Below are 72089 nucleotides of genomic sequence, written 5' to 3' on the forward strand. Positions count from 1 at the left end.
CTTATCTTGATTTGGCACGTCATCAAGATTCAATTTTTCAAAGTTAATAATTCCTGCATCATCATCAAGGATATCTTCTTTCCTAGCAGACTCACTATCAAACTCATCAAATATGATATTAACTGACTCTTCGACTACAAGAGTTCTTTTATTAAATACTCTGTATGCCCTGCTAGATGTGGAGTATCCTAAGAAGATACCTTCATCTGACTTGGCATCAAATTTCCTTAGATCCTCTTTGCCATTGTTTAAAATGAAACATCTACATCCAAATACTCTAAGATATTTAGCGGTTGGTTTCTTATTCTTCCAAAGTTTATAAGGAGTTTTCTTGGTTATAGGTCGTATTAAAACCCGATTTAGAATATGGCAAGCAGTGCTTATAGCTTCAGCCCAAAAGTACTTTGGAAGATTTGACTCGCACAACATCGTGCGTGCCATTTCTGCCAAGGTCCTATTTTTCCTTTCAACAACCCCATTTTGTTGAGGCGTTCTAGGTGCTGAAAATTGATGTGAGATATCATTTTCATTACAAAATTCTTCAAAGTGTTGATTTTCAAATTCAGTTCCATGATCACTTCGAATTGCTATTAAGGTGAGCTTCTTTTCATTTATGATATTATTATAATATTTCAAGAATGCTGAAAATGCTTCATTCTTATGTACCAAAAATGAAACCCATGTATATCTTGAAAAATCATCTACTATAACTAGTCCATACTTCTTCCTTCCTAGACTCGCAGTTCTAGTGGGTCCAAATAGATCCATATGTATGAGTTCAAAAGGCCTAGTTGTTGATACTATATTCTTTGATTTGAAGGATGATTTTGTTTGTTTTCCTAATGAGCATGGTCCACAAATTTTGTCCTTTTCAAAGATCAATTTTGGCACATCTTTTATTAATTCTTTCTTGACTAGTTTTGATATTAAATCCATACTAGCATGTTCTAGTCTACGATGCTAAAGCCAACTTGTTTCATTTTTCTTTTCTTCATTAGTAATTAAACATAATTCATTTTTCTTGCCTAATTCATGAAGATCTACCATGTAAATATTTCTTTGTCTTTGTCCTATAAGTACAATGCTATTATCTTTAGGATTTGTGATTATGCATACTGATGCTTCAAATGTGACTTTAAACCCTTTATCACAAAATTGACTTATGCTAAGTAGGTTATGTTTCAAACCATTAACTAATAAGACATTTTCTATGAAGGTAGATGGAGTATGAAAATTTTACCCTTTCCAATGATATACCCTTTTCCATTGTCTCCATAGGTTACTACTTCACCCTTCTTAGACTCCAAGATGACAAATTGGTCTACGTCACCGGTCATGTGTCTTGAACAGCCGCTATCTAGATACCATCGTTTATCCATATTAGCTGCAAGACACCCCTGCAATCAAGATCAAGAATGAGCTTTAGGTACCCAAACTATGTTGGATCCTTTAGGGTTAGTACTTGATGTTCCTTTTGGAACCCAAACTTTCTTGGATTTAAGCTTATAATTATTACTCAATTTGTTGTAGCTAGACTTTCTATAGTTACATTCATATGCTTTATATCCTAATTTATTGCAACAATGACAAGTTATATTTTCATTTTTAGCTTTTACAAATATATTCTTTAAGTATTTTTGTTTTCTATTTGTTTTATATCCTAATCCAGCTTTATCATATATAGCTTTTTGACTATCAAGAATCATATTTAATTTGGTTGAGCTAAGTGTAAACTTGTCTAATAAGGATTTATATTTTTCAGCATCTTCTTTTAACTTGACATTTTCAGCAATTAGATTCTTGGTTTCATTTGTGAGTCTCCTACTTAATGTTTCATAGTTATTAGATAGTTTCAGCTTATCTTTGATAAGAGATTGATTTTCTTCCTTTAGAACTTTATTTTTATTGATCAGTTTTTTGTGTTCTTCCATGAGTTCTAAAAATGCATCATGTAATTCATCAACAGTAAAATCACATTCAAGTTCAGAATCTACCTCATCATCATTGGCCATATGGCAGATTTGGGCCGTCTCTTGATAATCTTCCTCTTCCGAACTTGACTCCTCACTTTCACTCCATTCAGCCATGAAGTTCTTCTTCTTAAGTTTTCTTGCCATCCACTTTAATTCCGGGCAATCTATCTTGAAATGCCCGGGCTTGTTACACTCATAACAAATTGGTGTTTCCTTTTCTTTCTCTTTGTCCTTACCCTTTTCTTTGCTTGAGCTACCTTTGAAGAAGGGTTTCTTTTTATGGAATCTCTTCTTACCTCTCATAAATTTTCTGAATTTTCTTCCAAGCATAGCCATTCCTTCTTCATGAAATTCATCATCATCATCAGATTCTTCTGATTCAGTTTCTTGTTTTGGAGTGGTAGACTTTAGGGCAATGGTATTTCTTCTCTTGACCTCATCTTCTAAATTTTGCCTCATGGTCAACTCATGGGTCATGAGTGATCCTAGAAGTTCCTCCAATTGCAGTGTATTGAGGTCCTTCGCTTCCTGAATTGCGGTTACCTTGGCCTCCCAAACTCTTGGTAGAGACCTGAGAATTTTTCGCACCAATTTAGAGTTAGTATAAGACTTTCCTAGACTCTTTAGCCCATTTATGATTTCCGTGAAACGAGTAAACATTTCAGTTATGGACTCAGTGGATTCCATTTTAAATAACTCATATTTATGTACTAATATGTTTATTTTTGACTCCTTAACTTGATTAGTTCCTTCATGTGTGACCTCAAGTTTATCCCAAATTTCTTTTGCGGAGATGCATGTAGATATTCTATTGAATTCACTTACATCTAGTGAACAGTAAAGTACATTTATTGCTTAGCATTTAATTGTGCTAGTCTTCTATCATTCTCATTCCAATCCATTTCTGGTTTGGGAATGATAGTGCCCTCTATACTAATTGTGGGTGTGTGAGGTCCTCTAGTTATAATATACCACAATTCATAGTCTAGAGCTTGAATGAATATCCTCATCCTAGCTTTTCAGTATGTGTAATTAGTGCCATTAAATAGAGGAGGTCTATTTATGGATTGCCCCTCACTCATAGAACATCCCACTTGGGTTGTCATGATCTTTGTCTCTTGATTGTGAGATCAACAAATACTATATGAGCACCTCGCTCTGATACCACTTGTTGCCCAAGGTGACAAGCCAAGAGGGGGGGATGAATTGGTTTCTCTTAATTTTTACTATCTTACTTTAGTCAATTGATGAGTGAGTGAAATTAGAACAATGCACAATACAAACACACAAGAAGTATAGTGGTTCGGTACTCTCCTAAGCACCTACGTCCACTCCCCAAGCGATCCCTTGGAAATTCACTATAATCCCGCGAATTATAGTGAATGTTTTCCGGGCTCACAATCCAAAAACCTTTACACTTTGATTTTCCGGGATCACCAAGAACCTATGTTGGTTTTACGGGCTCACCAACGAACCTTCACAATTGGTTTTACGGGTTCACCAATAAACCTACACCGTTGGTTTTGCGGGCTTACCAACAAACCTTTACAAGGTGATTAAAAAGAAGAAGAAAGTTGAAGCTCCTAGATGAGCAAATATAACATTTATAATCTACAAAGAAGAGTTTAGAGAATAGTTATCGCTTGATGAGACTTCTCTCTTCTTTGTCAAGAATGCTTCACTCTTCAAGGGTGGATGGAGCTCTTAATATCTCTTGGAATCTGCTCAACCACTTCCTTTTGACTCTTGAATGAAGCATTTGGATGAAGAAGATTAGGGCACTTGTCTTTCTTGTGTAAGCTTTGATATTTTGCAAAAGGATGTTTCCTCTGATGAATAGTGTCACTTTAAATAGTTTTCTTCATCCATTGGACAAGCCCCAATGGTTAGAATTCAAAAACTAGCCGTTACTCACTGTTGGGAGGTCTGAAAGTACTTCTGCAGAACTAGCCGTTATGCTTCTGCCCGTGCTTGGGTCGACTCAACTTTTACTGGGATCGACCCAACTTTCACTTGGGTCGACTCAAGCATCATTGGGGTCGACCCTCTCAGAAACCACAGAACCTTGTATTTCAGCCTTCCTTCACTTGGGTCGACTCAACATTTTTTGGGTCGACTCAAGGTTCAGTTGGGTCGACTCAACTTCCACTTGGGTCGACCCTCTCAGGGTTTCCAAAAAACTTATTTTTAAATGTCATTGCCTTTGGGCCGACTCATGTTAACTTGGGGTCGACTCAAGTTTGGGTCGACTCAAGTTTCATTTGGGTCGACCCTCTCAGGGTTTCCAGAGAACTGTTTTCTTGAGACTTGAGGATTGGGTCGACTCATCCTTTGCTTGGGTCGACTCAAGTACTATTCATCCATGCCATTTTTGCAGAAGTGTGCCAGATGGTTTCTTGATGTGCCGGGGTCGACTCAATCAATCTTGGGGTCGACTCAATTAATCTTGGGGTCGACTCAATCCACACTTTGCTGCAACTTAAGGTTAGATTCATCCATATAATCAATGAAATAAACTTTAAACAATTTTGAATATATGTCATGGTAGTGCTATATACTCCAAACAATAAAAATTACTATTATCCACTTAAGAGTATGTTTCACTTGAAATTTTGCCGAATTAGAATTTAGAATTCACTATCCCTTTCCTATCGCAAATTTTATCTCATTAATAATCATTGAAATACATCTTAATCTCATTATACTAATGTATCGAGAGTGACGGACTTATTAATGATGTATCGAATTAACTTGTAACATACTCTTAATCATTGTATTAATCATCAAAATACCACTATCATCCTCACAACTAAAGTTGTAACCGTTCTTCTCCAAGTAGCCAAGTGACACTAGATTCTTTTTTAGATCCGGGACGTGCTTTACATTGGTAAGAGTCCGCACCATCTCATCAAACATCCTCACCTTAATGGTCCCAATGTCGGCCACCTTGCAAGGATGATCATCTCCTAATGTCACACTCCTCTCATCGATTTTGGTGTATGTAGCAAACCAAGACCGATTTGGTGTGTCGTGATGAGAGCAGGCTGAATCCATTGTCCAGATATCTGTGTTGTTCTTGTGATCATCTAAAACTACTAAAAGGTCATCCTCCACCTTGAGATCAGCCACGACACTGACTGAATCCTTGCCATTCTTCTCTCCCTGAAGCTTCTTCCAAAGCGGACAATTCCGTTTCAAGTGTCCTGCTTCATTGCACTTGTAGCATCTGAACTCTTTCTTGCCTTTCTTGGACTTTGATCGTCCCCTTTGCTTGCTCGATTCCTTCCCTCTCCTAGGCCTCTCTCTGACAGTAAGACCTTCCTGAGGAACTCCATTCTTTGTCAATCTTTCTCTTTGCTCATTGGACCTTAGTACAGAAATTATGTCTTCATAATTCAGCGTCTCCTTCCCATACAGCAAAGTAGTATCCAAAGGATCATAGAACCTAGTAGTGAGCAAAGCAAGAGTAGAGATCTATCCTCCTCTTCCATCTTCACCCAAAGGGTCTGCAAGTCATTGCGAACAATATCTCCACCTTCATGCATCCGAAGGCTGTACAATTATTTCTTCAACATCAACTTGTTGCATATATTCTTCCCCATATACATGGTATGCAACTTTGTCCATAATCCCTTGGGTGTCTTCTCCTCTAGGATGCTGTACAAGGCTGAATCCGCTAAGCATCCTCTGATGGCAGCGCAAGCCCTTTTCTCCAAAGAAAATCATTCCTTATCTGTCATACCTTCCGGCTTGTCCTCCAAGGCTGAATCCAAATAGTTCTACACCAAGAGATCCTCCACCCGGACCTTCCACATAGAGAAGCTTTCCTTTCCATTAAACTTCTCCAACTCCACCTTCATGTTATTGTTCATGGTTGGCCAGACCACAATCACAAATAAACATAAATCTGATTTGAGAAATCACCTTGAAGGGAGATAAGCGGACTGCTTTCCTCTTGATGTCTTTTCTTCGTTTCTTCTTTCCTACGCCAAAACCTCTCAATCATAGAGCTTCCTTGGCAGCTTCTGTGATGCCAATATACTCCACTTCCGTTGTAGACAATGCCGTGATTGGTTGCAAGCTTGATCTCCATGACACTGGACCTCCGTTCAAACAAAACACATAACCTGTGGTAGAACGCCGTGTGTCCATGTCTCCTCCGTAATCAGCATCCACAAAACCAATCATCCGGCTCTAGTTCTCCTTGGTCATGTTGGAATTCTTCTTCTTGCTACCTTCCTGTCAATAGCAAATACCAACTCCAACTGTGCCCACCAAGTATCTGAAAACATCTTTCAGTGCTCTCCAATGCTTCTTGCCAGGGTTAGCCATGAACCTGCTGACTTGGCTAACTACATGTGCAAGATCTGGTCTACAACAGACCATGGCATACATCAAACTCCCAACTCCTGAAGCATATGGAATGCTCTTTATGACGCAATCGGGGTGGGCTGCAGATTTTTCTTCTTCTTTGAGGGTGGCTGAATCTTTCTTCTTCTTCTTTTTTTCCAAAGCAATGGCAATGGAGGCTAGGGTTCTTTGTGGTGGAAGGAAGGAGGAAGAAGATGGGTTGCTGGATGGGTGAGATTGGGTTCGTGGGATTCAACCAAGTGACCAGAATTGGACACCCAATTGAGTGGGCGACTGAAATTGGTTTGCACCTAATGGGTTGGCCGGCTTGGGTTATTTAGAGTCCTATTGGGATTAGGACTCAAGGGAGGACATGGGAAGGGGTTGTGGCATGAGGAATACGGCTGGGGAGGCTGATGTGGCGCACAAGGAGGTGCACCTAAGGGAACAAGGCATGAAACAAGGAAGAGAGAGAGTGGATAAGGATGAATTAGTTTTGAAAATCTTATCCAAACTAATTCAAACTTGGAAGGCATGAAGGGGAGGCGTCCCACCTCTTCCTTCAGCCTCTTGGCATCGCACCAAGCAAGGGACTTGCCCCTCCTCACGTTCACAAGAAAAAATTTCGAATTCCAAAACTAACTTCATTCATCATACCCTTCTTTATATAGAAGGAAAGGTTGGCAAAGGATAAGGATAAGGACTATACAGAATTTTAAATTGGACTCCTAATTACATATGGACTTGTTATGGGGGAATTGAGCCGCCATGCCCCACGTGATCGGCACGCGTATCCAGGAAAGCTACAGCCCGGGTCGGCTGCCCTATGATCCAGCATTCCGACCCCGAGTCGGAGATCTTTTGATAACGACAGGCTATTCTCCAGAGGCACGCCGCGGCCTCCTGCTCCACTACTCCCTGCAACGGCTGTACCCGATGCTGCCCACGATCTCCTGTATCAACCGTACGAAGCGGAGCTCCACTACGCCCTGCCATGACCGTACCCAGCACTGCTCCACGACGCCCCGTAACGGCCATGTTAGTGGCCATTCTATCGTGCCCCACGACGACAAACCCCCCTGAGAGACCTTCCAGCCAGGTATATATGCGGCTGGGGGGAGAAGGGGGGGGGTAAGCAATACCTCCCAGAGCACTCTCTCCCACTTGTGATTATCATCTCTCCTCCTCCAATCTCCTCTGACTTGACCGTCGGAGGGCCATCACCACCCTGGTGGTGGTGCAAGGCTTGTTTGCAGGTTCCTTGGCGGAAGGTGGAGCGCAACCAGCACCAACCAAGACAACTCAGGCGGAACCCCGTTCACACCGTCGTGTCAATCGTTCTCGGTTTGGACCACCAGCAACAGTTGGCGCTAGAGGAAGGGACGAATCTCAGAACGATCGTAATGGCACGGCGAGGTGGTCGCGGAGCTTCCAATGCTTCCGGTCGCGGAGCCTCTCGCGCCCCTGGCCGGGAGGCTGCTGCGCCCCCAACACACTCTCAGCAGCATTCCACCGCTTCTCCTCCCATTCAGACGGTCGAACCTGCTCAGTTCGACCAGCTAGCCCAGCAGGTTCGCGCCCTCGCGGAGGCAGTGCAGAATCTACAGGGTGTGATCTCTCGGATGCCGCAGCGGGCTCAGGAGCCGCTGCTCCCCGAGCACTCGCCTCTTCCTCACAACCCGCGCTCCTTCCTCTCCCATGGAGAGGAGCGCCGGCGCGAGGAGGATTCTCGGGTGCGGTCCGTTCTGCCAGGACCTTCTCATCGGAGCTGCGCGGGGTACGAGAGGCGGACCCGGGCGCGTTCTCAGACACCCCAGTCCTCGAGGGGCCCGCACTCCAGTCGGTCCCCCTCGCGCCGCTCCTTGTCTCCCACCCACCGGTCGCGCTCCCTGGACCGGCGGGTGGATGATCTCCACAGACAGCTCCAGGTCCTGAAGGGCCACTCCAAAGATCCCTTCGCCGACTTGGAGATCTCCTCCCAGCCGGCGCTTGCCTCAAGGATCCTGCGGACCCTAAACCCGTCGGGGTTCAAAATGCCGGCGATCGAACCCTACGACGGGGCGGCGGACCCACGGGACCACGTGGAGAGTTTCAGGACTCTTATGCTCCTCCATGGAGCATCGGATCCTCTCCTCTGCAAGGCCTTCCCGGCGACCCTCCGCGGCCCGGCAAGGGCGTGGTTCGCCAGCCTGGAGGCTAATTCCATCCAGTCCTTCCACCAGTTCACCCATCTCTTCATCAGCCATTTCGCCGTCAGTAGCCGGCGAAGACTGGTCTCCGACTCCCTCTTCGATGTCCGGCAGAACGAGGGAGAGAGCCTGCGGGATTATCTCACCCGCTTCAACAAGGCAACACTGGAGGTCCGGAATTTGAGCCAGGAGGTGGCTCTCTCAGCCCTGAAGCGAGGCTTCCGGAAGGGCAGACTCACCTTCTCCCTGGACAAACGCCTGCCGCGGAGCTTCCCGGAGCTGTTGTCTCGGGCAAACCAGTATGCAGACGCCGAGGAGGCAGCTTCCCACCGGAACAAGGAGGCCGCCGAGGCCCCTCTAAAGCCCGGGAAGAAAAGGCGAAAAGAGGCACCCCAGAGGAGGAGCCCGACGCCTCAACGCCGGCGCAGAAGCCCGTCACCAGCAAGGAACCACGGCGCCATACGCCCTCGTTCTCCGCACCGACGCTTCAACCGGTACACCCCACTCCTGGCCCCCCGGGCCCAGATCCTCATGGAGGTCAAGGGGCGGGAGGACCTCCCGGTCCCGAGGCAGATGAAGAAGATCCCTGGGAGGAAGCCTTCTCGGGCGTACTGTGAGTACCACCGAGACCACGGCCACGATACCGAAGACTGCTTCCAGCTTCGGGACGAGATCGAGGCTCTCATTCGCCGAGGGCGTCTCGGTCGATATGTAAACGACCGACGTCCCCCCGCAGACCCGCGTCCAGCCGACCCGGCCCCTCAGGAGCCTCGGGAGCAGAATCGACCCGTTGCGGGAGTGATCCACACCATCACTGGGGGCTGCTCTCGGCCCGTGAGGAACGCAGGGGGCTCGGCGGAAGTATCAGGAGTGGCCGTCGCGAAGAGGCAGCGGGTCGGAAATGTAATCACTTTTTGTGATGAAGATGTAAAGGGGGTTCAGACTCCCCACGATGACGCCATGGTGATCTCTCTCACTATGGCGGACTATGATGTAAGGCGTGTTCTTGTGGATAGTGGAAGCTCAGCTGATATTTTGTATTACGAGGCCTTCCAAAAGATGGGCTTGTCCCGACAATTGTTGCACAAAACATCCACCCCCCTCATAGGATTCACTGGAGACGCTATCTCAGCCGAAGGTGTCATCGAGCTGCCTGTGACTGCGGGCATTGCACCCGCAGAAGCCACGGTGCGGCTCGGGTTCTTGGTCGTCCGTGTCCCCTCGGCCTACAACGCTATCCTCGGACGACCCGGACTGAACGCCCTTCGCGCGGTGGTTTCTACCTACCATTTGCTCATGCGGTTCCCCACGGCGGCCGGGATTGGAGAGGTCCGAGGTGACCAGCCGACCGCACGGCAGTGTTTCCTAGCAACTCTCAAAGGGAAGAAGCCCATGGAGGCCCTAAGCGTCGAGTCACTTGACGCCAGAGACGAAGTGGCCTTGCGGCACGGGGAGCCGGCTGAGGGCGTAATCGAAGTTCCCCTCGAAGAAGGCCGCCCAGACCGCACGGTCCGGGTCGGTGCCAACCTTGACTTGGAAGCTCGGCTCCGGTTAGTGGAATTCCTCCGAGCCAATGCAGATGTGTTTGCCTGGTCGGCGGCCGATGTACCTGGGATCGACCCGCAGGTCGTTTCTCACGCCCTCAGCGTCGACCCGACCCACCGACCAGTAAAGCAAAAGAAGAGACACTGTGCCCCGGATCGGATCCGGGTGGTCGACCAGGAGGTAGACAAACTCTTGGAGGCAGGTTTCATAAGGGAGGTGAGCTACCCCGAGTGGCTGGCAAACGTCGTACTTGTCCGGAAGGCGAGCGGGAAGTGGAGGATGTGCGTCGACTACACCGACCTGAACAAGGCGTGCCCCAAGGATAGCTTTCCGCTTCCACGGATAGACCAACTGGTCGACGCGACTTCCGGATACCAGCTACTGTCTTTTATGGACGCCTTCTCCGGCTACAACCAAATAATGATGGCTCCACAGGACGAGGAGAAAACTGCCTTCATAACAGACCGGGGGCTGTACTGTTACAAGGTAATGCCCTTCGGTCTGAAGAACGCTGGCGCCACTTACCAGCGCCTCGTCAATAAAATCTTCAAGGAGCAGATCGGCCGGAATATGGAGGTGTACGTGGACGATATGCTGGTAAAAAGCCGCCATGCAGTCCAGCACATTGCAGATCTGGAGGAGACTTTCACCACCTTGCGAAAGTTTCGCATGAAGCTAAACCCAGCGAAGTGCGCTTTTGGTGCTTCGGCCGGGAGGTTCCTCGGTTTCATTGTCAACCAACGGGGGATCGAGGCCAACCCGGACAAGATCAAAGCCATCCAAGATATGTCCCCTCCGACCAAAGTGAAGGAGGTTCAGGAGCTCGCTGGAAGGGTCGCCGCGCTCGGACGATTTGTGGCAAAGTCGGCCGAACGCTGCCAACCATTCTTCAAGGTGTTGAAGCGCCCAAAAGACTTCCTCTGGACGGCCGAATGTCAAGCGGCGTTCGACCAGCTCAAGGAGTACATGGCGTCTCCTCCCCTGCTGTCCAAGCCGCAAGAGGGGGAGATGCTCTACCTTTACCTGGCGGTCTCCCCAACCGCAGTCAGCGCAGTACTGGTTCGGGAAGAGGCAAGACTTCAGAAGCCTGTGTACTACATCAGCCGAGTCCTCCGGGATGCCGAGATGCGGTACACGAAGGCTGAGAAGATCGCCTTCGCGCTGCTGACTGCGACCAGGAGGCTTCGCCCCTATTTCCAGGCTCATTCTGTCACCCTTTTGACCGATCAACCACTGCGGCAGATTCTCAGCAATCCAGAGAATGCGGGACGGCTGGTGAAGTGGGCAGTAGAACTTGGTGAGTTCGACATCCGCTACCAGCCCCGACCAGCCATCAAGGCCCAGGTGCTCGCGGACTTTCTCGCTGAGTGCGCTGTGCAGGAGGCGGAACCTAAGCCGCCGGAGACACCCAGCCTCGATCTCCCGATCTGGACGCTCCACATTGACGGGTCGTCGAACCCTGAAGGTGGAGGGGCTGGGCTGGTCCTCACCAATCCCGATGGAGTGATAGCCGAGTATGCCTTGAGGTTCGGATTTCCAGTGACCAACAATGAGGCGGAGTACGAGGCCCTAGTCGCGGGACTCAAACTCGCCAAGGAGCTCGGCATCCGGCGTCTGAAAGTCTTCACCGACTCCCAGCTGGTGGTCGGGCAGGTTCGAGGGGAGTTCGAGGCGCGGAGCCCGACCATGCAGAGCTACGTCCGGAAGGTGCAAACACTCATTCCCGACCTCGGCAGTGTTGACATTCAGCAGGTCCCGAGGAGCGAAAATGCCAGGGCCGACAGGTTGTCCCGCCTAGTGGACGCAGACGCGCCCAACTTGTCGAGGGCAATCTACCTGGAGACCCTGGATGCCCCGAGCATTGACGGGGCTGGAGCGGTGATGGCAATTGATCCGGAGCCGTCTTGGATGGACCCGCTCGTCGCCTACCTCGCCGAAGGAATCCTCCCTGAAGACGAAGATCAGGCCCGGCGGCTTGTAAAGAAGTCCGCCCACTACGTACTTTATGAAGGGAGGCTGTATCGGACCTCGTTTACCGCCCCCCTCTTAAGGTGCCTCCGCCCCGCGGAAGCGGCCTACGCCCTCGGCGAAGTCCACGAAGGCATCTGCGGATCGCACTTGGGGGCTAGGTCCTTGGCGCATAAGATCATGAGGCAAGGCTACTATTGGCCGACCTTGTTGGAGGACTCGAAGGACCACGTGCGGAAATGCGACGCCTGCCAGCGCCACGCCAACGTCCAGAGAGTCCCCTCTGTCCCCTTGGCGCCAATCACCGCGCCCTGGCCCTTCGCACAGTGGGGAATGGATATCCTCGGACCATTCCCCGTCGCTTCGGCCCAGCGGAAATTTTTGATTGTCGCCATCGACTACTTCACCAAGTGGGTGGAGGCAGAGCCACTGGCCACCATCACGGAGGCACAAGTCCGGAAGTTCGTGAAGAAGAACATCATTGTCCGATTTGGAGTACCTCGGGTCCTCATCTCGGATAACGGTCGACAGTTTGATAACAAGCACTTCCGGGACTTCTGCGAGAAATTCGGGATCGAGCATCGGTTCACATCCGTGTCGCATCCCCAAACCAACGGCGAGGCCGAGGTCACAAATCGGACAATCCTCCAAGGTATCAAAGCGCGGATCGGCCGGACGGGGCAAGCTTGGGTCGAGGAACTCGAGAATGTCCTTTGGGCGTATCGGACCACACAACGGACTCCTACTGGAGAGACGCCTTTCAGCCTAACCTATGGCACGGAAGCCGTTGCCCCCATGGAGCTCGGACTCCCCTCGCCTCGGGTGGCCGCGCACCGACCCGAGGCCAATTCAGAGCAACTCCGAGGGAACTTGGATCTCTTGGAAGAGGCAAGGGAAATGGCTCAGGTTCGGATGGCAATGTATCAGCAGAGGGTGGCCCGATATTACAACTCCAAAGTCCGACCGAAGCTTTTCAGAATTGGAGATCTGGTGCTGAGGCGAGCTAAGGCATCTCAACCTACGGAAGGTGGGAAGCTAGCGCCAAATTGGGAAGGCCCGTATAAAGTTCGTTGGGTAAACCGACCTGGCTCCTACCAGTTGGAAGCCCTAGATGGCCGAGAAATTCCAAGGGGCTGGAATTCCGCTAACCTGCGGATGTATTACCAGTAGAACAACAAGGCCAGAAAGACAATTTAAAAAGGTGCAATACTTTTCATTTCAATAATTTCTGGTTACAATGGCGTGCTCGTGTGATTACAAGGAATTCCCAGAGGGGAATTAGGGAGTAAAGAAAGTAAAGAAGAGGTGGGGACCCAAACCCTCAACCCAGGGCGGCTGCAGTCCCACCAGAAGTGGGTGCTTCTAACCGGAGGCGCCATCCAGCACCTCACCAAAAAGAGGAGGAGCCGCCGCAGAAGAAGCTCCCGCTGCCCCCAGGGGAACGCCGCCTCCAAAGGATATTCCCATCTTCCCCAGTGGTAGGGAAGAGAAGGGATTCGAGGGGGAAGAGTATATGGAGGCGCAGTCCCGGATTGAGCGTCCGGCGCAGAGCTCAACCGGGAGGCTGAACTTCAAGGAGGGGAGATGTGATCCCGGATGAAACGCCTAGAGCGGAGTTCCGCCGGGGAGACCCTCCTTGTTGATCCCAGATGAAACGGCTAGTTGGCTGAAGTTGTAAGGGGAGCGCCTCCCCTTTCCTTCGACAGGAGTCTCTCAGTCATATGCCAAGGAGGAGGTCCGCGATCCATGGCAACCTGCAGCTCCGGCTTGGCAAATTCCATCGTACCTGCACCTGTATTTATAGCCAAGCTGCGGCCCTCTGGTAGTTCCGATACGGGTGGCTCCAATAAATGCAGGCGCACTGAATCCGGAGCCGTTCCGGCTCCCGAGGCGTATCTCCCCGCGATTTCCTAAGCGTCATTCTCCTTAAATCGCATTCTTTGTGCAGGACGATCCGGGTGACGTATACCCCTAGGTCCACGTGTCTCCGCTCGCGCCCAGGCCGCATCCTCCTCGAAGAACCCGCGTATCGCGGCCGCCCAACTAACACTCCTCACCAGCAGCAACTGGCGATCTGATTTCCCAGGTAACGCATTAATTAGCGTTTAATACCCTTCTCGTGTTCCCCCCAGGCAACGCTTGGAGGAGAGGAGAAACACGGTCGCGGCTGGGCACGGAGAAACCCCGATGGGCGGCGAGCGACAAGTGGCCGACCAACGAGTGGAATGTCCCGAGGCTCGGCCCTCGGATGCCTGGCTAACCCGATGATCATCCCGGGAGCAGACTAGCCGGAAGCCCCGACCGGTCGCCTCGGCTTGCGCCAGCCTTGGCCGACCAACGAGCGGAATCTCCCGAGGCTCGGCCCTCGGATGCCTGGCTAACCCGATGATCATCCCGGGAGCAGACTAGCCGGAAGCCCCGACCGGTCGCCTCGGCTTGCGCCAGCCTTGGCCGACCAACGAGCGGAATCTCCCGAGGCTCGGCCCTCGGATGCCTGGCTAACCCGATGATCATCCCGGGAGCAGACTAGCCGGAAGCCCCGACCGGTCGCCTCGGCTTGCGCCAGCCTTGGCCGACCAACGAGCGGAATTTCCCTGAGGCTTGACAACCCTCAGATGCCTGGCTAACCCGATGATCATCCCGGGAGCAGACTAGCCGGAAGCCCCGACCGGTCGCCTCGGCTTGCGCCAGCCTTGGCCGACCAACGAGCGGAATTTCCCTGAGGCTTGACAACCCTCAGATGCCTGGCTAACCCGATGATCATCCCGGGAGCAGACTAGCCGGAAGCCCCGACCGGTCGCCTCGGCTTGCGCCAGCCTAGGCCGACCAACGAGTGGAATTTCCCTGAGGCTTGACAACCCTCAGATGCCTGGCTAACCCGATGAACATCCCGGGAGCAGACTAGCCGGAAGCCCCGACCGGTCGCCTCGGCTTGCGCCAGCCTAGGCCGACCAACGAGTGGAATCTCCCGAGGCTCGGCCCTCGGATGCCTGGCTAACCCGATGATCATCCCGGGAGCAGACTAGCCGGAAGCCCCGACCGGTCGCCTCGGCTTGCGCCAGCCTTGGCCGACCAACGAGCGGAATTTCCTGAGGCCTAACCCTCGGATGCCTGGCTTAGCGCCGGAAGAGTTTCCTGAGGCCTAACCCTCGGATGCCTGGCTCAGCGCCGGAAGAGTTTCCTGAGGCCTAACCCTCGGATGCCTGGCCTAGCGCCGGAAGAGTTTCCTGAGGCCTAACCCTCGGATGCCTGGCTCAGCGCCGGAAGAATTTCCTGAGGCCTAACCCTCGGATGCCTGGCTTAGCGCCGGAAGAGTTTCCTGAGGCCTAACCCTCGGATGCCTGGCTCAGCGCCGGAAGAGTTTCCTGAGGCCTAACCCTCGGATGCCTGGCTCAGCGCCGGAAGAGTTTCCTGAGGCCTAACCCTCGGATGCCTGGCTCAGCGCCGGAAGAGTTTCCTGAGGCCTAACCCTCGGATGCCTGGCTCAGCGCCGGAAGAGTTTCCTGAGGCCTAACCCTCGGATGCCTGGCTCAGCGCCGGAAGAGTTTCCTGAGGCCTAACCCTCGGATGCCTGGCTCAGCGCCGGAAGAGTTTCCTGAGGCCTAACCCTCGGATGCCTGGCTTAGCGCCGGAAGAATTTCCTGAGGCCTAACCCTCGGATGCCTGGCTTAGCGCCGGAAGAGTTTCCTGAGGCCTAACCCTCGGATGCCTGGCTTAGCGCCGGAAGAGTTTCCTGAGGCCTAACCCTCGGATGCCTGGCTTAGCGCCGGAAGAATTTCCTGAGGCCTAACCCTCGGATGCCTGGCTTAGCGCCGGAAGAGTTTCCTGAGGCCTAACCCTCGGATGCCGGGCCTAGCGCCGGAAGAGTTTCCTGAGGCCTAACACTCGGATGCCTGGCTTAGCGCCGGAAGAATTTCCTGAGGCCTAACCCTCGGATGCCTGGCTTAGCGCCGGAAGAGTTTCCTGAGGTTTAACCCTCGGATGCCTGGCCTAGCGCCGGAAGAACTTCGGGAATCAAAAGTCAGCAAGAAGCAACCAAGAGCTAAAAAAAAGAGGACGAGGGCGAGATGAAGAAATATTCAACGTGCATTAATTTTCAGGGCCGAGGCCCATACAATTGGGCAAAACGCCGACATACAAAAATAAAAAAGACAATGAAAGGTACAAGAGGTCAGCTTGGAGGAACTCCCGGGTCGGGAACGCCGGGCTCGTCCGCGGGAGGTAGGGAAGCAGCAGGAGAACCAGCAGGCGATGGCGCCGGAGAGGAGTCCAGGAGGGAGATCTCGCTCAGGTCGACTTCGGGATACTTAGCCGACACCCTTGCCAGGCCCTCCTCGAAGCCCAAGGTGAAGGCTTCGGCCCCCGCGTCCGACGCGTCACGGACGAACTCGTCAGACTGGCGATAGGTCCGCACTGCCTCCGACATATCATGGGCGAACTCGGCGGACTGGCGATAAGCCTCAACCGCCTGACGCCCGATTTCCGCCCTCTTCTCGGCCAGCTCCGCCTCAGCTCGCTCCATAATCTGAGCCTTGGCCTCCAAGACCTTCGCCACAATCCGGCCTTCGGCCTCAGAGGAGACCCTCAGCAGATCAGCCTGAGCCTCTTTATGCTTCGCCTCGGTAGCAACCCGAGCGGCCTCGGCTTCCTTCAGGCGCGAACGGAGCTCTTGGACGTCCGTGCATGACTTCTCCAGGGCCAACTCCAGTTCGCCTAGTTTGGCTTCAAAAGAGCGGATTCGGTCGCAGGCGTTGTCGGCAGACCGCTGGGCCTTCTCCCACCGCTCTCGATAGTCCGCGATCTTCCGGGACTGCTTTTCAGCCCGTTCCTCCGCCTTCTTGACCCTGCTTTCGAGGCCCGAGGCGGCTTTGAGTTGCTCCCGAGCCTCTGACAGTTGCTCCTCCAGGGCGGCGAAGCCGAGTGCCCGCTCTTCGGCCTCCCGGAGCCTCGCCTCGAGGTCCCCGGTCGTCCTGCCTGCCGCAGCCCGGCCTCCCTCTTCCATTGCTTTCAGCCGGTCCTCGGCCTTCGCCAAAAGCCCCGCCTGTTCCTTGTAGCACTCCTTCAGACGGATCATGTACTGGGCGAGCTAAGAAATAGGAAAAATAAGGGAGTCAGGCGGAGAACAACAGAGCCAATAAATGGTGAAAGACGGCCAGAAGAACACTCACCGACATGAGACAGACGCAGCTGGCGGCCCCAACGTCAGAGACATCCAACTCCCGGACCCGCCGACGGTCCTTCTCCAGCAACACTGTTTCGATGAGATTTCGGGCGCCATCGGTAGTGAAGGCAGACCCCGATTTCTCCCCGGAGCCGGATGGTGGTTCTGCAGCCTTACCCTTATCCATCGCCTGGGGAAGAGTCCGGCTGATCGCGCTCGGGGCGGGGGTCGCCCCAGGAATTGATAAGGTCCCGCTCGGCCGGGGCCTCGGCGCGTCCCTCCTCGAGTCATCAGGAGCCGACCGAGTCGAAGGCCGGGTCGGGGACCGATCACGTCCGACCCGTCCGTCTTGAGCAGGCTCGGGTGGCACCTCCGGAGTAGCGGCAACCTTACCATCGGAGGGCTGATACAGCGTCAGCTGCCGGTCGGTGCCCACGACATCTCCCTGACCGGTGGGCCCGGACTCGTCGGTCGGCATCGGAGGTATCTCCTTACGGGACTTCTTCGCCGGTGGGGCCCCGCTCGGAAGAGCTCGTTTCCTCCTCCGGACTGCTTCCAGCAGGGACGCCCTACCAACAGCCTTCGACTTCACCGACCGCATGACGTCGTCGACCTCTGCAAGAAGGACGGGATAGTCAGGGACTGAGAAACCGAAAGGAAGAAGGAACGAAAGAGAAGAAAAGAGCTAAAGAAACGATGGCGGACTCACGGTCGGTGGGGACCGAGCTCAAACCGACGTTCACCAAGGTATCCTCAGAAATAAGGCGGCCCACCGGGGGAAGCTGGCCCTCGGCGACCAACCCCTTCAAGGCGGCGACGCCCTCGGATTCCTCCCTCGACAACTTCGACAGGCCAATTGGGGACTTCACCGGCGTCCCCCAGATTGCCCTGATTTCCCAGGAGGGGTCTGCATCAACGAAAAAGAAGCGCTCCTTCCAGTGGTGAATGGAGGTAGGACCCTCCTTGACAAGGCCGCACCCTCGCCGCGCTGCGAAGCACCACCACCCTTTGTCCTGAGGGTGGCCGCTCAGGCCGTAGAGCTCCCAGAAAACGTTCAAGGTGGCGGGAATCGCATGCAAGCGACAGAGAACTTGGAAGACCGTCAGAGCACGCCACGAGTTCGGCACCAGTTGCATCGGTGCCATTCCTAAACCCCGGAGCACCTGTAAGACTAGGTCTGAAGGGGGAAAGCGGAACCCGGCCTGGAGGATGCCCTCATTGATGGCGATCTTCCCTCGAGGAGGATGAGACATCCTCTCCTCAGGCCCTGGGAGCGTGACATTGCAGGCCTCGGGAAGGTGGTACCGAGCCACAAATCCGTCTAAGTCCTCGGCGACCAGTTTTGACTGGATGCTATCTGCTCCCACTTCGCCCATCCCTAATGGCCGATAAATCTACGGTCAGGACGGGGTCAAGAAGGAGGGAAAGGCCGGAACGACTGGGGTGCACTAGTACAAAAAGAAAAAGTATGAAGAGCTCAAAGTAGAAGAGTGGGAAACTCACTTGAAGAGGAGGAAGAACGGCTCCGAGAGCGTCAAAGGAAAAGCAAGCGAACGTTCCGGCGGCAACAATGGTAGCGCAAAGGAGAAACTCGAAAATGTCCGTAAAGAAGAAGACGGACGGGGGAGGGGCCCCGATTAAATAGGCGAAAGGGCAAGTGACACCTCGATGACGCCAGAAGACGCCTGGCCGCCGAAGGGTCGCTCTCACCCCAAAGGCGAATCGACACCATTAAGGAAGGATGTCCGCCGAAGTCCTCGGGTTGCCAGGTCAGCAGCAACCGCCATACGCCATAAAGAAGGCGGGAAGCTTGAAGCGCGCGCGCCTCTCCGAAGGATGGCGGCAATCTCGAAACATCACTCCCTTCACCTGTTCCCCTTCTGGTTCCAGGCTCGGAAGTGGGGGGCTACTGTTATGGGGGAATTGAGCCGTCATGCCCCACGTGATCGGCACGCGTATCCAGGAAAGCTACAGCTGCCCTATGATCCAGCACTCCGACCCCGAGTCGGACCTCCTCGGCTCCGCAGCCCGACCCCGGGTCGGCTGCCCTATGATCCAGCACTCCGACCCCGAGTCGGACCTCCTCGGCTCCGCAGCCCGACCCCGGGTCGGCTGCCCTATGATCCAGCACTCCGACCCCGAGTCGGACCTCCTCGGCTCCGCAGCCTGACCCCGGGTCGGCTGCCCTATGATCCAGCATTCCGACCCCGAGTCGGAGATCTTTTGATAACGACAGGCTATTCTCCAGAGGCACGCCGCGGCCTCCTGCTCCACTACTCCCTGCAACGGCTGTACCCGATGCTGCCCACGATCTCCTGTATCAACCGTACGAAGCGGAGCTCCACTACGCCCTGCCATGACCGTACCCAGCACTGCTCCACGACGCCCCGTAACGGCCATGTCAGTGGCCATTCTATCGTGCCCCACGACGACAAACCCCCCTGAGAGACCTTCCAGCCAGGTATATATGCGGCTGGGGGGAGAAGGGGGGGGTAAGCAATACCTCCCAGAGCACTCTCTCCCACTTGTGATTATCATCTCTCCTCCTCCAATCTCCTCTGACTTGACCGTCGGAGGGCCATCACCACCCTGGTGGTGGTGCAAGGCTTGTTTGCAGGTTCCTTGGCGGAAGGTGGAGCGCAACCAGCACCAACCAAGACAACTCAGGCGGAACCCCGTTCACACCGTCGTGTCAATCGTTCTCGGTTTGGACCACCAGCAACAGGACTCAATTCAAAATTTAAATTTTCTAGTTGACCAATCAAAGGCCTTGACACCTAAGCCTAGACATCTAAGATCCATATCTATGGTGTGTGGATTGAAACCCATCAAAAGGAATTCAGCCGCATGCCATGAATATTTATCTAGGTAGAACTCCTTCTCGGGTACCAACATCAGCATGAAGTTCGGGAGACTTCTCAAATATCATCTGATCTCCAAATTTTATGTTGTTATAGTCATTGGAAAGCTACAGATGTCTACTTTCCAACAAAATTTGAATCAACTTAATCAGACTTCTGTAGCTTCCGAAATCTTCAAAATACCATATGGTGTTTAATCTGTCACGGATTTCAACTGGATCTGAACTCTGAATTTCTTCCACATTTGAGAGGTCTTCATGGTTGAACTTCTCTTTATTTTGACATGTGACCACTTCTAATTAGCCATGGACCCATTCACGCCTTGGACTCAATCTAATTAACACTGAAGAGGCTAACCCATTGTGAATCAAATCACTTATTGCAGGGACTCAATCTAATTTCAGCTTGGACTCAACTTTGCTTGGACTAAAATTCTTTCCACTCCTTCACCCAATGTCCCATGCCATTAGAATGAGGGTTGTGCTTCATGGTTGGGCTTCATCTCCATGCTCTTCCCATGATTCAATTGGGCTCAACATTATTGATATTGGAACTCCTTGAACCCCATGAAACTTGGTGCACACCCAAGAAGGAAACTCAATCTCCATTCCCAAGGGACTAGACCCAATACACCATGCCCAAGGGGGATGCTCCTGCATCAATTCCCCCCTTCTGAAAAAAAGACTCGACTCCGTCGAATTTTGCAATTGATAGAGCTCGTAGAAATTCGGGTTCGGCTGTTGGACTCCCTTCGTCTTTAATCATGTGCAATCTGAAATTAGTCGGTCATCCAATAAAAAACTTCTGGTATCCTCCTCAGCATGTGGGCATGATCTGATCAACTAGGATGTCCTCAATGGTGTCCGTCGAGGCTGATCGTCGAAGAAGTGATGATGATATAGGTGGGATGTCTTCATCTTTAACATGGCGACCATCATAGGGTTGCAACTCTTCAACATAGTGACCATCGTAGGGCTGCAACTCTTCAACATAGAAGATGGGGCTAACCTGCAAATCATCTGATAACTTAAGCACAAAGGTCTTGGGTCCCATCCACTTCAGCACCTTGAAGAATTCGACTTGGCAAGGTTGAAGCTTCCAAAAATTTCGGCGTTCAGCACTCAACTGCATTAACACAAAGTCTCCTTCCTTACGCAAGGTTAGCAGATAGAACCTATCCTCCACCATAGTGACTATCTTGACATAGCCAAAGTGACTACCAAGGCCTCCGCCATGGAGCTCTCGAACAATATGATCACAAAGTGAGGTCTCCGAGACACATAAAAGAAAGCAATCATGGGCAGAAAATTTTGAATGCTGCCACTGATCCACTGCTGAAACTTCTGCATATATGGACTGAAAATATACTTCAAAGGGGTACAAAATTTTTAGATTGGCAAACCTCATTACCTCAGCATTCAAAGGAGTTAGAATATGTAAATTTTGATTGAGGGCATCAGCAATAAAATCTTCTGTAGGCGGCCCATGCTTCAGGACTTGGCGACGAGGCTCCTCGTGTTCTTTTGGGTTCAACCAGTATGCAGGAAGGTTCGGCAAGCTTGATCTGGGCATCAAATCTTTGGTGTGCTGGTTGTCTCTCATCGGTGGAAGATCCTTGGGGAGACTCTCAAGGGTTACATTAGAGGAATCATCCAATATGGATTTGAAATCAGAAGGAACAACTTCTGAAATTTCAGCACCAACTTTCCTAGACACTAGTGTACATTACTCCAATCTCTCGGCTACAAGCTTCAAACTTTCTCATGGTTAAAACCCGTTGGATTATCAAATTTTCAGAGGTAAAATCAGTGATCCAAAGGAGCTTTAACACAACTCTTTTGTTGGCACAATATAGAGAATAACAATTGGATCGACCATCATACTCGACACTACGATCATACAACCAAGGTCTTCCTAGAAGAAGATGGCACGCCTTCATGGGCAGAACATCGCACCATACTTCATCTCGAAAGTCCTTACCAAGTGAAAAACTGATCAAGCATCTTTGTTTAATAGGGATGGAAGAGTCTTCGATCCAACTTACCCGATATGGCTTTGGATGCGGTACCGGTTTCAGATTTAGCTTTTTCAGCACTTCTTCGGAAATGATGTTCATGCAGCTTCCATTGTCAATGATGAGGTTTAGAGACTTGTTGGCATGCTCGACGCGAGTGTGGAAGATATTGGTGCGCCTCCAATCTTCCTCCACATTCTCCTCCTGCTTGCAACTCGTAAGAATCCGCCGCACGACGCACATAGATAGATCTGAAGCTTCTAGCTCCACCGCAGGGACTTCTTCATCATGTTTTTTGTTCCCTTTATTTTCCTCTTCATCAGCGGGCTGAGAGAGAGGAGTTACTTCAGAGGGTCCTAAGATCTCATCCTCTTCACATACCAATGCAAATCGTTGGTCTCGGGTAGGACAAACAACGGCGAAATGGCCTCGCCCGCCGCACTTGTAGCATTCAACAGGATTCTTCCCTTGCGGTGTGGATTGTGGCATAGGACCTTTACCCTTTTCATTAGCCCTTGGAGCACCCCTTTCCTGATATGTGCTTCTATTTACAGAGGTTTCAGATCTAAAAGCAGGGGCATTACCTCGAGGAAATGGAACTCCTCGGTTGGTGCTGCGCTCGAAAATTCGTCGTGCAACCGATGCTTGCGCAGGGCGTCTTTGTCGTAGCTGCGATTCAACTCGAATGGCGAGTTGGTATGCCTCCTCTAGGTTGAAGATGCGCGTCGTCATTAGCTCCCTCTTGATGTCATCCCTCAGCCCGGATCGGTACCGAGTTAGAGACTGTCGATCCGTCTCCGTGAGGTTGCTGCGGATCATCAACTCATGCAATCGGGCCGTATACTCCTCTACAGAAGAGCTTTCTTGACGAAGTTTCAGAAGTTCTTCGAAAAGTGTCTCCTCATAATCAAGGGGAAGAAACTGTTTCTTCAAACGAAGTTTCATCTCCTCCCAATCATTGATAGGGGGCGGTCGGAGTCGATGAAGCTTCTCTTCAACGCTATGCCACCATATGCGTGCTTGGCCCTTGAGCTTCATCTTCACGAATCGCACCTTGGTTTCATTGGGCATGCTGAACCATTCAAAGTAGTCTTCGAGAGACATCAACCAATCCTGAAAGTAGGTTGGGTCCATGCTTCCGCTGTAATCAACAACTTCTACACGAACCCGCTTCATGACATCGTTGAGATCATTGCGCTCCCACTGATTTTGATGAACATAGGGGTTCCTGAAATTATTCCCCATACGAGGAATGTTTGGAGGGGGCATCCGCTGATCCCTAGGTGGCCTTTGGGGTGATAGACCCCCAGGGGAGAATGCTTCAACGTCAGGGTCTCCTCCAAATGGCACTTCTGAATTTTCAGGTTGCGCGGGGACAGCATGTTCATCTTCAAGATTGTTTGGCTCGGGGAAGAGACGATCCCAAACAACTTCTACCTTCTGATTCAAGGCCGCCACTTGCCGGATGAGCTCAGCCATCATCTCAGCACGTTGTCGTTCATTGTTGTAGGGGCGACCACTTCTGGTACTCATGGCGACAAGGATTCGCTCTGATACCAATTGACGCAATCGGGGTGGGCTGCAGATTTTTTTCTTCTTTGAGGGTGGCTGAATCTTTCTTCTTTTTTTTTTTTTCCAAAGCAATGGCAATGGAGGCTAGGGTTCTTTGTGGTGGAAGGAAGGAGGAAGAAAATGGGTTGCTGGATGGGTGAGATTGGGTTCGTGGGATTCAACCAAGTGACCAGAATTGGGCACCCAATTGAGTGGGCGGCTGAAATTGGTTTGCACCTAATGGGTTGGCCAGCTTGGGTTATTTAGAGTCCTATTGGGATTAGGACTCAAGGGAGGACGTGGGAAGGGGTTGTGGCATGAGGAATACGGCTGGGGAGGCTGATGTGGCACACAAGGAGGCGCACCTAAGGGAACAAGGCATGAAACAAGGAAGAGAGAGAGTGGATAAGGATGAATTAGTTTTGGAAATCTCATCCAAACTAATTCAAACTTGGAAGGCATGAAGGGGAGGCGTCCCACCTCTTCCTTCAGCCTCTTGGCATCGCACCAAGCAAGGGACTTGCCCCTCCTCACGTTCATAAGGAAAAATTTCGAAATCCAAAACTAACTTCATTCATCATACCTTCCTTTATATAGAAGGAAAGGTTGGCAAAGGATTAGGATAAGGACTACACAGAATTTTAAATTAGACTCCTAATTACATATGGACTCAATTCAAAATTTAAATTTTCTAGTTGACCAATCAAAGGCCTTGACACCTAAGCCTAGACATCTAAGATCCATATCTATGGCGTGTAGATTGAAACCCATCAAAAGGAATTCAGCCGCATGCCATGAATATTTATTTAGGTGGAACTCCTTCTCGGGTACCAACATCAGCATGAAGTTCGGGAGACTCCTCAAATGTTATCTGATCTCCAAATTTTATGTTATTATAGTTATTGGAAAGCTACGGATGTCTACTTTCCAACAAAATTTGAATCAACTTAATCAGACTTCTGTAGCTCCCAAAATCTTCAAAATACCATATGGTGTTCAATCTGTCACGGATTTCAACTAGATCTGAACTCTGAATTTCTTCCACATGTGAGAGGTCTTCATGGTTGAACTTCTCTTTATTTTGACATGTGACCACTTCTAATTAGCCATGGACCCATTCACGCCTTGGACTCAATCTAATTGACACTGAAGAGGCTAACCCATTGTGAATCAAATCACTTATTGCAGGGACTCAATCTAATTTCAGCTTGGACTCAACTTTGCTTGGACTAAAATTCTTTCCACTCCTTCACCCAATGTCCCACGCCATTAGAATGAGGGTTGTGCTTCATGGTTGGGCTTCATCTCCACGCTCTCCCCATGATTCAATTGGGCTCAACATGATTGATATTGGAACTCCTTGAACCCCATGAAACTTGGTGCACACCCAAGAAGGAAACTCAATCTCCATTCCCAAGGGACTAGACCCAATACACCATGCCCAAGGGGGATGCTCCAGCATCACTTCATCTCCTCAACTTCCACCTCAGTCTGTGGTGACATTGTCTTCGAAAGACTGACATGACCGGCTATTGGTAATGCCGTCGGTTTCGCTCCATCTATGCCATATCTCCGCAATACCTTTCTGATGTAATCTCCCTGAGATAAATGCAGCACCTTCTTGGTTCTATCCCTGAAAATCTCCATGCCTAGAATCTTCATGGCTGGACCCAAATCCTTCATCTCAAATTCTCGAGATAAGGCTACCTTTAAGTCTTCCACAATTCCTCTACTCTTATAAGCAATCAGCATGTCATCTACATACAAGAGTAGATATAATCTAGACTCATCCTCAAGAGTCTTCACATAGACACAAGGGTCATACTCATATCTAGTCATGCCAATGCTCCTCACATATGTGTCGAACTTTTTTTTTTAATCGCTTATCCTGGGAATCGAACCCGTGCCGCTGGCTCTGATACCACTGTTACGACCGTAGGTGCTGTCATCTCACTAAAATCCGTAGGTGATAGTGAAGGCTTAACCATGGTCTTTAAACCGACCATCTCAAGTGCCCCTCCGGCGTTCGATTGCGACTTGGCCCACACCGGCCTCCGCCGTGGGCGAGACTTGCCGACTTGGCCCACACCGGCCTCCGCCAACAATACTCACCAGTACAGGGCAGTGGTCGGATGCAATTCGAGGGAGGTGGCGAATGAAGTAGTCTAGAAATTCTGGATCCAGTTGGTCGAAGCAAAAACTCTATCGATCGACTCCCATACGCGCGTCTGCCCCAGCCTGTTGTTGCAACAGGTGAACCTCGGGCCGATAAACCCTAGATACACCAACTCATTCATCTGGGTGAACTCTTCAAATTCCCTGACTTCAATCTTGTTGGTGAAGGTCCCCCCTGCTTCTCCTTTGGGTTGTCGATGCAGTTGAAGACACCTAGTATCATCACTGGGTGCCCTAGCTGGATCAGGCAGCCTCATTCCACAGCAACCTCCACTCCTTGTAGTTTGTACTGGAATAGGCGGCTAGTAGGACCCACTACATCCCGGCCCCCTCAAAGAGGACCTTCACCACTTGCTGGCAATTGTGGTGAAAAATGTCAATGGCGTAGCCTCCAAGTCTCCAGGTAACAAGAATACCCCCTGATAGCCTATGTGACTCAACCGCATAACTCCCCCACGATCTGGGAATGGTCTATCGAACACGCTGCAAACTAGCACCCAAGAGACAGGTCTCGACAAGGATGCAAATATCAAGGGCATGCACCTGAACCAGCCTGCGAAATGCGGGTCTGAATTATGGCTTCCCAATCTCCTGACAGTTCCATAGGAGTATCTTCATCAAGCTACGTGGGATTACGTTGTTGCCTCTAGCTCCGACACCTCTGCGGTCACCTCAAGTGCCTGACCCATTCTTACCCCAAGTCCCTGCAGGACCTGTTTCAACATGTGGGCTACCTCCCCGTGAGACGGCCCAACTTGGCCTGCTGCCAATACGGCCGTCTCTAGGCCTTGTCCCTTCCTCCCGTCCGGCTTGGTGGGGAGATCAGATGCCAGCCATTTGTCGCGGTCAGGCCTGCCCCGGTGTTCCACCTCCACACACTCACTGCCACCTCTCATCCCCGTCACAGTGTCATCCCTACCTGCAAGCTCCGTCGAGTCTATATGTCGTGGGAGTGAAGTGCCTCCTAAGTGCAGCGCCTGCCTCTGCCTCCGGTTGCCCCGGCTCAGACAAATTTGGACTGGGATCAGCCTCCCCGCACCATTGGTGAGAGGCTCCGACTCCGAAACCGACGAGCTCGTCTGGCCGGATGAGCCCTCACTGGGCACAAGCAGCCCGGGCTTGTGAGTGGACGGTCCAAGGGCCGCAGCGCTGACCTGGCCCTTCTTCGACGGGCTTTGGGCCTACTTTAGTGGACCCAGCCTGCTCCCTCCTGACGTGGCTCCCAGGTCGAGCCCATCAGCTTGGGCCTATTCTGTCCTAAAGGCACCTCGGGCCTAAGTCCATCCGCCCGAGTTGCGCACTGGCCCAAGAGCATCCTAGGCCCCAGCCCATTAGCCCGAGCCCTGCCCTGGCCCAGCAACACCTTGGGTCATGCCAAGCGTTTTGCCCAGCCCAGCCAATCCCAAAACCGAGTCATGGCAAGGCTGACTCAACTAGTTCGCAAGCCGAGCCGAGTCGCCATGGAACAGCTCCCCCCTCGCTGTTGCCGCCGTTGAGTTGCCGTCCGAGGCTGACTTCACCAGAGATGCCTGGCATGCCACTTTCTTAGGCTTGCGCCATCCCTCGGTATCTGGCAAGGGCTCGGCTGCGCACGACGGGATCCGCGGCAAACGTGTTCCTAGATTGGTGGTGTTCACCGTCCAAGTCGGCTCAGGTGCCGACTGATGAAATTAAGAAATTGCCGGAACCTTCGCTCTACTGTTAGCTGGCTCTAAACCTACTCGTTCATCTTCCTCATTCCTCCCTTTCCATGGGTCTCCTGTTGCTGGCGGACGCGCCTCGCCACCATCCAGGAGCCGAAGACCTTCTGGCTCTGCGCCTCCTCCTCCGCCACTGACTGCTCAAGAGGATCCTAGATCCCACCGCCGGCCAGCTTCTCTCCCGCTCGGGCACGGTGGCACTCCTCCCCCGGGTGCCCGATCCAAACACAGACGCTAGCTACACAGGGTTGGCAGGTCTTCATAGATGAAGGCCTACCATATCTTCTTCGTGCTTCCTTGAATGAAGGTACCTGGGCGGAGCAGATTGGAGGCGTCAACTTCGATCTACACCCTCGCATAGTTGGCCCGCCTGATACGGTCTAAAACACCGTCCAACTCCAGGGGCTTTCCTCCCAGCGACGCGATGTCGAGGATCATCGCCTTCTCCCAAAGTTCCAGCGGGAGATTTGGGAGTCGGAGCCACAGGGTGGTCCGATTCACCGCGTTGTCGCTAGGGATGAAATCCGGCCTCCAAGCTTCCACGGCCAGCAGCTGGCCGGCCACCCACCATGGGCCGCCAACTAGTGCCACCTCCCGGTCGGCCTTGGAGCAGAAATGCAGAGTGGAAACCTCCTCCGCCATCGGGATGCACTTGACCTCGTAGTCGAGTTTTCCCCAAGATCAGAACTCCCGAACTAGCCACTTCGGCGGCACATGCCTCCCCAAGCACCGGACGAGCACCGTCCTCGTTTCCCACATCTCTCGCACCTTCGCTATTCGTTCCGGTGGGATTCGCAGCACCTCGGGGAACTGGGGTTGGACGATCACTAGTTCCTCCGCCGAGATCCTCTAGGTTGACCAGATCTGCTGCCATGATGTGGCCCCTGAGCCCACCTCCGACCATGACAGGGCCACGCGCCCCCCACCCCCCCCCCCCCCCCCCCCCCCCCCCCTCCTTTCGCCTTCCCTTGCCAGCCTCACCTTGCGCCGGGGCCCATGCCGGCCACGTTATTCATTGTGGTTTCAGCCATCGCTCCCTCCCTCTCCCTCTCTCGCCAGTCTGGGTGGAGTCAAATTACTGGGTTGTTCGACTCGGTTGCAATGGTTGGACTGGTAGAATAACCTATTTAAGATTCATTATGGCAAAGGCTGAAGAACTAACTTTCTCCTATCAGTTAATAAAGGATATATGATTGCTTGGCTCGCCAATCTAACTATGGAGACTTTCTACTGAGACCGGGGGATGTACTTCATGTTGATCTTCTTCAAATTATAAAGGTTGATGCATATGTAGTTGGCTTTCATCGACATCATTAGCCTCTGTAACATCTTGCTAGTTTTTCTTTCAGTTAAGATTTTCTTATCTGAATGTCCCCAAAAAATAAATAAAGAATATACATAGTACGTAAATCATTTTCATTGACCTAGGAACTAAATATGAGAATTTCTTAGTGGTCCTAGAAATTTTGAGGAAGACTATCATTGCACGCTATCATGCAAGTAACAGTAAAACCATAAAATAGATTTTGCTAATTCAAATCTGTCTAGAAAAGAAATAAGATTGCGAGCACTATGTACCTTACATCTAAATTATATGCTAAAAAGTGACAATTTTGATCTCGTGGAACAAAAATATAGCTCGAAATATATAATTGGATAGTATCTCTTCAGACTTTAAGTTCAAAACTCAAAACGATTTGCAGCACCATCTTGCGTTTTTGCTTTTATACTTTTTTTCTCCTTGTCCCCGGAGATCCCATTGTAGGCGTTTGAACATTCCGGCGTTCTTGCCGTGTTTGTATGCATTGAAGATGAACCATAAATGCACCAATGCCAGACTCCCTCAATGCCACCGCCTAAGAACATTAGGTAGAAATTGGAAAGCAGTGTCTCCTGATCCTTCTTGATGAGGGAGGCCAATTAATCTTGCATACCTTCGCCATATTAATACAATGACAAAATAATGTGATAGCTAATTTGGCATTCCCACGCCAGCAAAGCTACTGCCCTGATAATGCCAAGTCAATTAACCATGGATATGTGACTCAAAACTTCTTTTCGCACATGGCAATGCTAGTCAGAAATCCCATAAGTAAAATACTGGCGTATGAAAAGTTATATCTTATACCATATGCATCACGTCAACAGTGCATCACACCAATCCTATTTCAACACACCACAACCTAGGCCTCAGCAAAAATTAGGAAAAAAGAAAACCGAGCACTCGGCTCGCTCTTCTGATAAAAAATTTCCAAAAAAATCTGCTCGCTCATATGTCAAAATAGGGTTGGTGTGGTGCCCCACTGACATGGTGCATATAGCGTAAGATATAATTTGTCCGTAGCAATGTTGTCCTCTATCAATGTTCTAAAACTTTTTTTCTTTTTTACTAGTAAATAATAAGACACGGCTTAAAAGTAAATAGCCCAGCTCAAAAATCTGCATTTAAATAAACAAACACCTGAGCACCTGGCTCACTTGCCCTACGGCCTTCTAGTTAAGAGTTCGGAGAGAGATGGTATCTATCAAATTTCATTCCCCGGAGAAGGCCCTGATTTCATGGACATGGGCTTGGTCTGCCCATGATTCCACGTTAAGGACTGGCCTAGATGGGTAAATAGCTCTAACCTCCCCAGTCAACAAAAGAGAAAGAAAAGAAGAAAAACGGACAAATCACCATAAAAAATACTATAATCAAATTTTTGATTCTTCCTCTTAAATTCATTAACCAGACCAAAATATTTCTGAACCATTCAAAGTTAGTTTCGTACTAAAAAATAAAGTTATTGTCTTCTACTGTCGGATTGGCAAAAATATTGACCCTTCCAAGCCCAGACACAGCCCACCCATGTTCTCCCAACGTGACGCCCCAAGACATGCAATCGAAGTTTTTTTCTCAATAAATAGATAAATAAATAAATAAATATAAATTAAAAAAAGATATATAATCATAGCTCAACTAGAATCTTATCACGTATCTGACTTATCTAATCCATTAGCTGATGTAACAGAAATTTAGTTCCACATCTCCGTAACACCCGATAGCTACTGAAAACTATTTTAATGGATAGAATGACGAATAAGTCACTTATGAGTTCAAGGAATATTTAAGAAGAGCCGTGTACTCTTTGACGACTTCCTGCACGAGCAAAATATTACGTGACCACAAGTACTCAAAACATTAATCACATCAGCCAACATTAAAGGGACCACTGCATTACCAAATTCTTAATCCTTGCTGCCAAGAACCTGACCCAACTATGATACAGTCAGCACTCTAGCCTATACTTTTCTTGGGAACCCTAAATCAATTTAGTTCAACCTCAGATGTCAAGACAAAGTTTCTCAGCCCCATTTGGAGGAGCCATTGGCAGTAGAGATTTTCGAAATATAACTTTTATAAAAAATTTTTTGCTATTTGATAACTATATTTCTAAAATACTGTAGAACTTTAACATGCGTTTGGTAGACAAACTGAGAAAGTATTACAAACTGACTATAAAAAATATTACATAGTATTGTAAAAAAAAACATAATAAAATATAATATATATTAATCCATAAATATATGATATAGTATACCAACCATTGTGATTTAAATATATGGTCCACATTGAGCTGAGGGAAGTTTTGTGCACAGGCAAGCTTTTAGTTGAGGATGTTGGATAGGCATGGCCAATATAAACAGAAGGAAACATATGACCATCCTTCAGAAAATTTGGAGGCTTTCAAGTTCGAGTCACCATCAATGAACGGCAAGTCCACTGTACTTGCATTGGGCCATGGAAACCACTATTATTTAACACACTAACATCTCATGCAAGCAACCAAGTTCAACTATCTCATGTAATCAAACTCCACCATTCACTTTCTCAATGGCATAAACAGGGGCGTGCAGGTGAGAGTGGTTGAATCAGAGAAATTTTTCTGGGATAAAGGGAAAAGGAGCAGTTAATCTTATACGCGACAATATAAAATAAGTGGTCCAGTTGCAATAGGAGAAAAGGTGACACATTGTAGTTGTCAGATGCAGAAGCCAAGGTTAGAAGAATGAGTGAACAGCAGTAACTAAGAGAAATGAGGAGCCATGAATACTTGAGTGTGCACATCCAAACCCAATCACTATTGAGCACATGGGATCACACCCCCACTTGTAGATTAAATTTAAAATCTAGAAACTGTAGAAAACACAAAGAACTGCAGAAGTTGCATTAAAAAGCTCGCCCAAAACATACGCATAAGAAATTATGTACATGTTACAGTCAAGAGGGGACCGCAGTATGCATTCCAGAACCCAGATATCCAAAATTGTGAGCCTACCTCTTATTCTCAAACCCAGGCAAGTATTTGCCGTGCCTGGTTGCAAACTCTGAGACTGGCGATTATTAAGTATTTATATGTACAATTTAAGCAAAAGCTTGGCCCTAAACATTGGTGTCACAGAACTTTCCATCCATCCGGTTCTGCACAGCTTTGATTGCAGCAACTCGGGCAGCAGTCGCTGCTCTATTAGCAGATGTTACTGCCTTGTTTACTTGTTCATCTACCCGGGGTACGAGAATAGCATTCTCCGCAGCCTTTCGAGCTGCCTAGTGCAATAAAAAAAATCGAGCCTTTAGAACACAATGTTACAAGAACATGAATGGGAAAAATGGAAACCCAAGTGTAGGCTTGTATACCCGAAGGGCCTGATGGATAGCCTGGTTTGATGGTGGTAAGGGGCTCATTAGAATTCCACTGTCCCACCCTCCAGATCTTATGTCACCATTATGGAATGTATATGCTCCAAACCCCTGTTTCTTCCCTTCGTGCCATGAACCCTCATAGCAGTGACCATTAGCAAAGTTATAGACTCCAAATCCATGGATCTTGTCACCAAAGTACTCTCCAGAGTACCGATCACCATTCCTATAACAGCAAGCAATAAAAGCATAAGATCTATAACAGGCTAAAATCCACAGGACTTAGTAACAGTGAAACTTTCTGCAGAACAAGTCTCCATATAATTCAAGACAGTTCTAAGGTCCAGATAGAAAAGAACAAAATTACAGTAGGAACTAGGATAAGTCACTGAGATAAAAGGGAATATTCGTGATAGCATTCATGGTCAGTTTGGATATATTATAGTAAAAAAGGGAACAAATGTATATGATAAAGCGCCAAAAGTACTTTCACACTCATAACCTCAAAAGAAAGCACAGAACTTAGCCTCAGGGTTTACCTTCATGATTAAACAGAACAAATAAAGACAGCATACTTGGTTCAGGAAAATGAAGAAGCAAGCACACTCAAGCTACTTAACAATAACGGCTCTATGCCAAAAATAACAATGTGCCAACAGAAAAAAGTGATTTCATCTTGTTCTAAACTTCAACAAAAAAGACTGAAATTTGTGACAAAGACACTAGAGTCCTGCAAACCATATACCACTAATAACTAAACTCCCCCACCAAAGAAAAGGAGAAGAAGATCGCAAGTAGCGGGAAGGGGGAAAAAAAAGAAAAAAATGTATCTCTCCTCCACCTGGATAGCTTTATGAGTCTGATTCTAAGCAACCCCAAATATTCAGGTTTAAAATCGTCCTGTCATCTAGAGTTCCTCTGAAAGTGCATCAGAAAGAGCAAGAAAAGAATATTGATGATGTTTTCCCATAAGCAGGATGAGTTATTCTAACAGAAAAAAATAAAGATTCTTGGATTTTATTTATGCATAATGTGTTGAGGTCAACAGGATCATAAAAACATAAGATAATATCAGGTACCAACAAATGGTAGAACAAATCCAGCTAAAGTATACCAAATTCTATGCAACTGAAATAAATCTAAATTTTTTACAACATCCAGGTGGGTATCAGCCATTGCGAAGGTGGAATGATCAGGAAAAATAAGAACAACTAACCCAGGTTTTAGTCAAGCAAGAAAAAAAACCAGCCTCCTTCGGGCACATATTCTACTGTTCCATTAGTTCTGGTCAACAGCAAAAAGTATGACTTTCCAATACCAAGAACACCGAAACTTTACAATTTCCACTCACATGGTGCCCAAATGAATTTTGTTCTAAAAAGACATTCAAATTATCAACACCGTAACAAACAGTAACATTCAATTCACAAAATTAATCAATAAAAGCATAAAGACTTCAAAATCTAGCGGAGGACAGCAATACTCATAGAACCAAAAAAAAAATACTAACTCTCTAGCGAAGCAATTTGACAGCAATCAGTAACGGTTACCTGAATTGATAGTATCCGAGGCCATGCTTCACCCCGCACTTGAATTCCCCTGCATAGCAGCTCCCGTCGGAACAAGTCTGCATTCCCACACCATGGCTCTGCCCGCTGAACCACTCTCCGGCGTAGCTATCCCCGGAGTAGAACCGGTACAACCCGAAGCCATGCCGCAGGCCCTGCCGGTACTGCCCCCGGTACCGGCTACCCCTCGACCAGTTCTCGATCCCATACCCATCATACTTACCATCAACCCAGTCCCCTTCATACCTCCCCTTGTCGAAGAAATTATAGACGCCGCTCCCGTTGCAGCGCCCCTTGTGGAACTCCCCCTCGTAGAAATCGCCGTTGCTGTAGAATTCCACCCCTTCTCTGACCATCTTCCCGTTGATTTTTCTCTTCTTCGACTCCCGGTCGCCATCGCCGATGAACCACTGCACCGACTCGCCTCGCTGGACCCCGAGGCAGCGGAGAGTGAGGAAGCGGGACTGGCGAGCGGCGATGTACGCGAGTGAGACCACAACGGCGGCGAGGAGGAGGTTGCTGAGGAGGGTGGTGTCGTCACGTAGGTGGACGAGGACGACGAAGAGGAAGAGGAAGAAGATGAGGGGAAGCAAGGCCGGAAGTAGTGGGCGGCAGGGGAGGTGGGGGCGGCCCCTTCCACGGAGGTGGTGGGGTTTCCTCTCGTCGGAGTCATCGACGTCGGCGGCGGCGGCCTCGTCGACGGTGGAGAGGATGTTGACGGAGGAGCGGAGGGTCGGGGAGCGAAGAAGCGAGGAAGGGGTCCGCGTGAGCTTGGCTCCGTGGCCCTTCTGCGCCTTCATTTACGGCGGCGGCTAGATTGAATCCCCGGCTACTGAGATCGCCGGTGGCGAGAGTTGGGTATCATCGCTGGAAAAAGAGACAGAGTGCAGTGAGAGGATGGCGCGAGGCTTTGGGAGGGGTTCCATACTACCATTCCGGCTTTTCTTGGGGCGACGCCTACTAAGAAGAAATCTCAGCCGTCCGATCAAATAACGCCGGATTGGTTATAAATGGAATTACGAAGAGGCAATAATTTCGGATCTACATTCCTTTCTCGGCAATGTCGGCATGTAATATCGGATCCAAGGACACGTTTGACTCGACCGGTCGAACTGGTTGTGGTCCGATTTCAAAAGAAATGGTTTGATTTTGATTAGGGTCAGGCAAACCACGTGACCCTGCAACTGCGGTTTTTTTCTGTTCCAGTCAAGCCGAGACCGTCCGGCCCCGTCTGATCGATAATATCATTTTGCTGACCAAATGATCCTGGCTGTCCGGATTGGATAAGGATGATATCTGAAATTGAGGATCTGCTGAGGCTGGCGGCGAGAGCGGGACTGGATTTGTTTTACCAAAAATAAAGGCTCCAATACTGGGTTTAGAGGAAAATTAGTAATCGACGTCTAATTGGAGGTGATTATGTTTAAATAAGGTAAAATTTGTCAAAGACTTAGGGTTAATTTATTAATGCGTAAAATATTTGGCAACACCGACTGTGCATGACTAAAAGAAGATTACCAGTATCCGTCGGAAGATTTTTTTTCTCCCCCCTTTTCTTTTTTTTACTTTTTTTTTTATGAAACATGTTTTTTTTTTTTTTTTACTTTCAATGAAAACTTTGGAATGATTAGACTTCGAGTGAAACTTACCCCTAAAGAAAAATTATATAAAAAGCCATTTTTTCTCAACTAAATACAACTAGCCATAGTATATTATAAAATTTATATTATCCATATCCAAACCCATTTAAAATCACTACCCAAATGCATTCTAAATCCAATTAAAATTTTACTTAAAAGTCTCAAACCTGTGCCATCAAAAAACGGTTGGATATCCAAACCCACCGGATTAATATAAATAAGTTTGTAGTTTAGTGCTAAAGGTAGAGACTTTGAGGTTGGAGGTTCAAATCCCCTAATACTATATATATATATATATATATATATATATATAGAGAGAGAGAGAGAGAGAGAGAGAGAGAGAGAATCAGATTTGGGTAGCAAGTACAAAGGGGCAATCTCAAATGCTATCGGGTATTAATTTTAAATCCCAAACCCGCCCTAAACTTTATAGGGTTTTGCTAAGTAGATCCTATTATGGTTCAAGATGGATAAAATTTCTGAAAAAATCCACCCGACGGCCATTCATAAAAATGACAAGTTTTATATATGAATTATAGCCTTCAACAAATGTTCTCATTTACTGGTTTGGCCAATACGCTAGCTTGAGTGGTTGAATTGGATTTTGTTGACTAGGTTAAAGTTCTAAGCTTAAAGGTTGAGCCATGTAGCAAAAATAGTAAGGTTTAGCTAGCCATGCACATTAGGCATCTCCTTGCACCCTACCTCTAAAAATGACTGCACTCATCATCAAATGGCCCTTGCTCCAATGGTCACATGGTCATTGGTCATATTTCTTTTCTTAGGAATATGGATTCAAGTCTTGCATGATGCATCTTCAAGAATTAGAGTTGGATGATTATAATGTGTTGTTGCATCTTCTGACTACTGATATGGATCACTTGAGGTCAATCTACAAAACAGCAATAGGTCAGTGAACTTGTCGGAGATAGCTTCAGCAAGGCCCTCCAATGCTTAAGCTAGAAAGAGGATGTCTTATAGAGAAAAGAGAAGGAACACAATGATAATGAGAAAATCGGAGACCTCTGGTTTGTTGGGAATTGTATCCTAAGAGTCAATCGTCAGTGCGCTGATGATTAAATTTTGTAAATAAATTGACAAATTAATAAAATGTTATTTGGCATTGTTCATCATTTCATTGTACATCTTCAAATGAACGAAGTCTATAGGACTTGTTTTATGATAAAGGAGGATTTATCTTCAAGTCCTTAAAACTGTTCGCGATCAAATGATATGCTGTTACTAGGACGACAGCATTATCGAGATTAGGTCGTTGTGTGACATATACGTTGGTTGTCCTCTTAACCAAGGAGTGTGGAGACACTGATATATCACAGAGGTGAAGTGTAGGAGTACATTTCACTGAACGTGGCCAATTCCGAAATGCTCTACTGTCAAGAGATGTTCCGAGTGGATATGGGTATAAGTTTGGCCCTCTGACCTGAGACTGCAATCTGTGACTAGCAAGCAACTCACTGTACTTTGGTACCAGACTACCTGAATTTCTAATTCAGTGACGGAAGGTCACTGGGTATAGTCAAGTACTTGCGTAGTCAGTGGTGAGTCAAGATGGAATTGACCCCTTCTGGAACAGTTTTAATGCCTTGTGTTCAATTTAGCAAAACCTTGGCCAGGGTAATCCTTGTGAGAAGTCACAGGATTTCTAAAGTTGAATCACATCATGGATGCACTTATTACAGAGGTGACAGAACTCTGAAGTCATCCTGGCATTTAGGAGTCATAGGGACACATTATACGTTAACCATAGTCCAAGGGTTTTTGAATGTTGCTTTACGATCATTCGTCCTATCCGGACGTCGGGTACCATTGCTAAATGGTCATTTCGATTAGTACAAAAAGTTGTTCTTGTGCTACCGGCTTAGGTTCGAACCTATGGGGTCACACGCATAGAAGTTTCTAGGTTGATCAAATGGCAGATTAATGATTAAAAATCATTCAGGGGTAGTTTGGTCAATTCGATTGACAAAATTATCCTAAGCAAAAGTTGCATTAAAATAATTATTAAATTATTGGAGGGTTAATTAGTAATTGGATTACTAATAAATTCAATTTGATTGAATTATTGGACTTTAATTAAGCCAAATTGAATTAGATTCAATTTGGGCTAAATTAGGGTTTGACTCTAGTCAATTAAGAGTCATTATTATGAAGAATTAAGTGGAATTAATTGCAATTGGATTGCAATTCGGCTGAATTAATGAGCCAAATCAATTTGGGTTCGACCCAAATTAATTTAGGTTCATGATTGGGTCAATTTGATTAAACCAAGATTTGTGCGGATTTTAAAGACCACATGTCATCGTAGGATGAATATGACTTAAGTCATGTTCACACTATGCGGACTTTAAAGTCCACATGGCATCGTAGGATGCATGCTTCCAAATCAATTAATTCTCCTAATGAGATTAGGAATCCTAATGTGATTAGAAAATTAATCAATTGATTAAGTGGACACATGTCATGCATCTATGAGCACAAGGATTGGACACTTGGCATTAATCCAAGGGTGGGTTATAGTCCCATACTCCTAATAAGATTAGGAGAAGTCCTAAACCCAATCTATAAAAGGATAGCAAGAGAGACATTATGAATCAATTCTCTCCTCTTCCTCTCCACGCCAAGGGTTTAGTGATTATGATTTTTTAAGAACTTAGAGTTCTGAAAAAATTCAGAAAAGGGTCACTTCATCTCTTCTCCTCTTCTCCTTCTTCATCTTCTTCCTTCATCTCATAAGATCAATCAAAGGTTGATTGATTTTAGGAAGAACAAAATCAGCCACAGCAGGGTTCCGTGCAAGCTAGCACTTCCGCGGGATCAGATCAACCCGGAGCTTCGCGTGGATCATCCGTAGAGGCCAGATATGTGTGTGGCTGCGAGGCTCGACTTTCAGATCTTCAAATCCAACCTCTTCATCATAAGGTATGAGATTTATTTTATCTTAGTTAGGTTTAGAACTTAACAAGGATTGCTGATTTTCTAATTCTATGATTAATCATGCTTATAGTTATTTTTACATAAATAGTTTTAAACGTTCCTATAATTTATTTTTGAGATATGATCTCCCTTTCATGCTTGGAATTAAAGAGTTTAATTCTATCTTTCCGCTGTATTTTTCTGAAAATTTTTAAAATTACATGCATGCAAAAACCGGCTTTTCCCTTCAATTGGTATCAGAGCCAGGTTGAATGTTTAAACAATTTATGCTTAAAATAATTGTAATTAAATCTGAGATTTATAAATATATTTAGATCAGATCTAAAGAAGATTTATGAATGATTTAATTACTATTTTTGCATGATTAACTAGATCTGAAAGTTGGATGCATGTGATGCATGTTTTATGATTAATATATGTGATATATTGAACATGTAAAATATGATATCATAAACTTATTTAGATTAGATCTAAATGCAATTTATGATCCTTTTAATCTCTGATTTTGTAAGACATATAAGATCTGAAAATAAATGCTTATAATGCATGTTATTTAAGTTAATTCATGTTAGTTTATATATGTGATATATGAACATAAATCGTTGATGATTTAAACATGAATTAAATATGAAATCAGAATGTTTAATTCACAAATTTAGATCTAATTTTAAGAACTAAAAATTTGTAATTAACATCTGATTTAAGACTTATACAATGATCTAAAATTTTTTCATAAAACTACACTTAATTGAGAATTAAGTGACCTAGAATTGTGAATTGAATTTCAATGACAAATTGCATAAGTCTTGGGGGTTTGGGTTAGCTCAAGTCAAGTCCTCTAATTGGGTTAGATCTAAGGTTAGAATCAAATCATGGAATGATTGAGTTAATTGATTAAATCTAACTAAGTAGTAATTAGATCAAATCAAGATAACTCAATTCAATTTATAATAGTTATAGATTGATCGGTTCCTTGTCTTTGATCAGACCAAGATGGAACTTGATTTAGGCTCCGTGGTTGAGCCCGAGTCATTAGGATGGTCAAAATCAAAATTGATTAACCAGTCGGTGTCTAAGGTAAGTTTGGCAGACTCGACCGGTGGTTTTTAATTGGGAGCTACTCGCACTGATGCGTCTTTGTCGAGTTAATGGCATATCCCTTCCACCGATCTTACTTACCGGGCCAATTTGGTCAATTATTTTTCGATTGGATCATTTAATGATTCGAGTTAACCCATGCCTGTAAGAAAAATCAGTTTGACTGATTTAGGTGCCTCCTTAACCGGTTTGAATCTAATTCTATATAATCTGACTTGGTGAAGTCAGTGGGAGAATTTAGGTAAACCGTATCTTCTTATCTAAAATTATTAGGTTCTTAAAATGAAATAGTTATGGGGATAAGTAGGTCATAGCCTCCCAATAAGTTAGATGATAATGAGTCTAATGTTTCGATAATCATTGGAGGCGCCACACGCCTGGTGCTTATCAGGCATTGGAATTATCATTTGATATATGATGAGTCGAGTGTACCTTCAATAGGTGGTCAGGTGGGCCGAGCCACACTCGGACTTGATCATTTATTAGTTGATTATACGGAATCCTATCATTTAATGGTTGGACCTAACCAGAATCTTCGATGGAGGCGCCACATGCCTGCCAAAGATACTGGGGCAAAATTATCACTAAAAATTTTTTGGTGAAACAATTAGTTCAGAACCTACCAATAGGTGCATATGGGTTGGCCGAGCCACACTCGGGCCCATATGCGATCAATTGGGTTCTAGTGCTCACTAAAGATTTAAGTGTAATTCTTCGAATTTGAGGTAGAGGCTACAAATTTGTATAAAATGGTGGGAGATTCTTTAGACTAAAGTCCAAGTCTTTAGGGTATTGTCAATTCATATACTGATAGCCAATTTTCTTTTTATGCAGAAATGGCCACTAATTTGTCACTTCGTTCATTGTTGGATAATGATAAGTTGACTGGACCCAATTTCAATAACTGGCTTAGAAAACTTAAGATTATGCTAGAGCATGAACGGATCCTTTATGTGATAACGGATCCAGCACCTGAGCAGCCTGCTGCTAATGCACGGGGTGCGGTCAGAGAAACTTATCAGAAGTGGCTCAGTGACCGTATCACTGTCCGATGCATTATGCTTGCTGCAATGAGCGACAAGTTCAGTCGCCGATTCGAGAACGCCCTGAGGATGATAGTGTTATTTTGATGATTAACAAGCAATTATCTAGAGTATGTTATAAGTTAAATCAATACTTCATTTATAAGTCCATTACTCTCAGTATATTTGTATGAATTGACATAGATATATTTCATTATTCATTTGAATGAATCTAACATTGAGATGCAGCAAAGAGTGGATTAAGTCGACCCAAAGATTGATTGGGTCGACCCCGGCACATCAAGAAGTCATTTGGCACACTTCTGCAAAATTGGCACAGATGAACAGTGAGTTGGGTCGACCCAAGGAAAGCATGAGTCGACCCAAACACCAAGATTCTTGAAACAAAACAGAAAAATGGCTCTCTGGATTTACTGAGAGGGTCGACCCAAACAGTGGTTGAGTCGACCCAAGCTTGAGTCGACCCAAACCCTGAGAGGGTCGACCCAAAGGCAAAACAGAAAAAGAAGTCAGAAAATGGTTCTCTGGAATTACTGAGAGAGTCGACCCAAGAAGAAGTTGAGTCGACCCAAGTGAACTTTGAGTCGACCCAAAGAATGGTTGGGTCGACCCAAGGGAAGGAAGGCTGAATTTCAAGTTTCTGTGTTTTCTGAGAGGGTCGACCCAAGGAATGTTTGAGTCGACCCAAGTGAAAGTTGGGTCGACCCAAGGACAGGTTGAGCCGACCCAAACACGGGCTGAAGCATAACGGCTAGTTCTGCAGATGTACTTTTTGTCCTTCCCAAGGTCAGTAACGGCTAGTTTTTCAAATCTAACCATTGGGGCTTGTCCAAAGGATGTGGGAAGCTATTTAAAGGGGCACTATTCATCAGATAGAATAACTTTTGAAAGAGATATCAAAGAGTACACAAGAAAACAAAAGTGCCCTAATCTTCTTCATTCAAGTGCTTCATTCAAGAATCAAAGAAAGGGGTTGAGCAGATTCAAAGAGTCATCAAGAGCTCCATCCTCCCTTGAAGAGTGAAGCATCCTTGACAAAGAAGAGCAAAGCCACTTCAAAGCGATAAATACTTTCTAACTCTTCTTTGTAGTTAATATTGTTTCATTTGCTCATTTAGGAGTTTGAATCTTTCTTTTTGTTTGTCAAACTAAATTGTAAAGGTTGGTTGGTGAGCCCGGAAAACCAACGAAGTAGGTTGATTGGTGAACCCGGAAAACCAATTGTAAAGGTTCGTTGGTGAGCCCGTAAAACCAACAAAGGTTTTTGGTGAACCCGGAAAACCAAATTGTAAAGGTTCGTTGGTGAGCCCGTAAAACCAACAAAGGTTTTTGGATTGTGAGCCCGGAAAACAATCCAACTGTAATCCGCGAGATTATAGTGAATTCCCAAAGGGTCGCTTGGGGAGTGGACGTAGGTGCTAAGGAGAGCACCGAACCACTATACTTTGTGTTGTTTGTGTTGTGAATAGCCTTAGCTTACTAACCATCTATTTGACTTGAGTAAGATAGTTTAAATTTAAAAGAAACCAATTCACCCCCCCCTCTTGGCTTGTCACCTTGGGCAATAAGTGGTATCAGAGCAAGGTGCTCTAATAGTACTCATTGATCTCACAATCAAGAGTTAAAGATCATGACAACCCAAGTGGGATGTTCTATGAGTGAGGGGCAATCCACAAATAGACCACCTCTATTTAATGGCACAAACTACACATATTGGAAAGCTAGAATGAGGATATTCATTCAAGCTTCAGACTATGAACTATGGCAAATCATCACTAGAGGACCTCACACACCCACACTTAACATAGAGGGCACTATCATACCCAAACCAGAAATGGATTGGAATGAAAGTGATAGAAGATTAGCACAGTTAAATGCAAAAGCTATAAATGTACTTTACTGCTCATTAGATGTAAATGAGTTTAATAGAATATCTACTTGCACTACTGCCAAAGAAATTTGGGACAGACTTGAGGTCACACATGAAGGGACCAATCAAGTTAAGGAGTCAAAGATAAACATATTAGTACACAAGTATGAATTGTTTAAAATGGAATCTACTGAGTCCATAACTGAAATGTTTACTCGTTTTACTGACATTATAAATGGGCTTAAGAGTTTAGGAAAATCTTACTCTAACTCTGATTTGGTGCGAAAAATTCTCAGGTCTCTACCAAGGAATTGGGAGGCCAAGGTAACCGCTATTCAAGAAGCAAAGGACCTCAACACACTACAGTTAGAGGAGCTTCTAGGATCACTCATGACCCATGAGTTGACAATGAGGCAAAATTCAGAAGATGAGGTCAAGAGAAGAAAGCCCATTGCTCTAAAGACTACCACCCCTAAACAACTAACTGAATCGGAAGATTCGGATGATGATGAAGAAATCGATGAAGAAGGGATGGCTGTGCTTGGGAGAAGATTTAGAAAATTTATGAGAGGTAAGAATAGGTTCCATAAAAAGAAACCCTTCCTTAAAGGTAACTCAAGCAAAGAAAAGGGTAAGGACAAAGAAAAGAAAAAAGAAACTCCCATTTGCTATGAGTGTAACAAACCCGGACATTATAAGATAGATTGCCCAGATTTGAAGTGGATGGCAAGAAAGTTGAAAAAGAAAAATTTCATGGCTGAATGGAGTGAAAGTGAGGAATCAAGCTCAGAGGAGGAAGATCATCAAGAGATGGCCCAAATGTGTCATATGGCCAATGACGATGAGGTAGATTCTGAACTTGACTGTGATTTTACTGTTGATGAATTACATGATGCATTCTTAGAACTCATGGAAGAACATAAGAAACTAATTAATAGAAATAAAGTTCTAAAAGAAGAAAATCAATCTCTTATCAAAGATAAGTTAAAGCTGTCACATAACTGTGAAACATTAAGTAGAAAACTTGCAAATGAAACCAAGAATCTAATTGCTGAAAATATCAAGCTAAAAGAAGATGCTGAAAAATATAAATCATTGGTAGATAAATTTACTCTTAGTTCTACCAAATTAAATTTGATTCTTGATAGCCAAAAAGCTGTATATGATAAGGCCGGTTTAGGATATAGAACGAATAGGAAACAAAAATTCTTAAAGAACATTTTTGTAAAAGCTAAAAGTAAAAATATTACTTGCTATTGCTGCAATAAGTTAGGACATAGAGCATATGAATGTAACTTTAGAAAGTCCAGTCAAAACAAGTTAAGTTATAATCAAAAGATTAAATTCAAGAAAGTTTGGGTTCCAAAAGGAACATGGAGTACTAACCCTAAAGGACCCAACTTAGTTTGGGTACCTAAAGTTTCTTCTTGATCTTGATTGCAGGTGTGTCTTGCAGCTGATAAAGTGGAAAAACGATGGTATCTAGATAGCGGCTGTTCAAGACACATGACCGGTGACGAAGATCAATTTGTCACCTTGGAATCAAAGAAGGGTGGAGTAGTAACCTATGGAGACAATGGTAAAGGGCATATCATTGGAAAGGGTAAAATTTTCATTGCTCCATCTATTTTTGTAGAAAATGTCTTATTAGTTAAGAGTTTGAAACATAACCTTCTTAGCATAAGTCAATTTTGTGATAAAGGGTTTAAAGTTACATTTGAAGCATCTGTATGCATAATCACTAATCCTAAAGATAATAGCATTGTACTTGTAGGACAAAGGCAAAGAAATATTTACTTAGTAGATCTTCATGAGTTAGGCAAGAAAAATGGTTTATGCTTAATTACTAATGAAGAAAAGAAAAATGAAACTAGTTGGCTTTGGCATCGAGGATTAGGACATGCTAGTATGGAATTAATATCAAAACTAGTTAAGAAGGAATTAATAAAAGATGTGCCAAAACTGATCTTTGAAAAGGACAAAATATGTGGACCATGTTCATTGGGAAAACAAACTAAATCATCTTTCAAATCGAAGAATGTAGTATCAACAACTAGACCATTTGAACTCATACACATGGACTTATTTGGACCTACTAGAACTACAAGTCTAGGAGGGAAGAAATATGGACTAGTTATTGTTGATGATTTCTCAAGGTATACATGGGTTTCATTTTTAGCACATAAGAATGAAGCATTTTTAGAATTTTTGAAACTATATAATAATATCATAAATGAAAAGAAACTCACCTTAGTAGCAATTCGAAGTGATCATGGTACGGAATTTGAAAATCAACACTTTGAAGAATTTTGCACTAAAAATGGAATATCACATCTGTTACGGGGGAACTTAGCCACCATGCCCCACGTGACCGGCACGCGCACCCAGGAAGACTATGGCAGCCCCTTGATCCAGCAATCCGACCCCGAGTCGGACATCTTCGGCTCCGCAGCCCGACCCCGAGTCGGCTGCCCCTTGATCCAGCAATCCGACCCCGAGTCGGACATCTTCGTCTCCACAGTCCGACCCCGAGTCGGCAGCCCCTTGATCCAGCAATCCGACCCCGAGTCGGACATCTTCGGCTCCGCAGCCCGACCCCGAGTCGGCTGCCCCTTGATCCAGCAATCCGACCCCGAGTCGGACATCTTCGTCTCCGCAGCCTGACCCCGAGTCGGACATCTCTCGACAACGACAGGCTATTCCCCAGAGGCACGCCGCAGCCTCCTGCTCCACTACTCCCTGCAACGGTTGTATCTGGCGCTGCTCCACGATCCCCTGTAACAGCCATACAAGGCGGAGCTCCACTACGCCCTGTCACGGCCGTACCCAGCGCTGCCCCACGACGCCCTGTAACGGCCGTGTCAGTGGCAGCTCCATCGTGCCCCACGATGACGAACCCCCCTGAAAGACCCCCCAGCCTGGTATATATGCGGCTGGGGGGAGAAGGGGGGTAAGCAAGAACTTCCAGAGCATTCTCTTACTTGCTACTATTATCTCTCCTTATCCTCCAATCTCCTCTGACTTGATCGTCGGAGGGCCCCCACTACCCCAGTGGTGGTGGCGAGGCTTGCTTGCAGGTTTCCCGGTGGAAGGTGGAGCGCACTCAACACCAACCAAGGCAACTCAAACGGAACCCGTTCACACCGCCGTGCCAATCGTTCTCGGTTTGGACCACCAGCAACAGTTGGCGCTAGAGGAAGGGCCCGAATCTCAGAGCGATCGTAATGGCACGGCGAGGTGCTCGTGGAGCTTCCAATGCCTCCGGTCGCGGGGCCTCTCGCGCCTCCGGCCGGGAGGCCGCTGCGTCTCCAACACATTCTCAGCAACACTCCACCGTTCCACCCCCCATTCAGATGGTCAAAGCCGCTCAGTTCGACCAGTTAGCCCAGCAGGTTCGCACCCTCGCGGAGGCAGTGCAGAACCTGCAGGGTGTGATGTCTCGGGCGCCGCAGCGGGCCCAGGAGCCGCTGCTCCCTGAGCGCTCACCTGTCCTCCTCAACCCGCGCTCCTTCCTCTCCCATGGGGAGGAGCGCCGGCGCGAGGAAGATTCTCGAGCACGGTCCATTCTGCCGGGACCTTCCCATCGGAGCTGCGCGGGGTACGAGAGGCGGGCCCGGGCGCGTTCCCAGACCCCCCAGTCCTCAAGGAACCCGCGCTCCAGTCGGTCCCCCTCTCGGTGCACCTTGTCTCCCACCCATCGGTCGCGCTCCCTGGACCGGCGGGTGGACGATCTCCACCGACAACTCCAGGTCCTGAAGGGCCACTCCAAAGATCCCTTCGCCGACTTGGAGATCTCCTCCCAGCCGGCGCTTGCCTCGAGGATCCTGCGGACCCCGAATCCGCCGGGGTTTAAAATGCCGGCGATCGAGCCCTATGACGGGGCGGCGGACCCGCGGGATCACGTCGAGAGTTTCAGGACCCTTATGCTCCTCCACGGAGCATCAGATCCTCTCCTCTGCAAGGCCTTCCCGGCGACCCTCTGTGGCCCGGCAAGGGCGTGGTTCGCCGGCTTGGAGGCTAACTCAATCCAGTCCTTCGACCATGATGACCCAAAGATTGATTCATAGATTGATTTTGATGATCACAAAACCTTGAAGTATAGATACTAATGTTTATGTTGCAAGGAGAAAGATATTTATGTTGCAAGGAACATAGCAAGTTGGAAGAACACAAGAAGGCCTCTAAAAGCACTCAAGAAAAGTTGGAAGAAAGCTACAAGTTATTGGCCCAAGTCTCAAGTTCAAAAGATTCAAATTGGAGGAGCAAATTCAAGGAAAATTTAAAAGAATAGTCTTCGAGTCGACTCCTGAGGAATTCGAGTCGACTCCAATGCTTGGCGAGTCAACTCGAGAGTAGAACGAGTCGACTCCAGGGTGTAAAAGGCAGAAAAGTCAGAGAGGGATTTTCGACCCTGAGATTCGAGTCGACTCCTGAGGAATGCGAGTCGACTCCAATGGTTGTCGGGTCGACTCCAAAGAAAGCGAGAGTCGACTCTCAGTGGTACACAAGGGAAAACTCAGAGAAGCAGTTTTTGGACACTGAGATTCGAGTCGACTCCCATAAAGTCCGAGTCGACTCCAAAGACAGCGCAACCCCAAGACAGAAGACGGGATTTTCGTCTCTGAGAGGCGAGTCGACTCCAAGACAAGTCGAGTCGACTCCAAGGCAGCGCGGCTCCAAAATACAGAGGATCAGTTTTCCGACTCTGAGATTCGAGTCGACTCCCAGACAGCTCGAGTCGACTCCAAGGCAGCACTACACTAAGATGGCAGAAGACCAACTTTCGAAAACTGAGAGCCGAGTCGACTCCAAGGAAGTTCGAGTCGACTCCAAGACTGGACGAGCCAAAAGACAGAGGATCGGGAGTTCGGACTCTGGGATTCGAGTCGACTCCCAGGATAGTCGAGTCGACTCGAGTGGACAAAATTCAAATTTGGAACAGTTGCCGAGTCGACTCCGGAAAAGCTTGAGTCGACTCCCGCTACAGCCGAGTCGACTCCTGATCGCGCGAGTCGACTCCGATCCCAACGGTAATATTGTCAGGAGGTGCAGACTGGTTCCAACGGCTATATTTTTGTCTCTAACGGCTATATTCTTGTTTCCACTCCATCTAAAGCTATAAAAACAAGAAGAGAGCTAGGGGAGAACTGATGGAAGTGGGAGAGAACTTTTAGGGAAGAGATTCCAAACAGATTACAAGGGAAATCTCCCAAAAGCACAAAAGGGCCATTCAAAGTGAAATAGAGGGAAGAAGAGCATCCAAGTGAATCCCAAAGCTTCCTCTCCATCCGTGTGCTGCCTCAGTGATCCTCCACTTCGTGCCAAATCAGAAGAGGGTCAAGTAAAGAAGAAGTCGAGCTCCTTCATCTTCCAAACTCGTTTGAGGACTTCACTTTACTCTATTTGCTTATAGTGTTATATTTGCTTGTTTAAGAAGCTTTGATTTATCTTAAACTTTGTTATAATATCTTGTAACTTGATTCAATCACGGGATTGAATCAAGGGGTAAAGGTTTGTTGGTGAGCCAAAGGGAAAACCAACGGTGTAAGGTTTGTTGGTGAGCCAAAGGGAAAACCAACGGGGTTTAGGTTTGTTGGTGAGCCGAGGGTAAAACCAACGTGTAAGGGTTTGATTGTGAGCCCGGGAAAACAATCGGAGTGGTTCTAGTCGGTGAGCCTGGGAAAACCGACCGAGTTCGTTGTGCGCTCGTAAAACAACAAGTTGGGTTGTGAGCTTGTAAAACAACCGGCTGTAATCTGTAGGATTATAGTGGAATTCCCAAGAGGTCTTGGGGAGTGGATGTAGGTGCTGGGGTGCACCGAACCACTATATGTTTATTGTGTTTGTGATGCTTTTTGTCATTGTCTAACTTGCTTACTTAGATATATTGCTTGCTTAACTCGTATCTACGCATCCCTTAGTTGCAAGCATACTCAATTTACTTAATCAAGTCCCATTTAATAAATCATACTGTTGCTAAGTTTAAATTCCACTGTGCATCTATATAACTTAGCATAGTTAATCAAAAAGTCTTAGAAGTAGTTTAAAAGTTTTAAAAGACCCAATTCACCCCCCCCTCTTGGGTTGTATCTACTGGGCAACAAGTGGTATCAGAGCAGGTGCTCAAATATTATTTGTAGTCTTAACCGACTAGAGCCAAAGATCATGACAACTCAAATAGATAGTTTTCTAGGAGAAGGACAATCAATTGATACACCTCCACTGTTTAATGGTATAAACTACCCACATTGGAAAATACGCATGCGCATTTTTATTCAATCACAAAACTATTATTTATGGAAAATCATAACAAATGACCTTCACACACTCTCTCATATTAATGAGAAGGACTTAGCACAATTAAATGCTAATGCTATGAACATATTATATTGTGCTATTCAAGAAACAAAGTTTAATGAAATTTCTGCATGCTTATCTGCTAAGGAGATCTGGGATACTTTAGAAAATATTTATGATAAATCTCAGATTAGCTCTCATATGCTTCAATTATATACTAACAATGAGACTGCAGAAAAGGGTGATGAATCTCCCTCAGTCGAGTCGACTCCAAGTAGCTCAGAGTCGACTCCCAAGTTAGTCGAGTCGACTCCAATAAGGTCCGAGTCGACTCCGAGGCAAATCAGCTTCCTAAAGACAAAGAAAAAGAGGAAGCAAGAAGAAAGGAAGAAAGAGATAAAAAGGAAGAAAGCCTTGACCAAGAAAGAGTCAAGCCAAAAAATAAAGGTTAGGAGCAACAATGATGATATTAGCTCCAAGAAACTACAAGAGGTAACTGACTTGTGCTTTATGGCACAAGAAGACAAGGTAAAATCTGAATCTACTCTTACCTCAAATGATTTTCAAGAAGAATTCTCTTATGATGAATTATTAAATGCTTTTCATGAGTTGTATAGTGATTGTAGAAAATTATCTGTAAAGAATAAAAATCTTAAGAAACTAAATTCTGAAAATGAAAGCTTAAGGTCATTTTCAGAAGAATTGATTCAGAAAAATCATAGCTTAATTAAAGAAAATCAAAACTTAAGTAATGAAATTAACCAATTAAGATGTTTTATTAACAAATTCACTGTGAGTTCAGAAAGATTAAAAATAATGTTTGAAAGCCAACATGCTGATTTTGATAAATCAAAATTTAGCTTGACTCCTTCACTTAGCCATAAATCTCTAGAGAAAAAGGTTATCAATTTACCAAGCAAACCATTAAATAAGATAACTTATTTCAAAAATGAAAAGGATGGGAATAACAACTTTACCTATCGTTCTAGTATAATTAAATCAAATGGTAAAGTTATTACTATTAAACAGATATGGGTTGCAAAAGGAACCATATGTCCTAACTCTCAAGGACTCAAGCAAGCTTGGGTACCCAAAATGAGAAAATGAGGATGTACACATAGGTGTACCAAGGTACCTATGGAACATAAAGAAACTTAAAAAGTTATTAACAAAAAAAAATAATAATGAAATCAGTAATTCTTGCATCTCATCATTATTTGTGCTTTAGTATTTGATATGATTTGCTAGTAGTGATCAATTTTGTGATATAGAAAATACTTTTGGAAATATAATCAAATCTCTTCATTTTTTAGTATACTTTACTCACTATTGGATAAGTTGCTAAATGATTAATCAATTTATTAAGAATAACTCTATGAATTCTCTATATGCTTGATTGAGAGTTATTATCCATGGCATTATTATTTATTGATCATAGATATGATAATGTGTACTTGGTATGCTTTTGAATATATGCACTATGAATACCAAGAAACCATCCTTGGCATATAAAATCAACTCATGCTAGTATGTACTTAATCTCAAAAGACCTTGCCATAGGCTTACTTAGATTATCTACTTAAAGGTCAAAGTTTTGCTATGCATGCTAACTAAGGAAACAAACAAAAATCATTTCTAAATCTAAAGATGTTGTTTCCATCTCCAAGTTTTTCAAAAGCTTACATTGGATTTATTCTTGAAAAATAAAACTGAAGTATTTTTCTGTATTTACTAAATCTTGTAAAAGTGGTTCAAATGATAAAGGTTTCCAAACTGTGAAGATAAAGAGTATCATGGCACAGTGTTGAAAACCAAAATCCTGATAAAGGTTATACAGAAAATAATATTAAATCCAATGATTTCAGCACCAAGGACACCATAAGCAAAATAGGATTAATAGAATTCTTGAAGAAATGAAAAAGACAATTATGTATGATAGTCATCTACTTAAATAATTTTTAAAAGACTATCATCACTGCTTGTCATACATATGATTTCTATTTTTGGTGAAAATTTTGATCTTCTGAAAAATGGAAAATGAACCATTGCATATCTTTCATATTTTTCAGTCGTACATGTTATTATGAAAATAATGCCAAATCTGATAAAGATACTTCTATCCTTGGATATCATTCATCAAGCAATGCATATAGAACATTCATGAAAAATTCTAGTTGTAGAAGTATCAATTCATTTTATTCTTTATGAGACTAATGATTTATTATCAAAATACTAAAATCAAATTATATGGTTAATCTTTTACATATGCACTTAATGAAGAAAAATTGATGACTACTAAAAGACTAAATCAAGAAAAGAGAAAATAGATCTTGATAAAGATTCTTGCATGATTAGAAGTAAAGATCATCATTATCATGTGCTTGCTTCATGAGCTTTATATTCTGTCAAATGAATGTGTAGAAGTCACTCCTATGTGGTTACTTCATTAAAAAGGAGATCTATGAAAAATAACCACCATATTTAAAAATACACATTACATATATGATAAAGCAATATGTGATTTAGAACAAGCATCAAAAGCATGATATATAAAAGCTTAAGCAACCTTTTTGATAGAAAGTAATAGTAATAAATCTATGCATCAAAAAGATGAATTTGTGATATCTTATTTGCTCAAAGTATGCATTGATGACATCATTTTTGGTTCTACTAATGAAGAGTTATATTGCAAAGTGAGTTTGAAATATGATGAATGAATTAACATCTTCTCTCAAACTCCAAATTAAGACAAACAGGAAAGGGGATCTTCATTGACCAACGTTAGTCCACAAGAAAACTCTTATAGAAGATTGGCATGAAGAAGATATATCTATGACCCCATCTTGTAGAATTTGAAAAGGATGAGCAAAGTAGATCTATTGTGTTAAAGCTGTATTGAAGCATGATAGAATAATTATTTTACAGCTAGTAGACCAGATTGTATGCTCATTATGTGACCTTGTGCAAGACTTCTATCTAACTTTAATTAATCATATTTTATTGATAACAAATAAATCATAATCTGAATTTTGATAGAAACAAATGTTTAAGATAAATTGATTAAAACATAGTTAACATATCTTATTGATAATTATCTTAAGCAAATAGAATCTAAACTAAATTGACTTAAACTATCTTGGTTAATGAATCTATCTCTTTAGTTCAAATGATATGTGCTTGCTTATATTTAGGCAATCTCTTGAGTAAAGTGACTCAACATGCAACTATTGTCATATCTTATATTGAGTCATCTAGTTAAAAAAAATATATATGTTGGATGAATGCTTTGTATCTTAAAGAAACTAATGACCTTCCTTCAAGAAAGAAAAATGAGAAATTTCAACTTGAAGGATATCTTCATGTAAGATACACTAAACATTCACATGCAAACAAGAGAGAGGATCTTCTTCAGCCAAAAGTTCACACATAAGAAATCTAGTTTGGCTTGAAGAACATATAATGAATAGGTAATTTAAATACCTTTCTCACAAATTAGTTGAGCAAAGTCAGTAACTTAAATCTTATTATGGCATGATTAAATTCTTTAATTATTAATTTTTGATATCATGTCTATATGTGTATTGACTGACTTATACTTTTAGAAATTATTTCATGGTTTGCCCAAACTAAAATATATCTTTGCCTATGTCATAACCATGAAATACACAAGTATATGCTTAAAATGTTGATGTAAAATAACTTGTGAGAAGTTATGAAACCTTGAGCATAATGAAAATGTTGTTTGCATGATATACATATATATGATACGTAAGATTAATTCTCTATTCTGTTCTCTAATGAAAATTACTTGAGAATAACAAAAAGAGAGAGAGATAAAGAAAAGAAAATGGATATTATTCAAGAGAAATAAAATCCAAGTAGAGGCAAACACTTCAACCTTAAGGAAAAGCAAAACAAACTTAATATATTCGACACATTTGTGAGACTTGTGTGAGCATTCTTTTGGAAGAGATAAAATCCATAATTAATTACACTTAAACAGGGAGGTTTTGAAGTAAACATTTTAACCTTTCTATATTGCTTATCATAGGGATGGTGCCAATGGGGAGGCTAGTGGTAGTACCCGGCACTATTTGACCCAACTATTCGGTGTAGGGCATATTAGGGACGGCACAAGAGGGAGGCTAGTGGTAGTACCTCGTGCCCCTTCCCAACTCCACCGGATAGGGAGCAAATAGAGTATAGAGCATAAGAAAGTTATAAATGAAAAACAAAGTAAATGAAAGTAGAATTAAGTCAAATTTTTAATCACTTGAAAACACACTTTAAGGATGAAATCATTGCAAGATTATATTTAAATAGGGGGAGTTTATTTGAAAAGAATTGATTTTGATCCTTGACATTCTTGTACTTAGTATTTTAATGCATGACTTAACACATGGTATATTTTGCATATGGTATGATGTCTTGATTTATGGATTCTCAATATTTTGTAATGTTTCATACTTGGACAATTTGATTGAATGTTTGAATTGCTACATAACATCTTTTGTTTAGTTTTATTGAAAAGAAATTTCAGATTTGTCATTCACAATCATTGTTAAAATCTGAAAGCTAAATAAAATTGCAGAAAGGAGAAGAGAAGAACATCTCTATTTAGGAAAAATAAACTGATATTGATCTATCTTTCTACTTGCCTAACTTTGATACATAATGTCCTAATACTTGTTAAAATATCCTTTATTTTGTATCGAAACTCAAAATTAAACACAAAGATTCTGAAAGTGCTTTAATGTTATTGAAATATGTATTTTTCAATCGTAACAATTTAAGATGAGCTACATTGTGAAAGATACATATCTCATATTATGACTTAGAAAGCTTCTATTGAAAATCCTATGTAATTCAGAATCCGATTTTGTATAAAAGTTTAAACTCCATATGATTACTAAATAAAATGTTAATGTAAGAAAAACAGAATTTATTTTGATTGCTCCGATACGCATCCGAAACATATCATTTCTTATCTTCAAAGTATACTAATTTTGATTCAAATGATGTGTCTTACGATGATCTTGATTGCAAGTAAATATTTTTAAAATATATGACTTTATTTTAATATTTAAAAAATTTATTGAGCTTCATGTATACATTGCTGAAGAACTGTGATTAAGAAATTGAGTTCTATAAATGCACATACCTCAATGATCATCTATATGTTTTTCTCTCCTACATTCTTAGAAACTATCATCAGAATATATATATATAGAGTGAATACTATAAATTTTGAATAATTCTAGATCACTCTACATTCTCGATAACATAGAATTTCAGTTTTATTCACGTTTATTATTAAATTCTGAAATTCAACCAAAGAAAAGAATGATTAAAGAAGAATGCATCTTTTGAGGGGGAGCTTTAGATATTCAGTATCTTATCCTAAAGAAACTTTAATTTGAAGCATACCTTGTTCTTAAAGGATTAGAAAGAGTAATTGCTACAAATTTTGAATAATACTAGATTACTCTACATTCTCGATGTCATAGAATTTCAGTGTTATTCACGTTTATCACTATAATCTGAAATTCAACAATTTAAAATGATTAAAGAAGAATGCATCTTTTGAGGGGGAGCTTTAGATATTCAGTATCCTATCCCAAAGACACTTTATTTTGATGCATGCTTTGAACTTTATGGATTGATTTTGATGAACCTCCTTATATTGCAAGACATGCTTTAATTACCTTGAGATGAGTTCTATAAAGGTTGTCTTATCTCAAACCTTGAGTCTTATGAAAATAAGCTGAAACTTATAGAAAATATATTTTTGAGATTGACAATTTTGTTGAACATTATCTTAGGATTCTAAACTCTTAAATGGAATGATCAATTGAGGGGGAGAAAGAAAATTTCAGAAGGAGAGGTCTTATGGAACTTAATTACATGAATCTATAGGAGAGGGAAAGAATACTAAATGAAAAGTGATCCTAATACTCTCCAATATGTATCATCTGAAATTTAAATCTGAAAATCTTTATGATACACCTTGAGGCGTGTTATTTGGTTAGTATATCTTATGCATCACTCATGAACCAAATTACAAATCTTGAGAGCCTCTAACTTAATGAAAAAGGGGGAGAATAACGTGTAATTGACTTGAACTTTAGAACTTAAATTGTGTGCCAATTCATATTGTTATGTATCAAATTGTGCTTACTTTCTACAGAGATAAAAGAAAGTCTCTAAAGAAATCATGTTGCATGATTTCATATTTTGGTGTTTGTGCCTCAATGATCTTATTATCATTAAAGAACTTTGAAGTTATTAAGACTTAATGATCCAACATGATGATGTGTCTTTTACATATATAGGTTTTGACCTGTTACTCTGAAAATTAATTAAATTGCTCTCCTGTTGATAAAACACTTAATAGATTGGGCAAAAGATCTTAAATGAACAAGCTTTCATACTTATTATTGAAGAGATGTTAGACTTCCATTCGTGCTTTTCATTGAATATCATTTGTGGTACTTCTTGAATTAACCTAAGAGAGATTCCACCCACACTTGATTAGAAAACTATCTGTGGTATCAAATTAGAAAACTTCTTGAAATCACATTCAATGTGTTCTGCTCTGAAATTATCTTAATTGGCTCTGATCTGTGCTCACTAATCTGATTCCAATATTATTGCCTTGAGTTATATGATTCATATTCTTGCAATAATTCAACATTCAAATCAGAGTACAATAAGGAAAAGAAATATTTGTGCTTAATGTTTCCCTATTTTTTTTGATGTTGTCAAAAAGGGGGAGAAATATTTAAGTATATGCTTATAATGCTTTTTGTATTGAGTACAAATCAGCTTAAATTGATTGTGTTAAGCTGATTGAATCTAAAGCAGTATCATGAAGTATGTTTCAAATATATATGTTTTCTACTTCATGCAACTTAGCTATGTATTACTTCTAGAAAACAATATCTTTTATATTGCATATACTCCAAGTTTTGTCATCATCAAAAAGGGGGAGATTGATGACCCAAAGATTGATTCATAGATTGATTTTGATGATCACAAAACCTTGAAGTATAGATACTAATGTTTATGTTGCAAGGAGAAAGATATTTATGTTGCAAGGAACATAGCAAGTTGGAAGAACACAAGAAGGCCTCTAAAAGCACTCAAGAAAAGTTGGAAGAAAGCTACAAGTTATTGGCCCAAGTCTCAAGTTCAAAAGATTCAAATTGGAGGAGCAAATTCAAGGAAAATTTAAAAGAATAGTCTTCGAGTCGACTCCTGAGGAATTCGAGTCGACTCCAATGCTTGGCGAGTCAACTCGAGAGTAGAACGAGTCGACTCCAGGGTGTAAAAGGCAGAAAAGTCAGAGAGGGATTTTCGACCCTGAGATTCGAGTCGACTCCTGAGGAATGCGAGTCGACTCCAATGGTTGTCGGGTCGACTCCAAAGAAAGCGAGAGTCGACTCTCAGTGGTACACAAGGGAAAACTCAGAGAAGCAGTTTTTGGACACTGAGATTCGAGTCGACTCCCATAAAGTCCGAGTCGACTCCAAAGACAGCGCAACCCCAAGACAGAAGACGGGATTTTCGTCTCTGAGAGGCGAGTCGACTCCAAGACAAGTCGAGTCGACTCCAAGGCAGCGCGGCTCCAAAATACAGAGGATCAGTTTTCCGACTCTGAGATTCGAGTCGACTCCCAGACAGCTCGAGTCGACTCCAAGGCAGCACTACACTAAGATGGCAGAAGACCAACTTTCGAAAACTGAGAGCCGAGTCGACTCCAAGGAAGTTCGAGTCGACTCCAAGACTGGACGAGCCAAAAGACAGAGGATCGGGAGTTCGGACTCTGGGATTCGAGTCGACTCCCAGGATAGTCGAGTCGACTCGAGTGGACAAAATTCAAATTTGGAACAGTTGCCGAGTCGACTCCGGAAAAGCTTGAGTCGACTCCCGCTACAGCCGAGTCGACTCCTGATCGCGCGAGTCGACTCCGATCCCAACGGTAATATTGTCAGGAGGTGCAGACTGGTTCCAACGGCTATATTTTTGTCTCTAACGGCTATATTCTTGTTTCCACTCCATCTAAAGCTATAAAAACAAGAAGAGAGCTAGGGGAGAACTGATGGAAGTGGGAGAGAACTTTTAGGGAAGAGATTCCAAACAGATTACAAGGGAAATCTCCCAAAAGCACAAAAGGGCCATTCAAAGTGAAATAGAGGGAAGAAGAGCATCCAAGTGAATCCCAAAGCTTCCTCTCCATCCGTGTGCTGCCTCAGTGATCCTCCACTTCGTGCCAAATCAGAAGAGGGTCAAGTAAAGAAGAAGTCGAGCTCCTTCATCTTCCAAACTCGTTTGAGGACTTCACTTTACTCTATTTGCTTATAGTGTTATATTTGCTTGTTTAAGAAGCTTTGATTTATCTTAAACTTTGTTATAATATCTTGTAACTTGATTCAATCACGGGATTGAATCAAGGGGTAAAGGTTTGTTGGTGAGCCAAAGGGAAAACCAACGGTGTAAGGTTTGTTGGTGAGCCAAAGGGAAAACCAACGGGGTTTAGGTTTGTTGGTGAGCCGAGGGTAAAACCAACGTGTAAGGGTTTGATTGTGAGCCCGGGAAAACAATCGGAGTGGTTCTAGTCGGTGAGCCTGGGAAAACCGACCGAGTTCGTTGTGCGCTCGTAAAACAACAAGTTGGGTTGTGAGCTTGTAAAACAACCGGCTGTAATCTGTAGGATTATAGTGGAATTCCCAAGAGGTCTTGGGGAGTGGATGTAGGTGCTGGGGTGCACCGAACCACTATATGTTTATTGTGTTTGTGATGCTTTTTGTCATTGTCTAACTTGCTTACTTAGATATATTGCTTGCTTAACTCGTATCTACGCATCCCTTAGTTGCAAGCATACTCAATTTACTTAATCAAGTCCCATTTAATAAATCATACTGTTGCTAAGTTTAAATTCCACTGTGCATCTATATAACTTAGCATAGTTAATCAAAAAGTCTTAGAAGTAGTTTAAAAGTTTTAAAAGACCCAATTCACCCCCCCCTCTTGGGTTGTATCTACTGGGCAACAGACCAGTTTACTCGCCTCTTCATCACCCATTTCGCCGTCAGTAGCCGGCGGCGATTGGTCTCCGACTCCCTCTTTGATGTCCGGCAAAACGAGGGAGAAAGCTTGTGGGATTATCTTACCCGCTTCAACAAGGCTACGCTGGAAGTCCGGAACCTGAGCCAGGAGGTGGCTCTTTCAGCCCTGAAGCGTGGCTTCCGAAAGGGCAGACTCACCTTCTCCCTGGACCAACGCCTGCCGCGGAGCTTCCTGGAGCTGTTGTCCCGGGCGAACCAGTATGCGGACGCCGAGGAGGCGGCCGCCCACCGGAGCAAGGAGGCCGCCGAGATCCCTCCAAAGCTCGGGAAGAAAAGGCGAAAAGAGGCACGCCAGAGGAGGAGCCCGACGCCTCAACGTCGGCGCAGAAGCCTGTCGCCGGCGGGGAACCACGGCGCCCTACGCCCTCGTTCTCCGCCCCGACGTTTCAACAGGTACACTCCTCTCCTGACTCCCCGGGCCCAGATCCTCATGGAAATCAAGGGGCGGGAGGACCTCCCGGTCCCGAGACAGATGAAGAAGATTCCTAGGAGGAGGCCCTCTCGGGCGTACTGTGGGTACCACCGGGACTACGGCCACGACACCGAAGACTGCTTCCAGCTTCGGGACGAGATCGAGGCTCTCATCCGCCGAGGGCGTCTCGGTCGATATGTAAACGACCGACGTCCCCCCGCAGACCCGCGTCCGGCCGACCCGGCCCCTCAGGAGCCTCGGAAGCAGAATCGACACGTCGCGGGCGTGATCCACACTATCACTGGGGGCTGCCCCCGGCCCGAGAGGAACGCAGGGGGCTCGACTGAAGCGTCAGGGGTAGCCGTCGCAAAGAGGCAGAGGGTCGGTAATGTAATCACTTTTTGTGATGAAGATGTAAAGGGGGTTCAGACCCCCCACGATGACGCCATGGTGATCTCCCTCACTATGGCAAACTATGATGTAAGGCGTGTTCTTGTGGATAGTGGAAGCTCAGCTGATATTTTGTTTTACGAGGCCAATTCGGAGCAACTTCGAGGGAACCTGGATCTCTTGGAAGAAGCGAGGGAAATGGCGCAGGTTCGGATGGCGATGTATCAGCGGAGGGTGGCCCGATATTACAACTCCAAGGTCCGACCGAAGCTTTTCAGAATCGGAGATCTGGTGCTAAGGCGAGCTAAAGCATCTCAACCTGCGGAAGGTGGGAAGCTAGCGCCAAATTGGGAAGGCCCGTATAGGGTTCGCTGGGTAAACCGACCTGGCTCCTACCAGTTGGAGGCCCTAGATGGTCGAGAAATTCCAAGGAGCTGGAATTCCGCTAACCTGCGGATGTATTACCAGTAGAACGACAATGCCAGAAAGACAGTTCGAAAATGTATAACACTTTTCATTTCAATAATTTCTGGTTACAACGGCGTGCTCGTGTGATTACAAGGAATTCCCAGAGGGGAATTAGGGTGTAAAGAAAGTAAAGAAGAGGTGGAGACTCCGAGGAGCTGGAGATCTGGGATCCCGAAACTTCCATCCGAAGCGGCTGCAATCCCACCGGAAGTGGGTGCCTCCAACCGGAGGCGCCATCGACGTCTCACGAAAAAGACGAAGAGCCAGCGCGGATGAAGAAGAAGCGGACGAAGGAGAAGTCCACACTGCTCCTACCCAAAGGCGCCATCCACGCCTCACGAAAAAGACGAGGAGCCGCCGCAGACGAAGCTCCCGCTGCCTCCAGGAGAACGCCACCTCCAAGGGATATTCCGGTCCTCCCCAGTGTTAGGGGAGAGAAGGAATACAAGGGAGAAGAGCATATGGAGGCGCGGTCCCGGATCAAGCGCCTGGTGCGGAGCTCAATCGGGAGGCCGAACTTCAAGGAGGGGAGACGTGATCCCGGATGAAACGCCTAGAGCGGAGTTCCGCCGGGGAGAACCTCCTTGTTGATCTCAGATGAAACGGCTAGTTGGCGGAAGTCGCGAAGGGCGCGCCTCCCGTTCCTTCGATAGGGGTCTCTCAACCATGCGCCGGAGAGGAGGCCCACGATCCATGGCAACCTGAACAGCTCCGGCTTGGCAGGCTCCATCGCACCTGCACCTATATTTATAGCCAAACTGCGGCCCTCCGGTCGTTCCGATGCGGGTGGCTCCAATAAATACGGGCGCATTGAATCCGGAGCCGATCCGGCTCTCGAGGCGTATCTTCCCGCGATTTCCTAAGCGTTATTCTCCTTAATCGCATTCTTTGTGCAGGACACTCCGGGTGGCCTGTACCCCTAGGTCCACATATCTCCGCTCGCGCCTAGGCGGCATCCGCCTCAAAGAACGCGCGTATCGCGGCCGCTTAACTGACACTCCTCGTAAGCAGCAACTGGCGATCCGATTTCCCAGGTAACCCCTCAATTAGCATTTAATGCCCATCTGGTGTTCCCCAGGCGACGCTTGGAGAGGAGGAGAAACACGATCGCAGCTGGCCACGGAGAAATTCCGTCGGGCGGCAAGCGACAGGCGCACGACCAGCGAGCGGAATTTCCCGAGGCTCGGCCCTCGGATGCCAGGCTACCCGATGATCATCCCGGGAGCAGACTAGCCTGAAGCCCCGACCGGTCGCCTCGGCTTGCGCCAGCCTTGGCCGACCAACGAGCGGAATTTCCCGAGGCTCGGCCCTCGGATGCCAGGCTAACCCGATGATCATTCCGGGAGCAGACTAGCCTGAAGCCCCGACCGGTCGCCTCGGCTTGCGCCAGCCTTGGCCGACCAACGAGCGGAATTTTCCGAGGCTCGGCCCTCGGATGCCAGGCTAACCCGATGATCATCCCGGGAGCAGACTAGCCTGAAGCCCCGACCGGTCGCCTCGGCTTGCGCCAGCCTTGGCCGACCAACGAGCGGAATTTCCCGAGGCTCGGCCCTCGGATGCCAGGCTAACCCGATGATCATCCCGGGAGCAGACTAGCCTGAAGCCCCGACCGGTCGCCTCGGCTTGCGCCAGCCTTGGCCGACCAACGAGCGGAATTTTCTGAGGCCTGACAACCCTCAGATGCCAGGCTAACCCGATGATCATCCCGGGAGCAGACTAGCCTGAAGCCCCGACCGGTCGTCTCGGCTTGCGCCAGCCTTGGCCGACCAACGAGCGGAATTTCCCGAGGCTCGGCCCTCGGATGCCAGGCTAACCCGATGATCATCCCGGGAGCAGACTAGCCTGAAGCCCCGACCGGTCGCCTCGGCTTGCGCCAGCCTTGGCCGACCAACGAGCGGAATCTCCCGAGGCTCGGCCCTCGGATGCCAGGCTAACCCGATGGTCATCCCGGGAGCAGACTAGCCTGAAGCCCCGACCGGTCGCCTCGGCTTGCGCCAGCCTTGGCCGACCAACGAGCGGAATCTCCCGAGGCTCGGCCCTCGGATGCCAGGCTAACTCGATGATCATCCCGGGAGCAGACTAGCCTAAAGCCCCGACCGGTCGCCTCGGCTTGCGCCAGCCTTGGCCGACCAACGAGCGGAATTTCCTGAGGCCTAACCCTCGGATGCCTGGCTTAGCGCCGGAAGAAGTTTCTGAGGCCTAACCCTCGGATGCCTGGCTTAGCGCCGGAAGAAGTTCCTGAGGCCTAACCCTCGGATGCCTGGCTTAGCGCCGGAAGAATTTCCTGAGGCCTAACCCTCGGATGCCTGGCCTAGCGCCAGAAGAGTTTCTTGAGGCCTAACCCTCGGATGCCTGGCTTAGCGCCGGAAGAAGTTCCTGAGGCCTAACCCTCGGATGCCTGGCTTAGCGCCGGAAGAAGTTCCTGAGGCCTAACCCTCGGATGCCTGGCTTAGCGCCGGAAGAATTTCCTGAGGCCTAACCCTCGGATGCCTGGCCTAGCGCCGGAAGAAGTTCCTGAGGCCTAACCCTCGGATGCCTGGCTTAGCGCCGGAAGAAGTTCCTGAGGCCTAACCCTCGGATGCCTGGCTTAGCGCCGGAAGAAGTTCCTGAGGCCTAACCCTCGGATGACTGGCTTAGCGCCGGAAGAAGTTCCTGAGGCCTAACCCTCGGATGCCTGGCTTAGCGCCGGAAGAAGTTCCTGAGGCCTAACCCTCGGATGCCTGGCCTAGCGCCAGAAAAATTTCCTGAGGCCTAACCCTCGGATGCCTGGCTTAGCGCCGGAAGAAGTTCCTGAGGCCTAACCCTCGGATGCCTGGCCTAGCGCCAGAAAAATTTTCTGAGGCCTAACCCTCGGATGCCTGGCTTAGCGCCGGAAGAAGTTCCTGAGGCCTAACCCTCGGATGCCTGGCTTAGCGCCGGAAGAATTCCCTGAGGCCTAACCTCAGATACCTGGCCTAGCGCCAGAAGAATTTCAAGAGTCGCGAGTCAGCGAGACGCTACCAAGAGTTAAAAAGAAGAAGGACGAAAGTGAAATGAAGAAACTCTATTTGCATTAACTTTCATTGTTTCAGGGCCGAGACCCATACAACTTGGCAAAACGCCAACACACAAAGAAAAGAACAAAAATACAGAAGGTCAGCTTGGAGGAACCCCCGGGTCGGGAACGCCGGGCACGTCCGCAGGGGGTAGGGAGACGGTTGGAGAAGCAGCAGGCAATGGCGCCGGAGGGGAGTCGAGAAGGGAGATCCCACTCAGGTCAATTTCGGGGTACTTAGCCGACACCCTTGCCAGGCCTTCCTCGAAGCCTAAGACAAAGGAGTCGGACCCCGCGTCCGACATGTCACGGACGAACTCGTCAGACTGACGATAGGCCTGTACCGCCTCCGACATATCACGGGTGAACTCGGCGGACTGACGATAAGCCTGTACCGCCTGACGCCCGATCTCCGCACTCTTCTCGGCCAGCGCCGCCTCTGCCCGCTCCATAATCTGAGCCTTCGCCTCCAAGACCTTCGCCACAATCCGGTCGTCCGCCTCGGAGGAGACCCTCAGCAGATCAGCCTGAGCCTCCTTGTGCTTCGCCTCGGCAGCAATGCGAGCAGCCTCAGCCTCCTCCAGGCGCGAATGAAGCTCCTGGTCGCTCGCGCGGGACTTCTCCAAGGCCGACTCCAATTCGCCCAGCTTGGCTGCAAGAGACCGGGTTCGGTTGCGGGCGTTGTCGGCTGACCGCTGGGCCTTCTCCCACCTCTCCCGGTAGTCGGCAGCCTTCCGGGACTGCTTCTCGGCCCGCTCCTCCGCCTTCTTGATCTCGCCCTCGAGACCCGAGGCGACCTTGAGTTGCTCCTGAGCCTCCAACAGTTGCTTCTCGAGGGTGACGAAGCCGAGTGCCCGCTCTTCGGCCACCTGGAGCCTCATCTCGAGGTCCCTGGTCGTCCTCCCCGCCGCAGCCTGACCTCCCTCCTCTACTGCCTTCAGTTGGCTCTCGGCCCTCGCCAAAAGCCTCGCCTGTTCCTCGTAGCACTCCTCCAGGTGGATCATGTACTGGGCGAGCTAAGAGATAGGAAAAACGAGGGCGTCAGGCGGGGATCAACAGAGCCTATAAATGATGAAAGCGACCAAAAGAACACTCACCGACATGAGACAGACGCAGCTGGCAGCCCCAACTTCAGGGACCCTCATCTCCCGGACCCGCCTGCGGTCCTTCTCCAGCAGCACCGTCTCGATGAGGTTTCGGGCGCCGACGAAAGTGAAGGCCGACCCCGACTTCTCCCCGGAGTCGGACGGTGGTTCTGCAGCCTTACCCTTACCCATCGCTTGGGGAAGAGTCATGCTGACCATGCTCGGGGCGGGGACCGCCCCTGGAATTGACAGGGTCCCGCTCGGCCGGGGCCTCGGCGCGTCCCTCCTCGTATCATCCGGAGCCGACCGAGTCGAAGGCTGGGCTGGGGACCGATCACGTCCGACCCGTCCATCTCGGGCGCGCCCGGGTGATGCCTCCGGAGAAATGGTAGTCTCAGCATCGGAGGGCTGATACAGCGTCAACTCCCGGTCCGCGCCCGCGGCGTCCCCCTGATCGGTGGGTCCGGACCCGTCTGTCGGCGTCGGAGTCGCCTGCCGGCGGGACTTCTTCGCCGGAGGGGCCCCGCTCGGAGGAGCTCGTTTCTTCCTCCGGACCGCTTCCAGTAGGGACGTCCTACCGACAGCCGTTGCCTTGTCCGACCGCATGATGTCGTCGATCTCTGCAAAAAGGACGAGATGGTCGGAGGCTGAGAAACTGAAGGAAAGAAGAAACGAAATAGGAGAAAAGAGCTAAAAAAGAAATGGTGGCGGGCTCACGGTCAGCGGGGACCGAGCTCAGACCGACGTTCACCAAGGTATCCTCGGAAATAAGGCGAGCCACCGGGGGGAGCCGGCCCTCGGCAACCAACCCCTTCAAGACGGCGACGCCATCGGATTCCTCCCTCGACAACCTCGATAGGCCAATCGGGGACTTCATCGGCGTCTCCCAGGTAGCCCTGATTCCCCAAGAGGGATCTACGTCAATGAAAAAGAAACGCTCCTTTCAGCCGTGAATGGAGGAAGGAGCCTCCTTGACGAGGCCGCACCCTCGCCGCGCCGCAAAGCACCACCACCCTTTGTCCTGGGGGTGGCTGCTCAGGCCGTAGCATTCCCAAAAGACATTCAGGGTGGCGGGAACCTCGTGCATGCGGCAGAGAACCTGGAAAGCCGTCAGGGCGCGCCATGAGTTCGGCACTAGTTACGTCGGTGCCACTCTTAAACCCCGAAGCACCTGCACAACTAAGTCCGAGGGGGGAAAGCGAAACCCGGCCTGAAGAATGCCCTCATTGATGGCGACCTTCCCTGGAGGAGGATGGGACATCCTCTCCTCAGGCCCCGGGAGCGTAACATTGCAGGCCTCGGGAAGGTGGTATCGAGCCACGAACCTATCTAGGTCTTCAGCGACCAGCTCCGACTTAATGCGGTCTGCTCTCACTTCGCCCATCCCTAATGGCCAGTGAATCTACGGTCAGGACGGGGTCAAGAAGGGGGAAAGGACCGGAACGACTGGAGTACCCTAATACAAAAGGAGAAAGTATGGAGAGCCTTAAATTGAAGAATGGGGCAACTCACCGGAAGAAAAGGAAGAACGGCTCCGAGAGCGTCAAAGGAGGAGCAAGCCAACAGTCCGACGGCAATGACGGCAGCGCAAAGGAGAAACTCGGAGATGTCTGTAAAGAGAGAGGCGGACGGAGGAGGGCCCCCGGTTAAATAGGCGGAAAGGTGGGTGACGCCACGGTGAGGACGCCTGGCTGCCGAAGGGTCGCTCGCGCCCCAAAGGCGAATCGACGCCATTAAGGAGGGATGTCCGCCGAAATCCTCAGACTGCCAGGTCAGCAACAACCGCCATACGCCATAAAGAAGGCGGGGAGCTCGAAGCGCGCGCGCCTCTCCGAGGGATGGCGGCAATCACGAAGCATCACTCCCTTCACCCGTTTCCCTTCTGGTTCCAGGCTCGGAAGTGGGGGGCTACTGTTACGGGGGAACTTAGCCACCATGCCCCACGTGACCGGCACGCGCGCCCAGGAAGACTATGGCAGCCCCTTGATCCAGCAATCCGACCCCGAGTCGGACATCTTCGGCTCCGCAGCCCGACCCCGAGTCGGCTGCCCCTTGATCCAGCAATCCGACCCCGAGTCGGACATCTTCGTCTCCGCAGCCCGACCCCGAGTCGGCAGCCCCTTGATCCAGCAATCTGACCCCGAGTCGGACATCTTCGTCTCCGCAGCCCGACCCCGAGTCGGCAGCCCCTTGATCCAGCAATCCGACCCCGAGTCGGACATCTTCGTCTCCGCAGCCCGACCCCGAGTCGGACATCTCTCGATAACGACAGGCTATTCCCCAGAGGCACGCCGCAGCCTCCTGCTCCACTACTCCCTGCAACGGTTGTATCTGGCACTGCTCCACGATCCCCTGTAACAGCCATACAAGGCGGAGCTCCACTACGCCCTGTCACGACCGTACTCAGCGCTGCCCCACGACGCCCTGTAACAGCCGTGTCAGTGGCAGCTCCATCGTGCCCCACGATGACGAACCCTCCTGAAAGACCCCCCAGCCTGGTATATATGCGGCTGGGGGGAGAAGGGGGGGGATAAGCAAGAACTTCCAGAGCATTCTCTTACTTGCTACTATTATCTCTCCTTATCCTCCAATCTCCTCTGACTTGATCGTCGGAGGGCCCCCACTACCCCAGTGGTGGTGCGAGGCTTGCTTGCAGGTTTTCCGGTGGAAGGTGGAGCGCACTCAACACCAACCAAGGCAACTCAAACGGAACCCCGTTCACACCGCCGTGCCAATCGTTCTCGGTTTGGACCACCAGCAACAACATCAATTTTCAGCACCTAGAACGCCTCAACAAAATGGGGTTGTTGAAAGGAAAAATAGGACATTGGCAGAAATGGCACGCACAATGTTGTGTGAGTCAAATCTTCCAAAGTACTTTTGGGCTGGAGCTATAAACACTTCTTGCCATATTCTAAATCGAGTTTTAATACGACCTATAACCAAGAAAACTCCTTATGAACTCTGGAAGAATAAGAAACCAACTGCTAAATATCTTAAAGTGTTTGGATGTAGATGTTTTATCTTAAACAATGGCAAGGAGGATCTAAGTAAATTTGATGCCAAGTCAGATGAAGGTATCTTCTTAGGATACTCCACATCTAGCAGGGCATACAGAGTATTCAATAAAAGAACCTTAGTAGTGGAAGAGTCAGTCAATATTATATTTGATGAGTCTGATAGTGAGTCTGCTAGGAAAGAAAATATTGTTGATGATGATACAGGAATTATCGACTTTGAAAAGTTGAATATTGATGACGTGCCAAATCAAGATAAGGGAGATGATTGCGTGCCACCACAACCCCAAAACTTGCCAAAAGAATGGAGGTATGCACATGGACATCCTAAAGACTTAATCATTAGTGATCCATCTCAAGGGGTAAGAACTCGATCATCTCTTAGGAATTTAAATGATTATCTTGCTTTCGTTTCACAATTAGAACCTAAGAATTATGAAGAAGCTGAAAAAGATAATAACTGGATAAATGCCATGCAAGAAGAATTAAATCAATTCAAAAGAAGTAATGTATGGACATTAACTGAAAGACCAAAGCATAATTCAGTAATTGGAACAAAATGGATATTTTGAAATAAATTAGATGAAAATGGATTAGTTATAAGAAATAAGGCTAGACTTGTAGCTAAGGGATACAATCAAGAAGAAGGAATAGATTTTGATGAAACATTTGCTCCTGTAGCTAGATTAGAGGCTATTAGATTACTTCTAGCATTTGCATGTTTTATGGATTTCAAATTATATCAAATGGATGTGAAGAGTGCATTCTTAAATGGTTTTATTGAGGAGGAAGTATATGTAGAACAACCTCCAGGTTTTGAGAATCATGAATTTCCAAATCATGTGTTTAAACTACATAAGGCATTATATGGATTAAAGCAAGCACCTAGGGCTTGGTATGATCGATTAAGCAAATTTCTGCTTATAATGACTTTAGTAGAGGAAATGTAGATAAAACTCTATTTCTCAAAAGAAAGGACAAAAATCTATTAGTGGTACAAATATATGTAGATGACATAATCTTTGGTGCCACAAATGATACTCTTTGCAAAGAATTTGCTGATTTAATGCATGGAGAATTTGAAATGAGTTTGATGGGTGAACTAAGCTTCTTTCTAGGATTACAAATCAAACAAACTAAAGAAGGCATTTTCATTCATCAAACTAAGTATACAAAGGAAATACTAAAGAAGTTTGGGAATGAAAATCATAAGGGAGTTGGCACTCCAATGAACCCTACTAGTAAGCTAGACAAAGATGAAAAAGGGAAGAGTATTGATATTAAGCTCTATAGAGGAATAATTGGATCCTTGCTCTACCTTACTGCTAGTAGACCCGACATCGTATTTAGTGTAGGAATATGTGCTAGATACCAATCCGATCCTAAGGAGTCACATTTAAGTGCTGTTAAGAGAATCCTCAGATATTTAAGAGGAACTACATATAGGTTTATGGTACTCAAGAGACTCATGTCTAGATTTGCTTGCATATTCAGATGCTGATTTTGCCGGATGCAAATTAGATAGGAAGAGCACAAGTGGCACATGTCAATTCTTAGGAAACAACTTAGTATCATGGTTCAGCAAAAAGCAGAATTCAGTGGCACTGTCCACAGCTGAAGCTGAATACATAGCTGCTGGTAGTTGTTGTGCTCAAGTATTATGGCTTAAGCAACAACTAGAAGAATATGGAGTTAAACTAGATAATATTCCTATTAAGTGTGATAATACTAGTGCCATCAATCTTACTAAAAATCCAGTTCAGCACTCTAAAGCCAAACACATAGAAATAAGGTACCATTTTATTAGGGATCATGTGCAAAATGGAAATATATGTATTGAGCATATATGCACTGAAAAACAATTAGCCGACATATTTACGAAACCATTGAGTGAAGATAGATTCTGCATGCTAAGGAGGGAATTAGGCATATGTGATCCTTTTTATTGAAGAAATATAAAAGGGAGCTAGTAGTCTCATGATACATTCCTCTAATTTCTAAAATCCCATGAAACATGAGTCAAACTTGTTATCTATAGATTCCTTACTCATGTATCATTGTCCCAGAAAGAAGTTATAAGGATTGGAAGCAAAGAAAATTTTTAGAAGTAAAAAGGAAGAGAAAAAGAAAAATTCTGCACTTAGGTCGACCCAACCCAGAATAGGGTCGACCCAACGTTGAGTCACCCAACGTTGAGTCGACCCAAGAAAAATCTTGAGTCGACCCAACGTCGGGACCCCACTGTTAAAAGGGGACCCGAGAGCATATCTAGGGCACTGTTTACCCTTTGTCCTCTTCCGAAAACCTTTTTTTTCCACTCTCAAATCTTCTCCAATCATCTCCAAACAGTAGATTTCCTTGAGATCCTAGAGAAATGGGACCCAAAAGAGCCGTAGCCTAGAGATCCGGAAGAGTCACACGGATTCAACGGGAGGAAAGGCAACCTACGGAGCCATCTCCCGTGTCTCCACGACGTGAGGCACGTGCGGAGGCCCCTCCTCCTCCTTCCCCCTCAGTGATACTTGCAAGATTTGCGGGAAGGCCGGTTACAACGGGGAGAAGGATCCATTCCGAGTTCTTTGATCAAGAAGGGTTTCGGTTGAGGGAATGGATCCAAAGGCAAGGTTGGGAGTATCTTTGCTCCCTAGATGTGGTAATCTACCCCGGATTGGTTCAGGAGTTCTATGCCTTCCTCAAAACTGGTATGGGAGGGCTTGTTTCGGAAGTTCGAGGGGTTCGAGTTCGAGTTTCCGAGGAGAGCTTGAGTGAGCTACTTCATCTACCCTGCATAGGAGCCACTCTGGAAAAGCCAGAAAACAAAATGAGAGCTCTAAAGTTGATCATGAAAAATGAGAACTTCGACTTTTCCACGAAGGTAATAGCTAGTTCTCTTTCCGCTGAAATGAGATTACTGCTCAGTATAATAAATAGGATTTTATTTCCAAAGACCGGGAGATTCGATCTCATCATAGAGCGAGATCTAGCAGTGATGGAGTGTATGATTCAGGGGATTCCCCTAAATCTTCCGGCCATGATACTGAGACAGATGAGGAAGGTGATGTGCAGCAACAGGGTATCACTACCTTATGGTATGATACTCACCTTAATTTTTTGACAGCACGGTTTAGCTCTCGAGGAGGAGGCATCCAAGAGTCTGCATCATACTGACACATACACTGCACGGACACTTATACGCATGGGATATGAGAAAGTGAACGGGCAGTGGATTCACACTGGAGCAGGCATTCAGGGTGAGGCACCAGAGGGAGATGCACCAGAGGATGAGGATGAGGAGCATATGGATCATCCTCCTGCACCTTCAGAGGCTGGACCATCATCATCCGTTCCTCCGAGAGATACGGATGAGTTCTGGAGCAGGATGACTGAGCTTATGTCAGCTCAGGCGAGGACTATCACTGACGGGCTGACGAGCCGATTGGACGCCCGGTTGGATGTCATGTCTGCTGAGATCAGTGATCTGAGGCAGCAGATAGGAGCACTCCGGAGAGAGAGAGAGACCCATGGACCATTTGTGCCACAGGCTGCTGAGTCAGAGATTTCGGCATAGAGTCATCCAGCTCGTCGTGCTCCACGCCAGACACAGTCTCACCAGGCACGACCTCCCCTCGCCACATACACTAGGAGGATGAGGACTAGATCCCAGCCGTTAGAGTCTTCCTAGGCTGATCTTAGCATTTATGTTTAGAGCCTAGGCCAGATATCTAGTTCTCATGTGTATTTTGCTTTTATCATGTATCTTTAAACTTTGATTGAGGAACATTGTATTTGTTTTCATTTTGGGGATGACTGTATTAAAATGTTCCTATTTTGATCAATGAAGTTTGAAGTTTGCTATTTATTGAATCTTTTCCATGTATCTTTTTGATGATAACAAAAAGGGGGAGAAGTAAAGTAAGAGTATTTATTTTAGGAGAAGTAAAGATCTTAGGGGAGAGAAGTAAAGATTTTGTAGATTAGATAAAGTAACAAAAAGGGGAGAAGTAAAGATATCTTTAGAGTAAGTAAAGAAAGATTGATAAGAGTAAAAGTAAAGAAAGAGGAATAGTAGAGAAAGGAGAAGTAAAGAAAGTTAAAGAAAGGAGAAGTAAAGAAAGTTAAAGAAAGGAGAAGTAAAGAAAGTTAAAGAAAGGAGAAGTAAAGAAAGAAAGAGAAATAACTTGTAAAACAAATTGAAAATCATATAAGAAAGCATATACATCTAAGGGGGAGCAATTTGCAACAATGAAAATGATCAAGTCAAAAATTTATATCAAATTTCAGAATTTGGCACGCACCTCTCGCACCCCGATACATAACCTGAAACTCATATTTTATCTCAAATTTTTGAAGTTTCATCGCTAATGAATTATAAATGAAAGGGGGAGCAATTCTAAAAGTCAAATTGGCAACATTTAAATGATATAGGGGGAGATTTCACTCTTATATATGAAAAGCTGAAATTCAGCAAGTTAAGCCCTTTCAAAAACTGATTTCAAAGACAAATAACAATAGGTTCATACTCTTTATTTTGTAATCATCAAAAAGGGGGAGATTGAGGATGATAGTGTTATTTTGATGATTAACAAGCAATTATCTAGAGTATGTTATAAGTTAGATCAATACTTCATTTATAAGTCCATTACTCTCAGTATATTTGTATGAATTGACATAGATATATTTCATTGTTCATTTGAATGAATCTAACATTGAGATGCAGCAAAGAGTGGATTAAGTCGACCCAAAGATTGATTGGGTCGACCCCGGCACATCAAGAAGTCATTTGGCACACTTCTGCAAAATTGGCACAGATGAACAGTGAGTTGGGTCGACCCAAGGAAAGCATGAGTCGACCCAAACACCAAGATTCTTGAAACAAAACAGAAAAATGGCTCTCTGGATTTACTGAGAGGGTCGACCCAAACAGTGGTTGAGTCGACCCAAGCTTGAGTCGACCCAAACCCTGAGAGGGTCGACCCAAAGGCAAAACAGAAAAAGAAGTCAGAAAATGGTTCTCTGGAATTACTGAGAGAGTCGACCCAAGAAGAAGTTGAGTCGACCCAAGTGAACTTTGAGTCGACCCAAAGAATGGTTGGGTCGACCCAAGGGAAGGAAGGCTGAATTTCAAGTTTCTGTGTTTTCTGAGAGGGTCGACCCAAGGAATGTTTGAGTCGACCCAAGTGAAAGTTGGGTCGACCCAAGGACAGGTTGAGCCGACCCAAACACGGGCTGAAGCATAACGGCTAGTTCTGTAGATGTACTTTTTGTCCTTCCCAAGGTCAGTAACGGCTAGTTTTTCAAATCTAACCATTGGGGCTTGTCCAAAGGATGTGGGAAGCTATTTAAAGGGGCACTATTCATCAGATAGAATAACTTTTGAAAGAGATATCAAAGAGTACACAAGAAAACAAAAGTGCCCTAATCTTCTTCATTCAAGTGCTTCATTCAAGAATCAAAGAAAGGGGTTGAGCAGATTCAAAGAGTCATCAAGAGCTCCATCCTCCCTTGAAGAGTGAAGCATCCTTGACAAAGAAGAGCAAAGCCACTTTAAAGCGATAAATACTTTCTAACTCTTCTTTGTAGTTAATATTGTTTCATTTGCTCATTTAGGAGTTTGAATCTTTCTTTTTGTTTGTCAAACTAAATTGTAAAGGTTGGTTGGTGAGCCCGAAAAACCAACGAAGTAGGTTGATTGGTGAACCCGGAAAATCAATTGTAAAGATTCGTTGGTGAGCCCGTAAAACCAACAAAGGTTTTTGGTGAACCCGGAAAACCAAATTGTAAAGGTTCGTTGGTGAGCCCGTAAAACCAACAAAGGTTTTTGGATTGTAAGCCCGGAAAACAATCCAACTGTAATCCGCGAGATTATAGTGAATTCCCAAGGGGTCGCTTGGGGAGTGGACGTAGGTGCTAAGGAGA

The 72089-nt window shown here is 46.3% G+C and overlaps 1 protein-coding gene across 2 annotated transcripts; it reads right to left on the reverse strand.

The window, feature by feature from the left end:
• Positions 1–31667: 31667 nt before the first annotated feature.
• LOC103698608 (uncharacterized) lies at positions 31668–34670 on the reverse strand. 2 transcript variants are annotated; one of them, XM_008780637.6, is made up of 3 exons: positions 33719–34670; positions 32166–32394; positions 31668–32075 (listed from the first exon to the last, which is right to left on the reverse strand). In XM_008780637.6, the coding sequence occupies exons 1-3, from the start codon at positions 34534–34536 to the stop codon at positions 31911–31913; spliced, it is 1212 nt and encodes a 403-aa protein (XP_008778859.4). In that variant the 5' UTR covers positions 34537–34670; the 3' UTR covers positions 31668–31910. The 2 variants fall into 2 exon arrangements, with proteins under 2 accessions (XP_008778859.4, XP_026657450.3); XM_026801649.4 differs by having other exon boundaries at positions 31668–32071; positions 33719–34654.
• Positions 34671–72089: the final 37419 nt, after the last annotated feature.

This window comes from Phoenix dactylifera, chromosome 7, assembly GCF_051530095.1.
Source record: "Phoenix dactylifera cultivar Ajwa chromosome 7, Ajwa_hap1_PhDact_Kaust_v1.1, whole genome shotgun sequence".
Lineage (NCBI taxonomy): Eukaryota > Viridiplantae > Streptophyta > Magnoliopsida > Arecales > Arecaceae > Phoenix > Phoenix dactylifera.

Coding starts and splice junctions, on each gene's coding strand:
- LOC103698608 (XM_008780637.6), bottom strand. CDS start 34,536: ATGAAGGCGCAGAAGGGCCACGGAGCCAAGCTCACGCGGACCCCTTCC. Junction 32,395..33,718: donor CTCGGATACTATCAATTCAG/GTAACCGTTACT, acceptor TTGCTGTTATAG/GAATGGTGATCGGTACTCTG. Junction 32,076..32,165: donor CTATCCATCAGGCCCTTCGG/GTATACAAGCCT, acceptor TTATTGCACTAG/GCAGCTCGAAAGGCTGCGGA.